The 72,089-nt window shown below is 39.7% G+C and overlaps 1 protein-coding gene and 2 long non-coding RNA genes across 3 annotated transcripts; 1 reads left to right on the top strand and 2 right to left on the bottom strand.

Annotated features, from left to right (window-relative positions):
- Positions 1-1,257: 1,257 nt before the first annotated feature.
- MED30 (mediator complex subunit 30) lies at positions 1,258-17,557 on the bottom strand. The gene is made up of 5 exons (XM_068182526.1): positions 17,449-17,557; positions 16,883-17,088; positions 15,889-16,047; positions 12,680-12,790; positions 1,258-1,686 (listed from the first exon to the last, which is right to left on the bottom strand). The coding sequence occupies exons 2-5, from the start codon at positions 17,054-17,056 to the stop codon at positions 1,591-1,593; spliced, it is 540 nt and encodes a 179-aa protein (XP_068038627.1). The 5' UTR covers positions 17,057-17,088; positions 17,449-17,557; the 3' UTR covers positions 1,258-1,590.
- LOC137469615 (uncharacterized) lies at positions 2,940-7,506 on the top strand. Its single transcript, XR_010996616.1, has 2 exons — positions 2,940-5,941; positions 6,401-7,506. It is a non-coding gene; the product is annotated as an uncharacterized lncRNA (long non-coding RNA).
- Positions 17,558-39,069: 21,512 nt separating the features above from the next.
- LOC137475650 (uncharacterized) lies at positions 39,070-40,965 on the bottom strand. Its single transcript, XR_011000016.1, has 2 exons — positions 40,442-40,965; positions 39,070-39,442 (listed from the first exon to the last, which is right to left on the bottom strand). It is a non-coding gene; the product is annotated as an uncharacterized lncRNA (long non-coding RNA).
- Positions 40,966-72,089: the final 31,124 nt, after the last annotated feature.

Genomic DNA, 72,089 nt, shown 5'->3' on the forward strand with positions numbered 1-72,089 from the left:
AAAGTGATATACAAGAAGCAAATACTGAGAATGGCTAGTTTTCAACCTGACAAATACTAAGAGTAAAGTGCCCTATGGATTTATACTGAAACTGTTGTTCTATGTATCTTTTCATCTGGAGAAAGAGAAAAACAGTACACTGGCAGCATCTGTGGATAACGAAAATTTTCAAGATTATTTTCCGAGCAAACAAAAATTGTGAGGAGTAACAAAGTTAGAACAAAGAAAGATGAAGGTTTATGATTAGCTCAAAATAATGAACTGCTCATATACTCCAAAGTTTACTATGACTGATAGTCATAGGGAAAAGATTAATGAGGTCTTTATTCAGTGCATTCTGGTAAACAAAACCAAAGTATTCCAACCATACATAAATACAGAAATACACCACCAGTCACAGTTGTTCAGAGCCAGCTTCATGAGGGGCAAGACCTGCTTGATGAACCTGACTTCCTTCTACAACAGGGTAACCCACCTAGGTGATCTAGGAAAGCCAGCAGATGTGATAATTTCGGACTTCAGCAAAGCTTTAGGATACTGTCTCTCACAGAAGCCTTCGTGACAAAATGTCCAGCACAGAGCTGGATAACTGAGTTATATGACAGGTAAGCAACTGGCTGATGGGTTGGGCACAAAGCCTTACAGTGAATGGGGCACATCAGGCTGGTGACTGTCACTAGTGGGGTTCTGCAGGGCTCCATCCTTGGTCCTGTGCTCTTCAATGCAGGACTGGAAGGAATACTACGTAAATTTGTGGATGACACTGAATTGGGTGGAGCTTTCTGACCTTGGGGTCAGAAAGGCACTGCAGAGAGATCTCCACAAATTAAAGGGTTGGGCAATCTCCAGCTGTGTGAAGTTTAACAAGGGCAAGTGCCAGATTGTGCACCTGGGATGAGGCAGCCCCAGCTGTGTGTATTGACTGGGGAATGAGAGGCTGGAGAGCAGCACTGAGGAAAAAGACCTGGGGGTCCTGGTCAATTGCAAGTTGAACATGAGCCATCAGTGCCCTGGCAGCCAGGAGGGCCAACCCTGTCCTGGGGGGCATCAGGCACAGCATCACCAGCCAGGCAAGGCAGGGGATTGTCCTGCTCTGCTCTGCACTGCAGATAATATTAAAAAATACTGCAGACTGAATGGCAGTATCTGATTGCTGATTTCAGCCCTCTAGTTTTCTGGAGTAACTTTCCTGTCTTGCAAGTTTTCCTCTCTGTAGAGGCATTTGCACTGCAGAAAAAAAAAAACTGCATATAAACATATGTTTTTATAATTTTTAATTGTATTACAAAGAAAATCCAGAAACACTTAATTTATAAAACCCCCTATCTGCACAGCAATCCAAACTACTACTGTAAATTACTGAGGCTGTACAGCAGAATCGCACAGGTAAAACTTATACAATGAATCTTCTATAAAAAAAAACCAAACACCATTTACATTACTAGCAAATGACCCAACATTTTAATCTTTGAGACTTTTCAAACTTTACTGCAATACAATTATGGAAAAACATGTTACTTCTTAGAAGGATGTTAAGTATATCCAAACAGATTTGTATCTTCTTCAGTTACAAAGATTGATTTTCCTTGTTCAGTTCCTCATTGCCAACATGGCATTTATGTCCCAAATAAGATTTCGTAACTGATCCATGATCTGCTTCAGCTGCTGATTCTTCTGTTTCAGTTTCTGTGGGAAGAGTTTATTAGAAGTTTTTTTTGTGATCCGTTCAAATAGTGCACTCAAAAATACAACAAAAATTACAGCGCTATGAAATGCTATATAAATCTTTTTCTCAGTTGTCAGTGAGCACTATTAGTGGGAGAATACATCCCCTTTAAAGTACATTATAAAAATACAAGAAAGCCTCAAAAGTTAAGGACCATTGCAAGAGGGGGAATGCTGTTTCATTTCACTGCAGCCTTTTATCAAAACACCTGACACCTTCAAAAGCTGGAGGCTTGTGGGCATCAGTCCTCACTTTGAAAAGTCTAAAAGAGTGCATCCTAAGCTGGAAGAAAAAGTTTGGGGAGCAGGTAAATTTATGTGAATATGTGTTTTATAAATTTTGTTTAGAGAAAAATGAGACATTAACAGTACAAGTTTGAACAATGCACAGGGTATAGGTGAAACAAATCAAACTTTTGCAGCCCTTCTGCTGTGTAGGTCAACTGTGATGCTTTAAGAGTCCTGTCTTGAAAAAGGTTTTCCCAAGCATGCTGAATTCTTTAAAATTATATATTTGTTTTTGCAAACTGCAAAAGCATTTGGAGGAACAGCAGAACAGCAAGCTAGCGTTTATTTGGTTGCATAGACAAAACTTAGAAATTATGTCTCTACAGAAGAAAGATCAGGGCATCAAGACATGACACAATTTCCCTAACCTTTCATGTTTCACAATAACACCCCTATTTATTGTTTCATTTATTCATTTTCCTGCTCAAATCAAAGCTGTTGAGAACTAAGTTAGGTTGTTGTTAACAGTACACAGTTTGTCCTTTATTTCATTCTGATTTGATAAGATGTCAGCCTTCCAACATTAGAGATCAAACTATTCATTAGGGAAGTCTGGAGTTCCAAGTAAAGTAAAAGCACAGGAAAGACTTGCTGCCATCAAAACAGAACAAAATGTTTCAGGTTTGATGTAACTTTGTTATTTGCACTACACAAAAGGCAATACATTGAAAGTGTGACTCAAATCAGTAATACAACTGAAGTTACTGGAACAGAGAGAAAATGAAGCAATATCCTAAAAATTAGTCTCCCGAATTTTGATGCAGTCAACACAGTAATATTTTTAAATTGCCAGCTGGTCAGCTGGGAAAGAAGTCCACAGAAAAAAAAAGAAGCCTATTCACTTGAGATCTGTAAAAACAGACTGCAGTAGTATGGTAATTAGGTTAGATTACATGGGAACATAGTAAGGGAAATACTCCTAAATACAGATTTGCTGGACAATTCATGTGCACTAACATGGAATTCCTAACCAAGCATTTGACAGGCTAAAAAGTGTTTTAAAGGTAAATATGTGCATTTATCTAATGCTTTCTTTCTTTTCCATTTGCTGATCCAAGGCTTCACAACATACAGAAGAGATTCAGCTCCTAACTAAAGACAAGAGAGAAAGCTGAGAAGCATGTAGTTACCACAGCATTGAAATGACAGAATTGGAAGGGTCCTCCTACCAAAGGTCATAAATGCAAGATCCTGATGCTTGAGAAAGCACAAGAGGGTTGAGATAAATGAGCATGTTCATACCTGTGGCATTTTAAAACATAACTCTGTTTGCCATCCTCAACATCCAATCCTGGAGAAATCAGTGACCGTTACATCAAAACTACTAGTTTAATGCAAGCTGTAGCTCCTTCATACAGAGGCCATGCCATTTCAAGGTATTTCAAAACCTTCATCAATGGAAATGAAGGCTGAACAGTTGATGATGGTAATTAAAGTCACAGACAGAAATAAGAACCATTGACCACTGAGAAATAGACTGTTTTCTCTCTCCATCCATGTCTAATTGTACTGTTAAGTACTGTTACTCACATGAACTTTGTGTAAGTTATGCCCAAAAGACTCATCCTGTAATACTGTTTTCCTTTCTTGGGAAAGTATTATGACACTGTAAATTGTTTGATCTTTATTTGATGCTGCTAGACAGGGGAACATTGAGACTGAATTTCAACTGTTTTCAAAGCATCTGTGAGGACAAGAAGTATAAATTTGTTTATTTATCTGAAGATAATTTTAGATCCTCATCTTTACTGAAGAGCTAATTTCTTTTCTGGAGCCAGAAAAAACATCTAAGATGAAGCACCATCCCTGAGTTGCTAGGCTGTTAAAAGAATAAAGAGAGGAGAAAAAAATCTACTTCAGAGAGCACAGTCTCCTAATTGAAATGCATACAGTGATCTTTGTTACTGATCTTTGACAGGCAGTGGTCCACACCACGAAGTACTACATAATTAATATGTTCTGCACCACTGGAAGTGCTGGCCTCTGCTTAAGACTTTGCTGAGCCATTAAGAACATCTCAACTCAAGCCTAACCTTGAAAAGATAGGTGAAATGGCCTTCTTGGGAAATGGGCAAAATTTTTAAGCAGCTTTTGCAGCAGTGACAAATTTTCATTTGAACAGATTGCTTGCAAGTTGTCTCCCACTCTTTCCTCCTTCTGTTGAAATGACTTAGTTGAACTCTAGACTGCTTCTCAGGATTAACAGTTGTATGAAACAAGAAAAAGTACTTCATCCTACATACATGCTACAGCTTCTGACTTTATCTGTTTTTAGATAGCACAGGGAAAATCTATGAGGCAGTTTATAATGAGCTTAAAGAGACCTAAATTCAAGTTAATCTGTCAGGCCTGTTTCTGTTAGTTCCTCTTTGTCAGAAAAGTGATCTGACTGAAAACCTAGCCTAGGGGGTCTTCTTTGGTGATACTAATTTTCAAAGGGGCCCATTTTGACTGATCTTGCAAGTATTATGGCCATTGTGATGGGGCTGGCAAGGACTGCACCTTCCAGTAACCAATGAGACTTTAGCTGGCTTAGGTCAGGTAGGTCATTTATGAAAACATTTACTGTAGCACAAAACCCACATAAATGAAACAAAGTGGGAGAACCATAACATACATCCAGAAAACAGCTGTCTTTCAAGGAAGAAAAGCTGCTATAAAGAACCTGCCATGTTTCATACAGATTTGGATTCAGAAGGACACAGAAATTGCAACTTTGATTGAAATTATTTTTTTACCAGAAGTCATTTTTGCTTCACTTGCATTTCATTAGAAATCAGCGCTGTCTAGACCAATTCACAACTTATGACCAGCGATGTATCAGAACCTTCCTTTGCACAGTATTCTTGTCTCTCTCCTTATTTTAAGCTCATGTATCCTTCAAATTTTAAAACTAAAACATCACTGTGAGTCATTATGCTGAATTCAACCCATTTGTTAGAAATCCCTTATTCAGGCAAAGAAAATAATGTAAACACTGTGGAAGAGTAAGATCATATTCCAAGTGGTGCTTCTAAAAACATCAACAGTACTTGTCTAAGTTGTACAGGCTCTTCTTCTGCTTAAGGAAAAAAACAAGCAAAGATCTGTTTCCATCTTGAAAATCTTATACTGAAGACCATTTTCCTGAGTGCTGTGCCAGCTATGGTTTTTACCTGCTCTATTCAAGATCTACAACAGTGCAGGCCAGAAGGACATCTCAATGTCTCACTGTAACATTAAATATTAATAACCACAGTACCTTTACTTGCATAAATCTTAGCAAAATTTTAAAAAATTACATTTACTTTGTTGATTAAGATTCTACTACAGAGAACTTGGATCACATTCTTTCTCAGGAGTATAGAATCATGGAACAGTTTGGGTTGGAAAGGACCTTTAAAGATCATCTAGTCCAACTCTGCAATAAGCAGGGACATCTCCAACTAAATCAGGTTGCTCAGAGCCCAGTCCAACCTGACTGTGAATGTTCCCAGGGATGGGACATCCACCACCTCTCAGGACAAGTGCTTTATCACCCTCAGCCTAAAAAATGTCTCCCTTATATTTAATGAAAATTGTCCTTCTTTTAGTTTAAAGCCATTATCCCTTGTCCTATCACACCAGGCCATGCTAAAAAGTTTGCTCCCATCTTTCTTATAAGCCCCCTTTAGGTACTGAAAGGCTTCTCTAAGATCTCCCTGGTGTCTTCTCTCCTTCAGACTGAACAGCCTCAACTCTCCACCTTTCCTCATAGAAGAAGTGTTCCATCCCTCTGATAATTTTTGTAGCTCTTCTCTGAGCCCACTCCAACAGGGCCATGTCTTTCCTGTGCCGAGGAGCCCAGAGCTGGACACCATACTCATGTTACTCCTTTTGACCACTCAACTGCTGTAGGAAGTGATTCTTGAAAGCCTTATGAAGGTGACAGTGACCTCCATGTTTCCAGGTAGCTAAGCCCAAGAAATTCTTACAGAAACACAATGTTTGTAATAGGAATGTGACATTTATACTGTTCTTTTTTTTAATGAATCCTTCATAATGAAATCTCTCACGTATGAAGGTGGAAAAATCTGCTTCTTTCCTTTGGTAGTTAAGAGACTATCACAATGTTATATGCATATAGCATATATTATATAATACATAGCTGGAAAAAATGTGATGGAAAAAGTGCCCTCAACACTTTGCTCGAACTCTCTTAAAGCTGCCAAGTAGTGTCTTAACTTATGGCTGCTCAACTGATACCAAGGCTCATTTTCCATCATAATAAATGCATATATCAATCTACTTATAGTGTTTTTTCCAAAGGGATAAAAAAATATTCATCACTAATACAGTAACTGCTGTGCAATTAAACATTAACACACTCACTGTCCAGTATCTACAGCTTTTCCTGATGTCATCACAGGCATAACTGTTCTACACTTAGCAGAAATAAGAGACTGAGTTTTCTGCCTTGCACCTCACCTGACAGCTGAAAGGAAAACTGCTCCTTCTGCATGTGTAACCATGTGTTCCTGAAACAAACAGAAACATCACTGACAGCCTGTGCTTTGCTGCAAGCTCAATACTTCTCACCTATTGACCCAGACAGGATTGTATTTATCCACTGATCTGCTGTTCTGAGAGGAATAAGCACCTTCATTCAAATAGATGGATGTTTGCTTCATACCAATTATTTATCGTTTGACAATGAGGTCTGAGGTCTTATTTACCGAGTACCATCTAAACTCTGTAGCTTGTAATGGAATTATTCATTCCCCAAGGTGCTTCTCTACCACACTTCTCAGTGTTACATCCCCATTCTTTATATGAAAATCCTACAGATCCATGATCCTCAGTTACAGATGGCAAACTCAGTCACATGAACACTACAGATAAGACTCCAGTACTGCCAACTTTGTCCAAAGATATTTAAGATTCATATTCATCTCTAAACTTTGTATTTTAACAGCTTCCCACATATTCAAAGCTACCATGAGCCATAAGGGGAAGAATCAACAATTACCACAGATAATTTGTGGCAGAGAAAAAAAAAATTACCTTCCAAGAGCTGTCTTAGTTAATTACTCACTACACACAATAAATCCTTCCTTCTCATTCCCAAATTACCTGCTTACTCAACAGTCTAATGCCAGTTATGCAATACATAAACCAGGATTTTTATCATCTTATTTACTACCATACTGATTCAATCTACATAGTGCCTAGTCTGCCACAAAAGTAGAGAAGCCCAAAGAACTCTTCCAGTATAGAAAGTGGGAAGGAGGGAAGAGGAACGAAATGTGATAATGCAATAGAGGTTGTATAATATACATCTATATGAGAACAAAAGGGGACAATTGGGATTTTACAAGCAGCTTTATGCTCACCTTTTCCTGTTTTCAACTTTGTAAGCGTGATATGGTTTTGATATGGATGCAATGTGAAAAATTTTGTGTGCAACATTTTATGCAAAACTGAAAAGGAAATAATTCATTATCTGGAATAAAAATACATCTGAATGCTGAGAAAGTTGGTTTATAACAAGACCACCTTACTTCATTTTCTACTGGAGAGGCAGGATATGCTCCTGATGACAAAGGAAACATTTCAACTCATTTGCAAGAAAGACAAGGAGGGGGATCCAGAAAACTACAGGCTACTCAGCCTAACTCTTGACTCCAGAAAGACTGTGCAGCAAATCTGTCAGAAAGTCCTATCCAGACACATAATGATAAGGTGACTGGGAACAGTCATACTGGATTTCCTACAGATGCCTTGTGCCTGACCAACATGACAGCCTTCTATCGAGAAATGACTGGCTGTGTGGCAAGGGGAGAGCAGGAGATTTTCTCCACTTTCATAAAGAAAAATCATTCATTAGTCAGGCTTTTGACACAGCCTGTCATTGCCTTTGAGCAAATTGGAGAGATGTGGTTTGGATAGGTAAATTACTGGGTTGATGGAAAACTGGCTGGACTATGGGATTCTAAATGCTGGGAACATCAGCATTAAGATCAAGTGCTAGCTGGTCACTCTTCAAGTTTCTCAGGTTTGATACTAAGGTGAATATTCTTAATATCCTCATTAATGACTAATCCACACTTAATGACCTAATCACCATATCAGAGCTATCAAACTGGTGGACAATGCCAAACTGGGGAAAGTGAAAAATATACTCAGTGGTAGGATATCAGATTAAGAGTGACCTCAACAGGTGGGAAAGGCAGGCCAACACCTATCTCAGGAACTTCAATTAAAGCAACATCCTACATCTGCACACAGTATAAACTCATACAACAGCACAGGCATATGGCTGACTGAATAGAAATGAAATTTGCAGAAAAGGATCTGAGGTCCTTTTAGATACTCTCTAACAAGTTTAACATGAGTCGTCAGCAGATATTTTTTGCAACAAGGAAGACAAACTGCACTCTGCCCTATATTAGCTGGAGTGTACCTATCAGGTCAGGTGAGTACGTCTCATACTCTATTTGCTCTGGAGAATGACTGTCCAATTTGGGGATCAGTACAAGGCTCTATCATACTGGATAATGCCTAGTGGAGGGCCACCACAATAATTAAAGCTGTGTTTGTTCAATCTCAAGCAGAGAAGACCAGAGGACATGATCACAGTGCTGTCTTCAGCCACTTAGTGAAGCTCAGAAAAGACAAAACTGGACTCTTCTTGAGTATACACAGCAAAAGGATGAGGGGCAGTGAATATACAAATTATGACAAAGAAAATTCCAATGTAAAATTAGGAAAAATTTCACAGTAAAAGTCAACCATTAAGAAGGGCCCAGAAAAGACAGAATTTCAATCCTTATAGGTATTTGAAATGCTGGAGCATGGACATGAGTTGAAGCACCTGGATCTAACTTTGCTGATTGACCCTGTCTTGGGCTGGGGGCTGAACCAGATAATCTCCAGACCTCCTACTAAGCCTAAATTCCTCTGATCCTACCATTGCAGAGAGTCAGTTTGGGTACTCAAAAAATCATGGAATTGTCTCCAGTGCAGATTAATCTGCCCAGAAGGTGTCTGAGTAAAGAATTCTTCCCCTCTTGCCAAAGCGTTCCTTTGTGCACACACATATTTTGGGCAAAAAAGGACTCTACACATATAAAACCAATTAAAATACATGTGAATAGAGTGAAAGGTAGTTTAAAAGGAACTTAGGTTTTCTGCATAGTCCTAAACAGCATCAGCTGCAAGGCACAGTGTTTGTGCTATCAAAAAAAGCCCAGAGCTAAACTTGTTACTTAAGCTTAACTTAAAAGTCTGTCATGTAGATTGCCTTTTTCTCTCTTAGCAAGATCAGTGTTAAACACTTAACAAACACTAGTTAAGAATATAAAATAAGATTGTTTTCTAAAGGGCTACCTGGAATGCCCAAATGCTATTTTGCTTTGTTTTCACCCAAATGTACTTACACTACTGATTATGTGATGGTTTTCCTAAGTGCTTCATTGACACCAGACCTACAGCATGAATGAAACCTAAGCTGTACTTGCTCCATTTCTAAAAGTGAGCAGTAAAGAAAACCATTGATAGGGCAGCAAAAGAGATTAAATCATTCTCAATTTTTGATTTGGTATTTCTCTTTCAAGTCCTGCCAAATGTACTGCAAAACCACAGACTGAAGGTGAGCCTATCTTGAAAATAATAGTGATGATTCTATACTTAAAAGAAAAAAAAACTTAATAGACAGAACATTGAACACTTGAAAAACATGAACAGAAGAGAGGAAATCTTGGTAACATCTTCCACTTGCTGCAAATAGATTAATTTCAATGAAAACTGGATCAAGACATGTACTAAAAGACCTATTCAAGTGCTAAACTGATTCTGGAACAGTAATCTATTCCAAAAAATTCAACCACCTCAACAATTTACAAGCCCAGAAAGCATATACAGATAAAAAAGAATAAGCTACATTTTTGGGAACTGCAGGAGAGAATTGTTTAAGAGAAGAGATAGAGGTAGCCAATGCTCAAGAAATGGTTTGTTTTGTAATAATGGCAGAAGCTTCTTATTGTGGGCAAAACTCCCTTGTGCTATGAAGCTTAATAGGTTTTATTTAAACCTACAGTTGCTAATTATTACTGAATTGCTAAGACAGAAATCCGTTGCCTTGTAAACTAATCTATATTTTAAATTAACAGACAAGTACTTACATAGCCAAGGTCAGCACATTAATCTTTCTCGCCTAAAAGGTAGTTCTAATACAGCAGAATAATTATGTAAGACCAAAAGGTGTCACAGCAAACCAACACAAAAAGCTCCTGCAGATTTTAGGAACTCTGTTGCATCAACAGGTTCTCCTGCCCCCTGAATGAGACGGTGAGCATAGGAAGTACCTGATGCTCCCCTCTCCCTCCTGAGGATGCTCCCTTCCCAGACACCTGCAGTAGTAAAGGAAAGCTGCTATTTTTCAAGTCAGTGGTTCATGGAATGAGGACATTTTGATGTGAGAATATATGATCCACAAAGTTTATAAGAGCTACTGCTAGTTTTGCCAGTGCTCCACACAGTGGGGCAGTTGACATACATCCAGAGCCACTAAAGATATCAGACTGGCTGGGATATCATGGCAAGAAGGGCAAAATTAAGAGATCCATGGCAGGTGTAAGAACCAATTCAAATATCACAGTAGTGTCAAAGTCTTGGGTTATTGCAACAGTGATTTTTTAGTACCAATAGCATGTGAGACTGAAAAAAATAATGCCTATCACAGCAAAAAGGATTAGGTGAGAACAGGACAAGGAGCTGAAGGAAGAAAAGATTTGGTCAAGAATATAAAAAGCTTCTTTAACTACCATGTTGGTTTCCCTGTCACACTATTTTTGTCAACAATATGTATTACTGAAATTTTCCTAAAATTAATTCATCAAATTGAGTTGGATGTGGACATTACACACTAGAGAGGACTGAAGAGCTGTCAGGTGTGCCAGCTAAGAACCAGAGCAAGCCCTCCTTGAACCCAGCAGCCACTGTTAGAAATTAGACCAATTATCTGATTCTAGTGCTTTTTCTTTGCAAAAAAAGAATTTATATATTTCTAGTCATAAAAGCATTACCTAGTCTGTAATGTATTAAAATTTGAACTTTGAAAATGGTAGTAAATGTGCTTATACAACTGGAGGGAGACAAAGAAAAAATCAGTGAACTTTCAAAAAACAAGAAGCTTAACTTTCTTGTGCTGCAGTTACTAAGTATTTGTCCATAAGAATACTAGAGAAAGTTCAACTATCTTGTGAAGATTTACTGTGGAAAATCTGGAAATTAGGTCTAGGCATTTAAGTATAAATACAGGATTTCACCCTATATTTACGTGAAAATTTCAATGCATTCTTAATTACCAGTTTGCTACCAATGGTCCTGTAACACCATCAACCTTTTTAAAGTTCAGAACTCTTCATAAAAATGTATGAAATTATTTTCACAAGATCACACCAAGGAGGTTTAAAACCACATTAGCATACAAGTACAACAACAAGGGCAAAACCATGTCACAGAACTATTAAAACCACAGCAAATATGGACAGTTAAGCTTATTAATACCTAAAGATTGCAAATAAATGTGCATTAATTCACAGTACAACATTACATATAATATAATATATTCAACCCTGCTACATCAGCAGTGAAGAGAAAGATTACAACAGGAGAGCTGACAACTGCATTTCTCTAAATTCACATAGTCCTCATTTCCTACTGTACAATACACATGCACTTTTCTAAATAAATTGATTATGAAAAATTAAATACATGTATGATTGGGGAAGACAAAATAAAACATTGGAAATATTTTAAAAGCCAAAAATCCATCAAATATTCATCCCATAAATAAACATTTTATCTACTTATTTCTTTTGTTCAGTTATTTTTGTAGATTATAACTCCTTTTTACTGAGCATTTGCAGATATTACAGCCATAGAAATATTTATTTAATCTATATTTGTATTTTACAGATTGAAGAAACAATGCTCAAAATTGTGGTCTGGTAAAACTATGCATTTTTAATCTCTGTATTACATTAGCTTTTAGTACAGCATAATTTTTTTTAGATTTGAATCCCTCTTCAGTAATTGTACCCATTGCACAATGCCACTCAAACAGAAAATTTAACATTTTAACTCATTTAACATTTATAATTCATAGTACATTTTTTCTGAATGTGCCAAGATTCAATAAATGTTCCTCTTTACAAAAGGAACAGTCTTCCTCAAACTGTCAAAATCCAGAAGGTAGACCCGAAAATTCTTTACCAATTCACATAATTGTAATAATATTTACACATCTGGTGTTCACATCAATTATTTTACACCTAAGATAAGTTTTGAAGATAAATTACTTCAATGGGCACCTTAATTCAGTTTGTACTGTCAATATCTAGTGGATTACACATAAACATATCACACTGTATTCATAAGAATATATGTCTGTTTTAAAAGAGACACAAGTTAGGATTGTTAGGAAACCCAATTGTTAGGAAACTCTACTGTCAGAGGTACAGCTAAAACCTAGTTGTTTAACTAAAAGGTCAATACTGAAATATTTATTAAAAAAAGTATTTATCTCCAGTTTTGATGGCAGTCATCACACATTCCGTATTTAGTACAGCAATCTAGTAATTTAGGCTTTGTAACGTGAAAATGACATTTCTCAGTTTATGCAAATTAATTTCAACTTTGTTACCTTATTTACTTCCATGATTTCCCTTCTCTCTTCACTAGCAAAACGAAGCTGATTTGCAGCACCACGATCATCATGTTTGGAGCCATCTTCTTCAACATATGGAATAAGCTGCTGTGAAGACAAGAAACATCAGCTTTAGGAAAAAAAAAAAAAAAAGAAAAAAGAAAAAAAGGGAAAAAAAGAAAAAGAAAAAAAAAAGAAAAAATCAAATCCAGGATATACATATGGTACTACCATTTTCTCCACAGGCTCTAACTGCCCAAGAGAAAGCAGAGACAAGCCTGCTTGCCACCTCAAACCTAAAGGCCTAGCAATGACCTCAGTTGCTTCTCCAGGAAAACAATGTGTTTCAAAAAGACACAATCTCACACATTACCAAGCCTAGACCAAATAAATTTTGTAGCTGCAGGAAGAAGCCAGTCTTTCCATTTTAAGATGTTTGTCATAGATAATCCTTGTAGTTTCAAATTCTACAGACTGGGATTTTAACATTTATTATTCCACACAAAGAAATAAAACCACAAACATAAAGTTAACATTATGATAAGTCATTTTAGTGATATACTGAACATAAATATGACTGACTTTACGTAGCTACTTGGCTAATACTCTAGTTATGTCTTGCTATTCTAATGAGCCTCTGTTTGGCTACTCTTAAGACCAAGCCCAAAGTTACCTAAAATTAGTTTTTCTGTAAGTATTTCTCACCATGCTCTCCTCAGACACACAGAATTATAGTTTGGTTTAGGCTGGAGAAGACCATAGTGCACTGTCTTTTCTGTAAGCTTTGACAAAGCCAAAATTCCTTTATTCAGAATTTCTAAATAAATACTACTATATGTTTCCTAAAAAATAAATCAAAAAGAAACATACTTGATACAAAACAAATACTTGCTTCTGTATCAGAACACTCCCAAGCTACTAATAATTTCTTAAAAATAATACATCCACCAAGTCCATAGTCCAACATTGATTTTTCTGTCCTGAACTATGCAAAATTATATCCGTGTTCACAAACACACTACAGACAAATGGAAGACTAATACTAATAAAAGTGAGCAAGAAGGCATTAGTTTAAAAGCCTGGGAGCAAGTTGCTCATCAAGTCCATATTAACTTCTTACTTAGGTTGGGGTGCAATATTACAAAGTGTTCAGGGCCTCCAGCACTCTGAAGGAAAACTTATTTTGATTTAACACACTAAAAATGTAATTTCCTTCTATACAAAAATTTTTGCAGCCATTCTTATAAAGCTTAGCAAAATGGACAAAAGCTACCACACTAAACTCTGCCGTGAAAAAGTAGCAAATGATGACTACTTACTACATTTGCAAACCATAAAGAAGATGTAGTAAGGCTGTTATTTGCTCTTGGAAAAAAACTCTCTCTGATTGAAAAATAAAGAAGCACTCAAAGTAGAACATTTATTTAAAACTTCCTTATCTTTCAGAAAAGGCAATAGATAAAAAAAACAAACAAACAAAAAAAACCTACCAAGAAAAGCTGAACTATACCTAATACGCAAAAAAAAAGAAGAAAATTTGATCTTTGTAGGCAGATCTCCTTCACAATTATCTCATGCCTTGCTATGTTGGTTAACAGAAAGCTAATAATACATATTACAGATTAAAAAAATTATGAAAATATTTATATCAATAAAAATGGAATAAGCAATACTAGTAGGTATGGACTTCTCTTGACTGTACAAAAATAAAAAAGTTTTGTTGCTATTCTGTAAAGACATAGTTAGAATATCGGCCACTAAATAATACAATTGAGACTATTACTGAACTACTGGAAGAAGAATTTAAGAAAACTGATCCAAGAGGAATGGTGTGCCACTATCATTCACTCTAACCAATAAAAACATGAGGAGGCAGGCATCTACTAAGTTCAGAGAAGAAAAGACTATGAAGATTAAAAAAAAAATACCCCAACTATCAATAAAAAATTCTGCTGTGACTAAGTTATCAGTGAAAGCTTGCATTAAAAAAGCCTGAAGTGACTACTTATTTTCTCTATGGAGATTCTTTTCCATCCTGATAATGGGAAAAAAATGTGAAAAGTTAAAGGAAAAAACCAACCAAACACCACACCATTCCACTTTTATGGGAAAATAAGACAGACACACGAAAAGCTTTTAAAGAGGACACAAGTATTTGGTTATTGCACACAAGTTCAACACACTGTGAAAACAGGTTTTATTTTCTTAAATGAGAAAATTAACTTATTCCCCTGCTTGCTGTCAGGTTTCCAGATACAATTTTATGAAACCCTTGTCAAAAGTCAGCAACAATTAACTGAAACAGTAGTCTAGAACAGACTGTACAGAATGGACTTCTTCATTTCTTTACTCCTGTTCAGTTAAGAGACTCACACTTCAAATATAATGCCTGTATGATTAAAATTCAATGGACAATCAAAAGTCCATTAATAAAGTTGCCTCAGAATCCAGAGGTCAGTAATTAAAGAATGTCAAAGTTCTGGTTAATATAGAGCAGGAACAACTCAAATTGTAACAAAACTCAGGGTTTACAAGTATTACTAGAAATTAGAAACAACTTATACAGAAGATGACATTTAAGATTTTATGAATAACAACAGTAATATTAAGAAAAACTTTGGCCTCCCTGGAAGTTTTATGTTGTATTTTTTCTATCACCACTGCACATTTAGGTTTGGTTCATACTGGCCAGCAGGTTAGGAATAGATGAGTGAGGGAACTATGGAGGCACAGACTATTGGCCAGAGAAAGTAAATAATACTTATTACTCAGGAGCCAGGTTGACAGGTGAAAGCTTGAAGCAGGCTTTTCCCCACTTTTTTCCACTTCTTGTAAAAAATTTGCCCTGATCTTTCTTTTACTAGAGGAAACAAATTGGTGAAGGTACCAAGGAGCCAGAGGAAAAAGGTTAAAATTTTAAATTAAGCGTACTTTCACAGAATCACAGAATCAATTAGGCTGGAAAAGACCTCTAAGACCAAGTCCAACTTATGATAGAACACTGTGTCAACTAGACACTAAATTTCACAATCTTTCAACAAACTCTAATTAATAAACAGTCCATTAGCAGTCCATTAACAGTCCACTGAATAATTCCAGTATCATTAAAACTTGTTATGAGTCTCCTGCAACTGAGGAAGATGAATGATCTGCTATCCAGAGTGGTTATTCTGATTTACAATTTATACATAAATAAAGATACTTACTTCTATGGGAACAGGATCAAGGCCAGCACAGTTTTCATTACATTTGTCATAGACTAATCTCAGTTTTCTGAAGAGTATTGATAGCTGACGGAGATGTTCCTGCAGCTTTGCCAGTCTGTCTTGATATGTTGCAGTATGGTAAGTAACACCATTTGGTAACTTAGAGAACCAAAACATGAAAAATATTAAAAGTTTCTGTCACATGAAATAAAGAAAGATATCAGACAGGTTTCTGTGTATTTTAAAATAAGACAATCACACTTTTCTTACAGTAATCACTGAAATGTTTATTTTCTTTACTAGCAAAATTACATATTCTATGTGCTCAATTACTGCTGTCAAACACCCTTGTGTATTCTACACATTGGTCATCATCAATCCCTCTGACTTTTCAATGAGTGTCTTCACAATGCCTAAATATGACACTGTTGTGACTGGGGTTGAGATTTTGTGTCTCAACCACAGGCCACTCAATTCAGTGACACAAGAGTCATGAAAATACAGAAGGACTGAGAATGATTATTTATCTTGTACTCTCCACAGAGAAAACACAACAGAAGCTTGTATGTTTTCTCAGTAAGTAGACACAAATAAGGATTATGCTGTTCTTCCTAACAAAAAAAAAAGTTTTAGGTTGAAAATATTACAGAAAATATCAAAGAAAATTCCTCTAAATTTACTCCCCATATGTTAATGTAAATAGAGAAACATAACTAACATATGAACAGACTTCACTGTACATAAAAGAAACCACAATTACTAAGCGTATTGAGAGTTTTTTTATTGGGAGGGCAATGACAATTCAGCATTTCTGAATTTCACTTAATGTAAGCAAATATATTAAGAGTAGTACTCACTTCTTCAACCAATCCTCCTTTTCAGAGCAGTTTGATCGAGTTTTCTGAACATCCCAAGGCGTCTCCTGAGTCTATATATACTGGCAGTCGGTGATAAGAACATGGCAAGTTGAGTGTATAAAATAGTTACTTCTCACCTGCATGTTCCTCAGTAGCTGGAAGATTTCCATGGTTCGAAAGACAATGTCCTGCACGGTCTCCTGGCCGATGCGGCAGAGGGAAGCCGTGTTCACCTCCCTGGCAGCCTGAGCCTGGGTCCCGGAGAAAGCGCCCGGCGGCATCCCTGCCCCGGCCAGAGGGGGGGTCGACATCTCCCGGCCTTGACCGGTCACACTACGGCAAGCTGCACAAAGACGTGATGATGGCACCGTCAAATACTTGTTTGACTCTATCCTAGCAAACTTCTGCAGGGTGGCTATCCCACTCCTTTTCCCCGTACGCGGCTCTGTCCAACAGATGAGGCCGGCTCAGGGCAGCACCCCTCGGATACCGCTCCCTGACCCCCCGAAGCTTTGCCGGGCGGTGGAACTGGCGATGCCCCTCACGCACCTCCTCCGGTCACAGCGGTCACTGGGCTCGCCCCTGCCCCGATCCGTCCCAAGCGGAACACGATGGAGGTTTTGCCCAGCTCCAGCAGGCAGAACCGCAGCCCTGGGCTCCGGAACCTGTACCTGCCCGACCACTCCTCCCTCCGCTGACCCACCTGCTCCCGGGGCGAAGCGGTGCCCCGGCACGCAGCGTTCCCCGCCCCGCGCTCCTGCCCGGGCCCGGGCCCGGCCCCGCCGCACTCACGCCGTGCCCCGGATCTGCAGGCGGAAGCGCTTCCCGGCGCCCGGCGCCGTCACAGCCGGCGGGCGGCGGCGGCAGGCGGGGCCGGGGCTCTGCCGCGCCGGTTTGGGGCCGCCCCTGTACCGCTGCTCTCCGTCGAATATCTGGCTCGGGAGCTGGGGCGTTTTCCTGGCTTGCTGAACCCAGTGCGGGTTTGCGGGCAGGTCAGCCAGCATGCGGGCTCTTGAGTTTGAAAAGTTTGGTCAGAATCCCCAGGCATATTCACGCATTCCCACCACCCCTCTGATTCATAGAATCATTGAACAGTTTGGGTTGGAAGTGACCTTAAAGACCATTTAATTCCATTTAATCTTGTGCCGCCTTCCACTAGACCGGGTTGCTCAGAGCTCCATCCATCCTGGCCTTGAACACTGGCAGGAACGGGGCAGCCCCAACTTCTCCGGGCAGCCTGTCCCGTGAACCACCACCCTCACAGTTAAAGATTTCTTCCTAACACCTAAACCTACTGTTTTCCCATCTCAATCCATTCACCCTTATCACTAAAGTTCAGGATGAAGAGTCCCTCTCCACCTTCCTTTAGGCCCCTTCACATACTGGAAGGCTGCATGAGGTCTCCAGGCTGAGCAGCCCCTACCCTCTCAGCCTGTCTTTGTAGGAGAGATGCTCTAGTCCCAGTCACACTGATAAATGGCTGAATATCTGTTTTGAGGGATAAGTATGTATTGTCAGTATACACTTTAAAACCTGTGCTAATTTTTTGGCTTTATGGGTGTGCTGCTATTCCTTCCTGCATAGATATATTACTGCTAATACAGAAAAGCCTTAACGTTTGGCCTTCCTGTGTCACAGTATTTGCATGGATATAAAGCAGCCCCGAGTGCTTGTACCACACTAGTACAATTGAGGCATTTTTGAAGCACAGACAAGGCCTCCTCCGTGAGGGAGAGGGAACATCCTCAAAAAGAAGACAGGCAGGTTCTGTGAGGCCTGACAGAAACAAGCTGTTTCTAGAATAGCTAATGCTGTTTGCCTAACAAAAAAAAAATGTTCTTATGCAAAAATCAGTAAGTACCAAAGTTTCTCTATCTTTTCCAATTGACATCATATCTAGGACTCTGTATTTGAGTGATTGTGGCAGTATCTAAATATGCAGAAGAGAACATTTATATACCTGCAACTTCTAATGAATTCTTAGTAAAGATAGTTGTGCTATATTAAAACTCATCTTACAAATTATCTTTTGTATGAAATGTGTTGCATTTGTAATGCTGTAAAAATAAATCAGAAGTTTGATGTGTGCTATACGGCCTTTGTTAAAGAAAGAAGAAAGCAGTCAATGAACATTCAGGAACAGAACCATATAAACTTGCTGTCAGAGGCATTTTGCTTCATAAAACATTTTTTACCTCAGAAACAGACTACTGAGGGGAAAGAGCACCCCCTTTCCTAAACTGGAGATTTTTGCTGCCTGGCTAAGTTCTCCCTAGCACTCTGCCCACTCTGCACTCTCAAGGTGCAATATAATAGCTATATTTTAGCAAAGATCTTAGCATAAAGGATACAAAAGTGGTTTCTTAAGCAGAGAGGAAAAATGGTTTATAGAAATAAGAGGAGGATATTTTCAGAAAGCAAAAGAACATCCCATGGTGTCTAGCTAGACAGTGCTTGGGAAGAGCAGCCTCTGGAGAACTTCAAAGGGCTTGTTTGAAGGTTTGCTTCTCATTTCACTGTACACTAAGAAAATGATACAAGAACTGTTCAAGTGTTGAGCACAAAGGATATTGTTTTCATCTTCTGATTGCATGCCCAAGAGCTCTGTTCACAGTGCTTAACTTGCTGCCTCAAATCCAATGGCATAAGAGTAATGATGGATTCAGACCACCTACTGCTCAGGGCTGCCAGACAGACTCCATATAGAGTCGTATCCTGCAGTATAGGGCTGCCATGTACAGTAGGCAGTTGAAATACAGAGCCAAGTCTGCATGTGGAGAGTGCTGGAGAATGTTGCTGGGAGGCCTAATATTCTTCATTACTACTCTCTGGAACCGTCTGAGTCTGGGATTTTGTTCCCAGACAAAGGAATCTTCTTTTAGATAAGAATGCTTTTCTGGTCGAAAGAGATAAAGATGAATTTGCTTTTAAAAGCAATCTATTAAGTAACCACTCTCTGTGCTCATTTTGGGCCAAGTGCTTTCATCTGGAAGGTGTCCAAATCAGAGATCATCTTTTATATCCATTTCAGTTTCTGTGGCATCAGTTCAAACCAGTATCTTAGGATTCTGCTGCCTTTGTTGTTGGGTTGTTGAGAAGCTACCAAAAACCAAACAAAGAACCTATGTCTGCATGTAATACTCTAGTCCAAACAACTTTAACCCAAGTTTGAAATTAGGTCTCTGTAAAGAGACCTAACTTCAGTGATTATATTTTTCACCATAATAATGGCTTTTGAATTTTTTTTGTATTTTACAATATACCCTAAGCAACTCCAAAGATGGTTTTGCTGTGCTCTATAAAGAGAGTAAAAATCCTCAGAAGTGAGGGAAGAGGGTAATTGTTGCTTTTGTTCAAGTAATTTTCTCTAAATCTGTTGCTACTCCTGCAAGGCTATGTGAATCATTCTGTTTAAAAATAAACAGAACTGGTGAAGTTCCTGGATTATCATCTGTTTTCCTCTAAGAAAGAAGAGTTTACTCCCTCACAAGTCTTCTCACACTATTCCTTAGGCAGTAGTGCTTTGTTACTGCTCTGAGGGTGACAGATGGACATAGGGGAAATGTGTTAACCATGGAAGGACTTTCATTCTCCACCCTGTCCCATTCAGTGTTTATGTGCTCATTCAAGGAGAAATAATGGGACTTTGTGGAACCTTTGCCAACAGTAAACAGACATGGCACAGTTTTACTGTTACCAAGCTGTGGTAGATAACAGTGTGGCACATAACTTTTTTAGGATGTGGCCAACAATTAAGGTAGGTGGAGTTTAATTCAGCAGAGATTATATTTATAGACTAGAGGAAACAGTTAATGGCTGTGAGTAGGTGTAGAGGACTGGGTGCTTGAGGAGTTTTTTTGCATGAAAGGGAGCTTTTTACAGTTGTGTTTTCTGCATCCAGGCAGGTATTCTCACGAACTATGAGAGCATCCATTTAGAGGGAAGCAGGGCCATCTGTGGTAGTGCTATATAAAATGGCATAAATTAGACAGGATCAGAGCCCAAAACATCAGAGCAGAGAGTGATACTCCATGCCTTTGCTCAGTAGGAGGTGAACATAGCTGTTTCCTGGACCAAGGGGAAGCTGGAGTTGAGCAATGAAGACCTCTCTGCCTTTACAAGTTTCTCGTGCACAGCCCTTTGGTGCTGTAGGTGATAGAATGACAGCAAGGAGAGCAAGATGGAAGGGCTCAGCCTCGCTGCTTGTCTCTTGCTTCTGTCATCTGTGTATCCATAAGCAAACGTGTCCATACGTTGTATGGGTTAATGGCACAGTCTGCTGGGGCACAAAGAAGCAGGGTCATGCTGCCTGGGTTTCATACAGGTAGTAACCAACTTGAGTGGTTTGCCACAGCCCAACCTCTGAATGTTCACAGAGTGGTCAGAAAAAAAAGACCAATTTCAAAATGGCTTTATGTGGTGGGGTGGCTGCCAGATGCCCAGCACACCACTCCATCATCACACTCCCTCACTCTCCCCCTCTCCCTCCTCAGTAGTACAGGGGGAGAAAATAGGATGAAAACATCATGGGTTGAGATCTGCATGTGGAAGCACAGTCCTCTCACAGACTGATCCAAATGGCACTGCAACAGCTTAGACACTGTCGGGACTCGCATTGACTCCATAAGCCAGGGTCAGTGTGTGGGTTACTATAATTACTATATGGGTTTACTATTTCCCATAGGATAAAAACAAGCATTAACAGAATATGGGGAAGTCAGGTGTAGTGTGATAATCCAGCCTACATGTAGGCTGTTTAAAATGTGATGTGGCTTTTGGTTCTCACTATGCAGTGGGTCCTACACACCATTTCTTGATCTTGACAGGCATGTTCTATCATCAGTTCTCTACTTCTCTGAAGTTTCCTTCTTGACATCCAGCTCAGGAATGTTGCCCTTGGCCTATTTCATATTCCTTTAAATACCAAAGAACTAGTTTTGTAGTCAGTTGTTTCTTCCCCATGTTTTATGTGACGGGCTGTTATGCCCAGCTGGTACTCTCCCTGTAACTTTGACAGAAGAAAAAGGAGTAGCAGGACTTATTCCAGGGTATCACAATGCAGAAAGACCATCCTGATAATTTTTCTGCTTTTGCAGTTGTTCATTTGCTTGTCTCCAAAGAGCTCTCTGGAAGTCTTAGCATAATCTTGACATTGTGACTTCAGACCCAAACCCAGAAGCAGATGTATCATGTCTCCTTTGGTCTCTCACTACCCAGCACCTCTCCTGCAGCCTTCAATTGTATTGGTACTCCAAATGCTGACACTGAAAATTATTTAAACAGAACAATATCAAGTTTCTCTTCTTGCCCCAAAGTAGCTGTGGGAAACCTGTGTCTTCTTCTACTGGGCTTTCAGACATTTCCCCCAGTCCTATTTTTCCTGAGCAAATGGTCCCATATGGGACTAGCTGTTTGGAAGAAGAGGCATTCCAAATCAAAGTTTATATAAACTCTATGTCTTCATCAGCTAAATGTGCAGTTGTGATGCCTGTGGATAAATTTTTAGCATGCTTGTTTGATGACTTCTCTTGGGGCTTGCAGAAAAATGGCTTGGAAATGGAACATTGCAAAGAAGTGGATGTTGGCAAAAGAAAGCATTACAATGAGATGTAAAATATGTGCACTGTAATTTATACAGGCAACTAGCTTCTGGAAAACTTGACCTCTGGCCAGTGGAGGACAGAAACATATCCAAAGAGACCACTGAAGCAGTGACTGGTACCCAGTGGGATAGAGATGGAGGGAGTAATTATATTTTCACAGCTGTTACAGCAGTGCTGGAAGTATGTTGGTGACAAATGACTTTGTGGTGGACTTCACAGTAGTTAATACAGGAGAAAAGCTAGTCTGCCCTGTGGTTTTAAAGCTTATGTGCTATTAGCATAATAATCAGGAGTGCAAAGGTGGTTTGTCCCTTCAGGGGTCATTGCCAGTATGCAGTTTCCCATTGTTGCTCCACAGTTGGAGGCATAGTTCTCATTAAGGTGTTGACAGATGATATTCCTGTGACTCACTGCATAGTAGGATAGACAGAGAGGTCCTGTGCTTTTTTCCTTCCTAAAATATGTCCTAGTATGTGACGGCACCCTTGCTGTGCTCTGTGGTATATGGCTTGTTGTCTTAGACCCTGAAAGGTGCAGCAGCCCAAGGTTTCTCTCTTCATCTGCCTTATTGATGTTTTATTTCTCTCTCTGACTGTAAACCCCTAGCAGTAGGTGAAAACTTCCTCTGTGACTTTACAGAAATAAACCCTCCTCACCATTTGGGGGAGCACTGAGCACCCATCAATAGATTTCAAAGAACATTTGTATTCTTGAAGTATATTAAGGCTCATTTTTGTTTCTTGTATCTGTGGCACAAGATGTTTTCTTTTACCTTAACTTCCTTCTTATGAGCAAAATTGTGATTTATTCAGTGTCAATTAAGCTAGATTCTTTAGCCTCATTTCTTATTCACAGGTTCCACAACCCTTTGTGCATTTGAATCAGATATTGCATGTAAACATGAATGGCATGTAAAATAGGTATTAACAAGATCAGCCATTCAAGTGCTACAAATCTGGTCCTAGGAATTTTTGCACTCTGGTCAGTAGCTCCCCTATGTGTGTGACCATTCACAGACTCGTTCTGTGTCCTTCACTACCTCATTGGACATTCATGCGTAGATTCTATTCATCCCAAGATACATTTTGCTCTTCTTCTTTTGTTCTTAGTAGATTTGGAATTATTTGAACAAACACAGACATACATTATGTGATCGTGTCAGATGCATTATGGTAGCAGCAGAAGACTTTAGATAAGAATAAAACCTCATTCTGCTGTGTGAGTACAGAAGAAAACAGTCCTTGTCCTTGATGGTTTATGATTCAGAGATTACATATTTCACAGCAAAGAAGTAGATAGATTAAAAAGGCACCTAATAGTTCCTGGGTAAGGAGGTTGGAGTGTCCTAATTTACCATGAAAGTCATCAACAGTATTGATGGCAATGCAGAAAAAATTACAAGGGCATGAAAGATGTATAGTTAGGTCGTGTCCACAAAAGCCATCATCACTTGATGCAAGTCAAATGCCACTTGTGTCTTCCCAGTGATATAAGACTATGTGAAATAGGGAACGGAATAATAGATAGGAAAAAAGCATAGCTGGAGGCAGATGTTTGAACACAAATCATTCTTCTAGGCTGATGCATTATTGCAGGGTTCTTGGATTGACTCACTGACATTATTTATGCAAAACTCCTGGCCACATTCCCTCTGTGCAATATTACAAGCAATATATTACAGAATGGAGGTTGTCCTCTATTTCCCCAGAGTTTTCCATCCTGTTCCTATATAACCTTCCAGATGTATATCACAATTACTAGAAGCAGTATATTGCTCATTATAACCTGAATCTATATACAACATCTGAACATTTTTACTGACCACATTCCCATCTAGTGCAGGCTTGGATGATGGCAAAACTCATCATCTTGCTGGATCTGTACTAATTGCACATTAGCTTTTAGAAGTTTTTTTCTTAAACATCGTGTATCCTAATTTTATTACGGCATGTTGGAAAGTCTTTTGTAGCTTCTAGGATATGGTATGTTGTGAAACAGGTGTTCAATAGACTCTGTATGGCTGCAACTGCACTAATAAATTAAATCCTCATCAGGCTTTTCTCTGGATGCAAGGCCAGCTGACGTTGAATAATCTATATGAATAATATTTGACTCCATTAAACTTTGGAAAAGTGTAGCAACATGCACACTGCCTATTGGAAAGGATTGCTGTCTTCTGGTACCTCCTAGATGGTTGGTGACAAGAGTGCTACTGACCAGGGTAGTCTAGTTTTCTTTTTGCAATGCAGTCTTTCCAGTGTGTACACCATAACAAATGCATTCTTTAATTTGCTTTTAAGACCAGTAACTCTGAAATGCAAAATGAGATGGAGGAAAAGCAAACTACTAAAGAAAAAACTTCACAATCTTGTAATCCGTGCCATTTTAAGAGGATAATGGAATTTGGTGAACTTGTTTGTTTTTTTAATTGGTACAGGGGCTTTTTAAAACATGAAATGTGACATGAGCAAGTGCTTTCTCCATGAACTGTGTGAAGTGAGTGAGAAGTCTGATGTTATTTCAATTTCACAGGTTTCTCTGTATCTGGAACAAGGCTTTTCCTGGAATGAAAATGATAATTAGTGATCTGAGATCTAAGTGTGTTCTGAGGTTACAACTCAAAAAGGCTTATTAGCAGAGTGAACATACTGTCAGATGCCATGTGACAGCATGAGGGTCTCCAAACATGGAAATGCTTGGAGAATTTGGAGCATTCCTGCTTTGGATGGCTTACTTACAGTCATCTGTAAGTAGAGACTTGGCCATAGCTAGTAGGAATGCTTTTACTGAAAATAATGTTAACAAGAGGAAGAAAGGCGTGTCAGCCCCACAGAGCTCACATACAGAGCCCCGCGGCTGTGTCAGGCTGTTACAGATGAGAAGTACAGTGATGTTACTTGAAAGGAGCTGCCACAGACTTGGGGATGATGGTGCTTTGACGGGCACAGCAGAGGAGCTGCCTCAAACCTAAGAAAACTCTCATGGCTGCATCTGTCTTTGCAGATATGTGGAAAGCAAGAGTGCAGGCAGACAAACTGTAAGGGTAGAGAGGCAGAGTAAATTAAAATTAAATGGGTACTGTAATAAAGGATTCTGAGAAAATCCAACTGTTTTAAACCAATGCAATGACTTGTCAAAGAAAATGAGAAACAGAAAAGCACAACTCCCTTCTTATGTAAAGCTTTACTACTGAATCCTTCAAATGGATCTTCAGCTCCTCTGCAGAATTCCCTGAAATCTTGCTGCATTAGCAGGTGGCATGACATGGTTTTTATTTGCACTGGCAGTGCTGACAAATCACCTTGGCTTCATCACTGTATACCGTGGCTGTTGCAGCAGGGTGCTACCCTCCTGTGCCTCCTCCATCAAACTGAAAACAACCATTATGGGGCTCTTCAGCTGCAGTTACCTGCTTCCTGTAATATGGAAGGTTTGATCTGGATTTTAAAAGACCACATTGAAAAAAAAACATTAAAACAATTATAAAGGCCCTAAATGTAGGCCTTAATAAAACAAACTATGCCAAAAGTCAGTGAAAATGTTTTCACCAGGTATTTTCACCAGGTATTTTAGAGAGAACTGCACACGTGATAATAGAAACAGAATTTGTTAAAAAGCCATATTTTCCTCAATCCCATATCTTTCCACCTGATCCCCAGTTACTCCAGTAAAATGGTTAAAATTATTTTTAATAATTTTCAATTTTTTTTTTTAACTTCTGGAATGTGCAAGAGGGAGGTTTCTTTTTGAAAGTGCTTATCTTTTAATATATAATATGAGGAGTAGCTACAGATGTTTTCATTTAACTGAATAGAAGCTTTTAATTAAATGAACATTTTTGATGGAAAATTTCTGCGCAACACTATCTGAATGACATATCACATAGCTCTGTGATAATAATTAGAGAAAAACCTAAAGTGAAACAGACCAGAAAGTAGTAACCTGAAAAGCAGAACATGACTAATTAGTTTGATTGTTCCAGCAAAGAAACCACAACAAAGCAAGATAACCAAACCCCCCAAGCTTACTATTTATTGTTCAACTAAAAATCTGAAATTTCTTCAGTTTTAATGCTATATTGCATTAAAAGAAGAATATTGCAGCTTTGGAGGTAAAAAATGGGACTTCTAAATAAGGTTATTTTAACCAATACTAGTTGTTTAGAAGATGACCTTTTAGAAAGTACTAGCAAATATCATCCAAGTGTTATCAACAGAAGGACTCAGTATGCTCTCTTGGTGTGAGGCTGGCAACAATAATAACAATCCATGCATCACTTTAAAAGAGAAAATATGAAAGTAATGTTATTGTAGACTTTTTAGATTTCTTTTCTTGTTTGTAATTTCTAGAGGTATTATCCTTATCTCTCATTGTTTGAGCTGAGGATCTTCAGACCCAAATGTCTTTATTTTTCATGTACAGGTGCCAAATTACTGTATCGAAAGAAGGGTTATATAATGCAGAAAGGAATATATTTTTTAATTCAGAAAAATCTCAAATCCTTTTTGCAACCCTTAGAGAATGAAAGTCTGGGCCCAGAAAGAATGCTTACAGATAAAATCTGTGACCTGTTGCTACTTCTACAGCTGAGATTAAGGAATTTTTAGTTTTATGTAGAAAGAATGTAATTTACCAGCATATGTTCCACACACTATAGGACAGTCCTTCCCTTGGACCTGTAAATATATATATTTTAAATATTTTTTTTCTTCTGTCAGCCTGTGCACATCTTCCCACTGAAGATGCAACACTGCCATCCTTTCTTCTTAATCTTAATATTTAATGATAAAAATGTATTTAGGGATGCTGCTTCCATTAGTACCAGAAGTGACAGAGCAAACATAGATATTGAGGATGTGGGAAGAGGTCCTTCAGCAGCTGATATCTGCTGAGTAATAGCTGCAGGCATGAGAATTAAAACCTTATACTCAAGCATGAAAAGAAGAAAAGGTCAGTTCAGTGTTTCATCATTTGTCATTTGAGTCAAACTAGTTTTTCAAATCCATATCCTCTGATAGCATGAAATGTGAAGTTTTCTAGGTGACTTATCTTTTGTCTGTATGGCACTATATGACAACAGTGGCAGCATCCAGTGATTCATGTCTTCAGGGAAGTGGGTAACAGGAGGGAAAAAATGAATATTGGGTTGATGGCAATTGTCATGGTTCCACTGACGTCAAAGAGACAGCTATCAAGTGGCAGGAGTTGAGAAAAATTTACATGAGTTGAGCATCTGTGCCATCCTGTATTTTATTAACTGGCAATCCTGACTGAAAACTAATGAGGGAGAAACTTAAAAAGATTTGATTCGCACAGACTCAAAATGTGAACTGCAGAATTTAAGCCTAAGTGTGGAAGGTTTTGGAATATGGGATTGATGAACTTGGTCCAGTTCCAGTAAATGCTGGGCCATTTCTAAGAGGCATATCTTTGCTGGGATAATTATTTGAATCCCAGACTGTAGCACATTCTTCCTATATTATCCAGCTAACACAAAGTTAGTGGGAGAATAATTATTTACAGGACACCTAGCCACTGGTGGGAACTTAATAAAGAATGGCAGAGAAAAGTCTTTCTCTGATTTTACATTCTTTCAATTTTAAAATACTTTTGTTTACGGTTAAAATTGTTCAGAATTAATTAGCCTTATCGTTCAGCCTTCCGTGACCAATAGAGTTTAAAAGTTGTAATATTTCAGCTAAATTAATTAACACCAACCCCAGTAATACATTTCAGATGTTAATCACATCAAATCCTCAGGCTAAATGGGAAAAAAAAGACATTAGGGACAGAACTGCCACTACTGAAGTAAAGGAGGAGACTGCATTAAATCACTAATGGCCTAAACATCAGGTCTGAAATAACAGCACTTCTCAGACTTGTAATCCCACAGGGACCAACAATCCTTCATCTTTATAGAATAAATATAAAAGCAGTTAGTAGTTTGCTATGCCTCAAGCTTTAGCCTTAGAATTTAAATATCAAGAAGTTTTATTTCATATGAACAGATCTTATGAGAAGAGCATGTTTTAGTTCATACAATTTGCCATTATTTTCACCATTTTTTAAATCTGCATATCCCTAACTCTGGACTTTTCAATGTTGCAGTAAATTTACAACAGGAAGAACATGGGAGCTCTAAGCGCAAAGCAGGAATCCAGACTAAGGGCAGTGCTGGCAGCTATTGTACTGAAACCACTGAAATAATGCTGCATACAATGAGAAAATTAATGTGTTAAACCAGTTTAAAGAACATAGTTGATAATTTTTCACCATATATTTATGAAACTGTTTGTATTGACTAATAGATAGATGATGCTGTTGCATCACTCCAGCTGCGCATCTGCAGTGGTTTTTTTGTTTTCTGAGGGAACACCAGGCTTGGTTTCTCTCAACATTCTAATGTTTTTGCAGTCCCTTAATACGGATGGAAGTGGTAGAAACATATATGCAGTCCCCAAAACTGCAATATTGCATTTGAATCTCCCACTTGGCCCTTTCCCCATTGTTAGGGCCATATTAAGGTCAGCAGAAACCAGTGACAGTCTTACTATTGCATGTGGTCTGACAGAACAGAGACAGGTTCTTTCTGGGATGCCTTTAGCAGATGTGTCTCCTGACCTCAGCTTCCTGTCATGTCCAACAGGGGCAGTTATTAGTGTCTCTTGTCTTCTCTTTGTTTGTGCCCAGTCTCTCTATGTAATCTACTTAAAAATGTTCAGTGACCATTTCCATGCTAATGTTTCATGAGTCTACCTTTAAGGAAACCCCCATCTCAGCTGGTTTTGTTGGCTCTGATCCAGGCAAGTGCTTAAGTATGTACTTAGCTTAGGGTTTATTGGCATTACAAACTCAGACTAATATCACACTTTGGAGAGCTGTAAAAATAATAACTGGATTTATTATTGAAATTGCTATACAAGGCTGATACAAAATTTTGATTAGTATTGAGCTACTAAATAAGGTATGTTATAAAGTTGTTCAGGACAGAAGTGGTTTCTGAAAAAACTGAAGAAACAGACAACATAAACAAATTTAAAATAAGTTATTTGTATTTGAATGCCATATTTTAATATTATTACAATACAAAATTCTACATTTAGGAGATTATGTTTATAAAAGCATATGAACCATATAAGCTAATATTTAATATTCTTGTATAGCATGTTAAATGTGTATATGTGTGTATCTATATCTGTATGTAACTGTATCCATATAAAATGTATACATCTGCCCACTTACTTCTGTGTTGTAAACCATTGTATTAAAAATGCAGATGAAATACATAATGCTTTCTGACACCCCATGTATTTCAATTGCTTGACTGAAATTCTGAGAATTGTCCATCTGTCTTCAGACTAGGTGGATGATAGAAGCTCTTGTCTTGTCTGGCAGTTTTTTATTAAATGTCAGAAGGATAATTGGTCTGTAGGAATTGTGCTGCTTCTGGTAAGGCCTGTGCCATGATGTGTATACCATGAGAAGATGCCAGTGCATACTGGTTGTGTTCATTACGGGGAGAACACTTTCAGAATGAATTTAAATATTCCTTAGCTGAAGGAGAAAGGAAGAGTAGAAAATAGCTTCAGATGAAATGTTCCTTAGGCACAGACAGAATCCTTATTTGACCATATAAGGCTAGACCTAAATTTGAGTACAACCTTCATATGAGCCAGGAACAGATTGTCTTCCTGGCAAAAACTGAGTGCATTGCTTCAGCAGCCTCTCCTTATTATGTTGTTCCTGATGCCATAAACTTTGTTACAGTGATAATTGCTTTTTTCTGGATTCCTGAATCTTCTCAACACTGGACCAAGAGTGGAGATCAGCTCAGGCCAAACTGCCCGTTAACAGGTCACAACATCTGAACTAGACTACCCTACCTTCTTACCCTCTGATTAAAAGGGTGAATCAGGAGCTAGTGGGAAAGTCTAAGCTATGGTGGATAAATCCAAAGCATTTTGGATCTATTCTTAGGAACTAACTCTTGAATAAATCAATAATGTGTTAGTTGGGCATTTCTGAATTTTGGATATTTACAATCAGATACCTGGTGTGGATATGAATTTAATTTTTAACCTCAATTTTCATAATCATTGCAATTAAAAAGCTCAATTACACGTGTCTCTGAACACTCAGAGCTTTGTGGATTTCTTCTGCTCAAGATCTTTATATCAAGATGAAGAAATATAAAGTTAGAAGGTGAAAGTGGTGAGAGTGACATCTGAGCATAGCAGGCCAAACAATTCCGTATTTAGAATGCTGAATCTATGCTGTGATACTAACAAATTTAGCAAATATGAAAGATTTGCAGAATAGAAGCTGAAAGGACATTGACAATCATTCTCAAAGAACCTTCCTACTGGCTGACAGAAGAAAGCTGGATGGATGTGGCCAACTACTGGCAGAGCTCTCCACCTGCCCTTGGAGGGTGGATGTGTCCTCCTCTGCTTGGCCTGATGTCTAACAGCACCTAGAGTGGTGCTGCAAACTTTCCTTCAGTGGAAGCATGCATAGTCCCTCTTTTATCTAACTGGGCACTCTTTGAACACAGAATGTGAGCGTTACATTATATAGAATCCCGAAGAGGGAAGGCTGGTAACAGGTGGAAGAAGGTCATGGTTTTTATTACCATAGTAGAGATCTGGGGACAAGAGCAGGTAAGGATAGCATTTCTTTGTAAATATTGGCCATCTGAAAGCTGTGGTGTGGAGGCTGACCCTATTGTCCAGACTGTCCCACTTTTCAAAGGAGAGTGAAAGGTACCTTACAGCAAATGAAGTCCCTAGGACTGCTGGTCATGCATCTGTCTTGACTGTAGAGAGCTTAGACTGAACAGCTGAGTCAGGGAAGACAAGCTCCATTCCCAGTGCCAGAGGCAAATCTCCTGGAGACGGCTCTGTCATAGTTAAAAATTGGAAGCAGGTATCCAGAATCCTGTGTCTTGTGAGCAGCGCTGTTCTTTATGTTTAAAAATGAATGTTTGATGACAAAGAAGGATCAAAGTGGAAGATTTCTGCTAAGGAAAAACTGGGGTCATCAGTTAGGTCTGGAGCTTAATCTTGAGAAATCATATCCATTTCAGAGTTTGAAATTAATATGAAGGCTGTATGGAAAGTGAAGAAGTGAAAATGTGGCTGTGAGGCAGAGAAAGTGTGATTAGTTAGCAGACAAGCAGGTTTTAATTTCAGTAGAGCTGAATATGACAAAACAGACAGTCCACCTCATGTTCCAAAGATGTCCTACTGTGCCATATGACAATGACAGATAAGGGGAGCGTCATTTGGAAAAATATAAATTGAGAAGTGGTTGCTTTGTGGGTCTGACTGATGAAGCCACCCAGAAGCTGAGACTTCATCCAAAGAGGATTAGTAATTTAAACATAGGACTTGGTGTCCTTCAAAGGATTGCAAAGGTGAAAGGCTGTCATACCAGAGGAAAAATGGCACTTTGCTATTAGTCTCTGTTCTCAGAATGAACTGTAGGCAGGGCAAAGGAGATTGAAGATGTCAAAAAATAAAAATGGCAATGAAAGAGTAACAAAAGGAAAAGAATTGTAAAAGCATTTTAATTTCATCTGTGATGAAATAGAACCTATTTACAGAAATGTCTACAGCAGCCTTCTTTCATCTGAAAAACCATAAAATCCTGCACAAACTGAGGTTAATGGGATTTATAGCAGAGTAAGATTTGATTTTTATACAGGAGCAGTTTCTTTGATATAATTGTATTTGTTTTCTGGTACTGTCTGCCTTGCTATGTCCTTACATTCAATTTTGTTTTCTGTGGAACCATTTTTTGCCCTTGAGGATTTCCTTTGTATCAGTGTCATCATCAGTACCTGGTCCAGTCTTTGTTTCACTTCCCCTGTCTTGTATCATAAAATGCTTTGTCTTAAGAATGTCTTAAGGGGCCTAAGGGTATGATTTGATTCACTGATGATACACCCAGCCTCAAATCTCTTTCAGGAGGTGCCAAATGCTCCCCTCTATATGTACTAACTTTTTGTATACCAGTGGTTGGAAGTCTTCAAATCCAGTAATTCTAAAAGCCAGCTCTGAGAGTCTGATTAGTTTTGAAATTTGAAACAAGATCCCTAAGTGTAGTTTATATGGTGCTAAACAAAGGACACAGTTTGTGTTTTTTAACATGTTTGCATTATTTAACTGATACATCTGGCCAAAGCCTGCACACCCCTTGCATGTTCTGCCCTTTCCCTCTTCTGGCAATGCACTTTCAATCCTATTCGTGTCAGGGATTCAGTTTCCATTCCCATGCTCCTTGTATTGACAGATCATTTCAGATGAAAGAGACAAAGCAAAGGCAACAGGAATTCAGACAAGCAACTTGGAACAGCAGGAGATACATGTTGCCAAATGCCCCATCTATCACTATCAGCATCACTGAACCCAACATCTTTCTGCACTTTTGAATCATCATGGACTTTAAAAACCACCCCTTCCCAGTTTCTAAATGTCTTTGTTGTTCTGTATAATTTTTCTTTATAGTGGATATTATTTCCTTGGGTTTTTCATTGCTTCCACACATATTTTTATGCAAGTCAGAAAAGATGTTTTGTCACCTGCAGCTAAGCTGACGACTGAAACTGGTTGGCATATGCACATTAGGCCAGGAATCTGCAAGCTTCACTGGCTGCTAATAAAGTGTCAGATTGATGTTAATGTTAAGAGTGTCTGACTTTTAAGTACCTATATTTAGGGTCAGCCTTGTAAGCCTTATTATTTATATAGTACTAAAGGTATACATAGCACTTAACTAACAAATTAGCAAATTAGAGCCCTCCATTGAACATTTATGGTGGCTAGTTTGGTTTGCTATGATGTATAAAAAATTAGTGGACACATGCAGGTGTAGGGGCAAATAACACTGAAGGGGAACTGAATCACTCAAGGTTTCATGGCAGCAGCAAAGATACAATGCTGTTGGCTTTAAGGATGTTCTTTATGGTGACTGGGGGTACTCTTTGGACTGCGGCCCAGGGACCTGGATTTAATAGTTGAGTCCTCAACAGATCTTCTACTCAAGCCTTAGCAGTGCATAGTGTGTATTGCTGTTGTGCTGCAAAACAGGGTCTTAACTATGTGCTTTACTTTAACTTTTGGCATCTTGACTTCAATAGACCTGAGGCAGCTTATATCAGCTGAGGATCTGTGCCAAAAATTAGAAACCCACAAACTACCTACCTTAGCTGAGTTCTGAAGAGACATCTGCAAATATTTGTGCTGTTTTATCTGATGTCACTAGGGCTTATTTGTAGCTTATCTGGCAGAAGAAGGTGAAATATGCCTTGCATACCATTTCCTGGGCAGGTACATCAGAGACCAAATCACTGTTAACATACTTTGTTTTTTTCAGTCTTAATGTGCATTTTCTGCTGCTAGCGTACAAGACATATAAACTATTTCAATCTTTACTTTTCTCTTTACTTGTTGACAAAGCAATGAGCCAGTTCTAATGCTGATCTCTAAGGTATGCAGACATTCTTTTCAGCAGGCAAAGGATTTGTTTATGACAACTTGCTGTTCTTATCTCATTGTTCCACTTTCTGCCTTATCTGTTGATGCTTCTTTCTTCACATTAGACATTTGTTGCTGGTGGGCTGTGTTATCAAGTGCACTAGGACATCTTAGCTAAGGGCTGCATCTCTCATGAGCAGCATGTCAGAGGGATCTTCAAAGAAGTCTTAACAAAGGATGCATTTGAAGCAAGAGAAGTCTGGCTATTTTAGCTATTCTTCCTTTTGATCTCCAAAAGTAGATTGTGAATATGACTGCTCTATATTTTCCTGTTGGGTCCCTTGACTCTTTTTCTAAAAGGTTATGTTAGTTACTTTCTACTCCAAAGGGACTCTTTCCTGTACTAAATGCATTTCTGAAAATGTCAGCCAAAACTCCTCCACCTTCTATTCTTGTTTGTTTTTAATATGCTCAGTTTCCTATAGCCTGAATCTCAGAGCACCATAAATTTTCAAATCTTTCAAACTTTTCAGAGAAGTTTGGTGCTACTTAATGTCTTATTTGTCCTTACCACTTTACTGACTGACAACAAAAGTGATTCACCTTTTGCATCTTAGAATGTGGCTTATCACTTTATTATTACTATTACTCTTCCTCCTCCTCCTCTGTAGCTTTTCCTGCCCTTGTGCAACAAACAGGTTTGAAAATCTGTTTGTCAGGCCTTAGTTTTCTTACTGATTATTTTCTTAAATTTTCATGCTTTCATTTAAAAGCAGTAACAACCTATCACTCTGTTTCAAGATGAACTGAAATATAACTTATTGTTTAAGATTAAAAAGCAAAATAATTTTCATTTTGGTTTTAGTGGGTTTTATACATAAATCTCCTGATGTTGTTGAATTAGGATAGGAAGAGCTGTACAGGAATTGATTTACCAGGTATTTTATTTTTTCATTCAGAATCAGAATAAAAATGGTAAATTAAAAAAGCTTCCATTAATAAACATATTTTATTCTGATCCATTAACACATTTTTTTCCAGTGAAATCAGAAATTTATTGTCAGTTTTGACAATCTTAATTTTCCAGAATTTGTTTAAGGGTCAATGTAATTCAAAAAGTAAAACTAATGTATTTATTGCCCCGAATGAGAAATGTTCAATTTTTACACTGTACCCAGGCTTCTTTTTTCTTAATTGCACCATCTGCTCTAATAAAGTTTGTTACATCTCCTTGCAAACTGATTCTGTGATGGATATGGGTAACTTATTTAAAAATCTTCACTGGTGTGCTGTTGTCGTGGTTTAAGCCCAGATGGAAATTAAACACACGCAGGCGCCTGTTCAACTCCCTCCCCTCTCCTCCCCCACCATGGTGCAATGGAGAGAAGAATCAAAATAAAACTCGTATGTTAAGAGCAGTTTAATAATTTATAATTAAGTAAAATTCAATAGTAATGTTAAATAATGATAAAAAATAATAAAGTGAAGCACAATGGAATTGCTCACCACCAGCTGACCAATGCCTGACCCCCTTTCCCCAGCCCAGATCAGCCACACTTCTGGGTAAGTCCCCCCAGTTTATATCCCAGGCATGATGTTCTGTGGTGTGGAATATCCCTTCGGTCAGTTTGGATCACCTGTCCTGCCTGTGCTCCCTCCCAGTTTCTCTTGCGTACCTCCTCACTGGCAGAGCAAGAGACAAAGAGAAAAAGGAGTCCTTGACTTAGGATAAAGATGATGTAGGAAAACCCAAATCATCAGTGTGTTATCAACAGCTTTCTCATTCCAAAATCAAAACACAGCCCTGTAACAGCTACTGGGAAGACATTAACACTACCCTCGCTGAAACCAGGACAATATCCACCCTTTACTCCATACCATTTATGTCATGCCGTTTCACATTCCTCAATATCCCATCACCTTTCCTATTTATCTGTTTTGTTAGATATACAAACACCATTCTCTTGTCTATGGAAGGCGTCTGTCAAATGTTCATAAAATGTTCACACACACACACACACACACACACAAAAAGTTTGTTAAATTAATTTAGTCCATGACTTTTGTCCTTTATCCTTGGTAACTCTTTCAAGCAGGAAAGATGATATAAGGTGTTGGATTGTGGCATGTTGCACATTTTACTCAGTTGTGATTTCAGTGCAGTTGTGCTTGTTCAGTTTTATCAAAGTTCATTCTTCATTGGTGTGGGTGCAAAGGTCAGAGGAAAGTCAGGCTAGGATCCCCAGAACGTTTGTGGTTAAGATCGATGCTGTGAGCTGCTCAGTGAGGTGATGCACATGTAGCCACCACTGAAATGGTAATACACAGTGTTGGATAATTATTAACATAATGCAATTTGATTAATTTCTGATTTTAATCCAAAATCAAATTCCCTTTAGGCACACACCAGATTTCCCAATCCTCCTGTATTACCCACCAAGTGCACCCAATTTTGTGAGCAAAAGCAATCCCATGGATAATTTTGCCTTTGCCTGAGCTGGGAATAATCCAGACTGTTTTTCCCAGTATGTCTTTAATGTACACCAAGGAAATTTATCTTCTTGTACAGCACATAAAAATTTAGAAACTTGTTACAGTTTTATCTGTGTGATCACTGGAATGACTAGTGTTAAGAAAGGTGAGGAAGTGGGATAGTTTTCTTAAAAGATACAAGAATGTTAGTGAAGGAGGGTATACCAAAATGTGGGGACTTTGGAATTAAGACTAAAATGGCTGTAGGCATACTGGCAAATGTGCTTGCTTCTGTGAAATCTAAGTACTAATGTGGATTTCTTGTCAAGTTGTTTTATTAACTATTTTCAAGGTGGCTGGTTACTATATCTGATGAGAAAATCTCTTGATGGCTGTAATCTGCCACTTGACTGTAGTCAAGTGCTTCCCTGGGACTGCTTGATTCCATTTCTTCCTGCTTCAGACATCAGAGACAACATATCAGCAAACTGCATGGGTGACATGGTTAATCCATCCAGAAGGGAACTCAGAGAGGAATTTTAATGAAATATTTCTTGTTCATAATACAAGTAAATGCTTTTCATTGTTTTTATTGCAGCTTTCCAGTCCACCTGGAGCTGATTCCTAGCCTAGTAAGGCATAGTAGTGATCAGTTTATTCAGGTGAAATTGGAAGGACACACAAGAAAACCAATGAGTAGAACTGAAACATAGTATGAGGCTTAGAATCTTTAATAGGAGGAAGTTTTACTTTGTGTTTCTTTGCATGCATATGCTTGTAGGGAAAGAAATCATAAAGAGGAACAGTGATATTTCCACTTTGTCATGGGGAGTTTGACATATACCCAAAATGACAGCAGAAATGAAAGGTGGCATGATCCAGGCATGATTTCTAGTACTCACTGTAGCTCCAAATAGTGTAAGCAGAGCACACAGAGCCTGCAGTGATTATTTTACTCCAGGTAGCCTAGGGCTTACAGCTTATAAATCAGAGTCTCTACCTGTGTCATATACTTTGCTGTGGATTAGCTAATATCTTGAATTCATTTGGAAGTACCAGAATTCACAATGCCTTAAACTAGACACCATTTTGCTATTTGCAGCTTCATATTATATAATTTTGTCTCACTCCTATTCTGTCATTTTTAAGAAGACAGACAGAAATACTCAAAATGAGGTTCATTCCTGGGGCAACATGGAGCAGCTCTCATGGAAAAAGGGGAATCACAGGGCTGGGAGTTTCTCCATGAGGAAAGACACTCCTGCTGGAAAGTCGCTGTGCTAAAAGAGAAGACTCTTCACTAAAAGCAAATTCAGACTCTCGTTTAATAAAAGTCATTAACAATGTGAAAAAGTCATTAACAATCCTAGGAAGGATCTCAATTTGGAAGGCTCTACCAAGTTTTAAGAAGATGTGCACCTCCTCCCACCCTTTTAAATAATGCCTGAATCTATTGGTTGATCTTGAATTTCTATCCAATCCAGAAACATCACATTCATGTAGTAAAATGAAGACACTTTTACCTCCTTAATCTCAGAAAATTATCTTACTATTTCCAATTTTGTCAATATATGAAAAATGTCCCCCTGTATTGTCCCCCAAAATATATATTGACATATATTTTGTCAATATATGAAAAATGTGTGGTATAGGAATGTTAGAATATGTTGTTCATGAAATAAGATTATTTTTATTTAAAGCAAAGTCTTTTTCCACGCTCGAAAGGCTTGAAGAAACAAGCAGGCAAGCATTTGTTTTCAAAGATGATCTTAAAAAGAAACAACTCCAAAGGGAAAGGCAGAAACTCTTTACAAGAGGAAGGAGATGCTTCTTTACCCTGATCTCCATTTTGAATGTCAAATCTAAGGGTGAGAATGGGATGCAATCAAATGGGGTGATTGCCATTAGCATTGATATACCAGAGTTTGCTTTTACATCAGTGCCTTTGGATCTGACGAGAATTTGTGAAAATTTTATCAGACTTTATGCAACCTATACCATTGGGCAAGATGCTGTTTGAGTACCTGATCTCTCTCACCTAATTAAAGAAAACAGTTCTAGAAGGGACCCTGACAAGTCCTTCAGTCCTTCCTTCACTGCTCTTCATCCTAAACTAGTCTCACTTGTTCCTGAAAATCAGTGTCATGAGGTCTCCAGAGTCACCTTGTGCAATAATTTCCAGTGCCTTAATCTCTTTCTTACAGTATTTTCTTTATTGTCTAACCTAAATATCCCTTTATGTTACTTTTTGTCCACAGTGAATGCAAAGGGCCGTGTATCCCTGCAGTGCCTTGTAAGAATTTCTCATGCGCATGAAAACTGTTAGTGTGTCTATTTTCTCTCTTTAGGGATGAACCTCTAACAGTAGCACAAAGAGAAATAATGACAGCAAAAATAACCATGAGGTCCAATTTGCTGATACGTCCTTGCAAGTTATCTACATTGTGTATTTTGTGCTCTCACCCTGAGACAAACATAGAACAGTAATGTGAATTCGAGAGGCTTCCGAGTGATGCCCCTGGCAGAACGCAAGCGCGCTCCCGGGCCGGGGGCGGGCGTGCGGCGGCAGAACCGCGGGCCGGGGGCGCCACCTGGTGCCAGCCCGGCCGTCACCGGGCCGGCCGTGGGTGCCTCGGAGACCGAGGGGACTGGGAGCAGCCTAATGAAAATATATTCACTAAAACAGCAGGTAGGAAAAATCCCATTGCTGCCCAGAAGTCCAAGCCCTCCGTGTTTATTTTTATTTTTTTTTTTTTTTCGGTAGCAGCAGCGGCTTCTTCCAGACCAGAGCTGTGAAAAGCTTTTAAGAGTTAAACATTTTCCTAACTAATTTGAAGTCAGTATGAGACACGGGCATACAAGCCTCAAAACACAGAAAATCTCCAGGTATAATCTCTGCTTCCCACTGTCCAATGTCAAGATCTTATCTTAAACAAAGTTGACTTAACACCAATTAGCAAGCAAACAGCTGAGGAAAATAAGAATAGTTCTGAACTTTGTGATCTTCCTCAAGTACAGCACAAAACTTCTGAGAGGTTTGATTTGGCCTGGAGAATTACTGAACAGCTGTATTTTCCAGCTTGCACTGGTTGGGTCATGGTGTTAACCAGGCTTAACACCTGGTATTCAGGTTCTGGTGCAGTCTCTAAAAGAGAATAAATTACTGTTGCTATTGACGACACTCCAACAGGGTAATATTAAACATAACTGGACGTGGCAAATAATTTCTATTCGAAAGTGCTAATTTTAGGAAATAAAAACGTTAATTAGATGTATAGGTTGCTAGATTTTTTAAATTAAAATTTTTGAAACATCATGTTCTGGCAGAGCAAGAATATTTTACATTAAGCTCACCAAAATGTGTATTTTCTATATGGCTACATATTAGAAAAGGTTAAGAAAAAGCAGCGAAAAGTTAAAAAATACTGAATGATGTGACTGAAAAGTCTTCTAGTAATTTTCTTTCTACATTTCTAAAACTTGCATGGCACAGTGAAGTCAATAAATGTACTCCAAATTTTTTAACATCTTTATCTATGGAAAATCCATATTCTTCGTGGCAGAAAACTTGGGAAGTGTGAATGGGAGTTGTTGCAATTACATGGAGAACTGGAAGCTGAATGGCATAAAGCAGTAAGACAGAAGGGGAGATCACAAGAAATTAAAAGATGGGTCAGAGAGATACAAAAATAGAACTAGCAAAGGAGTGAAGAACGAACAAGATCATCTCCAAAAGTCCATGTAAATTACTGTTGTACAATGTAGTAACTCAAATATGTTCCTGCATTACAATATATGAATTTTACATTAAATTTACCCAAGTACTGATTTTTTTTTATTATTATTATTTAACAGACTCATCCTGCACAGCAGCAATCAATTGCCTTTCTGCTATGTACCTGCATTTTTGCTAGGTGCATCGAGCAGCAGCCTGGGAGTGGAGGTAGGCCTTAAAGGTTCCATATCCAGCTATTCCTGTATGTGCACATATGCCATAGAAACTGCACAGTGCCCCTTGTCTTGGTCACTCTCTGACTGTCTAGAACATCCCTGACACAGTGAAGTCATCATACAAAAGTCTAGGGAACAACAGACTTTAGTCACAAGCAAGAAAATACCAAATTAGCTACAACAGAAGAATTACCTGGAACATCAGCTTAAACTTGATGTACCAAATCATTGTTGCTGCTGTGCTTGCCATTTACTTTAGCAGCTGTGAAGAATGAGCAACATGAGCTGGATTTGGCTTCATAGAAGAAACTGATGTTGTGCATTCTGCTGTCAGCAATTAAAGAAGATTCATTAGTAGATGCTGAGATGGAAAGTGATTTTTGTTATGAAGCGTGCAGAGATGCAGCTGTATGAAGGGGGTTTCATAAAGATAAATTGAAGTAGTGGATGTTGGATGGTCTTTGGGTAAAATAGATTTTTGTCATTTATTGAAATAACTTGCGACTTTTTATAAGTATCAGAAGGTAAATTGTCTGGAGCTAAAGTTATGAAGTAACCCATGCATTTGAGACATGACATATTTGACAACTGATGATCCATTGCTGTCATCTGGAACAGTACCCATTATGCACAGTCTGACTCAAGGCAGGTGCCATAGGTAGCAAGTTGGTCTCTCTATGTCTTCCACCCATGATTCTTCCAGAATCATAGAATATCTCAAATTGAAAGGGCCCTATAAGTATCAAATCCAACACCCTGTTCCTCACAGTACTTCCTAAAACGGAGCCATACGACTGAAAGCATTGTCCAGACATCCCCTGAACTCTGACAGTCCTAATGCAGCAACCATTTTCCTGAGGAGTCTATTCCAGTGACTGACCAGCCTCCCAGTGAACTTTCTCCTAATGCCCAGTCTTGACTTTGCCTGATCAACTTCATTCCATTTCCTTGGGTCCTTTGAATGGTCACCAGAAAGAGGAGATCAGTGCCTGCCCCTCTGCCTCCTTTTCCAAAGTTGTATATTTTGATTAAATCACCCCTCATCCTTCTTTTTCTGAGCTAAATAGAACAAGTGCCCCCTCAGCCCCTCTTCATAAGTGTTCCTCCTCATAAGTGCTCCCCTAAAATCTTTATAGACTTCTTTTATTGTAGTGCCCAAAACTGTACAGAGCACTTGAGGTGAGGCCACACCAGCGCAGAGCAGAGTGGACAATCGCCTCCTTTGACCAGCTGGCCATGAAGTACTTGATGCACCTCAGGATACTCTTGGCCCTTTTGGCTGCAAGGGCATACTGTTAATTCATATTCAACTTGCCATGGACTGAAACTCCCAGGTTTCTCATTCTCCAATTTCTCTGTAGGTATAGGGTTACTCCATCTCAGGTGGAGAATCTGGCAGTTGCTCTTGTGAAATTTCACATGACTGGTGATTTCCCAGCTCTCTAGTTCTCTGCAGGAACTCTCTCCCCTTCAGGGAATCCACAGCTCCTCCTACTTTAGCACTGTCAACAAATCTAATTATGCACGTGAGATTCCTCTGTCCAGATCGTTTATAAAAACATTATAGAAAGAACAAGACCTAAAGAGAACTGGCCTTGAAATGGAGTCCTGTAGAACCCCACTGGTGACTGGCTGCTATCATGATATAACCCCATGTACTATAATCCTTCGAGCCTGACCCATCACGCAACTGATCACCAGCTTATGATGGACTTGTCTATCTGTGTGATGGCCAGTTTATCCAGAAGAATGCTGTGAAGACACAGTACCAAAAATTGTGCTAACATCAAAAACATCACATTTACTGGTTTCTCTTGGTCAACAAGGAAGGTGACCTTGTCATAAAAGAAAATTAGGTTTGTCAAACAGGACTTTCCCCTCCTGATCCTGGCTGTTTGCTCCCTTGCTGGCTGTGACCACTGACTCCATTTTCTCTCAAGTGATTTTCAGTACCTCCCAGAATAATCTCCATAATTATACCAGGCACTGGAGCAAGACTGGCAAGCCTGTAGTTTCCAGGGTCTTCCTTCTTACTTGTCTTAAAAATTGGGACATTTTCCAGCTTTCAGTTAACTGAGGCATCTACAGGCTTCCAGGCCAGTTGAAAAATAATGAAGACAGATCCCATGATGACAGTAGGCAGCTTTGTCTGTGCCCTTGCTTGAATCCCATTGAGCCCCCTATGGACATCCAGATAAAGCAGCAAGTTTTGGACAAGGTAAGAGTCAGCTGAGTGTCTGATCTCCCCAGTTATGGTCTTCCAACACTGGGCTCTGAGGATCCCAGAGTCCAACATCAATGTTGAAGACAAGACACATAGAAGGCATTAATACCACATGGTAAGTTCGAACACTCGAGTTACTTCCTGAAGTCTGCTTTGTCTTATCTACATTAGCTATGTAAAAGATAGGTACCTACTCTATGCTATTTATCCAGCTTCTCTCTGTAGTGAAAGAGGCACTTGAAGAGAGAAATCAGATTTTCTGTGGTGGGCTTTTGCTGGATCCCTTGGGCGAAGCCCATCTCCATTAGCTACATGACAGCACTGAAAACTAGTCCTCCAGTTGCCATTGGCACCTACTGTTGTAGATGTCGGTGAACCCAATGGGAAGAATGATGATGTCTGACTTATTTCAGAAGGTTGAATGATTTTTTTATTATAATTATGCTATGATACATTAATATACTATATAAAAGAGGATACTAAAAACTACATGCTACTCTCTCTAACTCTCTTAACTCACTCCCAACTCGTGACCCTGTTCTCCAGAGTCCAGACACAGGTGGATCCGATTGGCCATCAGGCCCAAACAATCCACTGTGATCCAACCAGGCATTCGCTCTAGGTAAACAATTCTCCAAACACATTCCACAAGAGAAAAACAAGGAGCAGAAATAGAAATTGTTTTCTCTTTCACTTCTCTCTGTGCACCTTTATAAAAATCCTGAGAGAGAGAGAAATGTGCTTGCCACAACCTACAGTTGGACAGTGAGAACTCTCTTGTACTTTATGACATTATTTTGATTAAAAAAACATTAGAAAACAAATTATAAGTTTTATATGCAAATTGCTGGGCCATCTCAAATAGGAACTCCTATAGATATCCAACTCAGCTGCCCTTCAAATGATTACTCCTTCAGACTCTGTCCCAACAATCACCCTGGGTGAACTTCTTATCTCTAGAAATTCCCTGTCACTATTGATGCTGTCTCAGATATGCTCCTTTCTCCAGCCTCAAAGACTTTCAGCTTCCCCAGGTTAGCCTTCTTCTAAAGTGCCAAGCCTATAGTGTACCTCCAGATTTCATCCCTCCTTTCCATTGAAAACCCTATTATAGCCGCTTATCCTTATCCTTTAGAGATAACTTTTAGTTATCTCTAGAAGTGTTTTCTTTGGTATTTCGTTAGCAAAGTCTTGTCGTGTGCAAGCTGCCTTACCCAATGACCGTAGTACAAAGGACACTACCTGCTTAGTTGCTGACTGACTTCTCATCTCCACTAGCCTCTAATCTCTGCTTCTCCATCAAAATGCCTGTGGCAAAACCAGAGATGGGATGAAAAAAAGAAAGGTCTCATCACATGATAGAAGCTGTTTTCAGTTAAACTCTTCCTTACACACCATCACTCCAAGTGCACCCATTCCTACCCAAGGGGATGAAGCACTTTTAGCCCTGTGTGTTGGCCTTCCTCATTTCTTACTGCACTGGGCCATCGCTGGGAATGTTGCTAGCTGTTCCAGTTAGGAAGATGAATATTAAAGTGCTTTACTCATGTGAGTGATTGCAGCAAGCAGGTTTCTTTTGCTTCCTCCTTCTCTTGCCTTCTTCTTGCCCTAGGTATCCCATTCTGTATCTGGCTTTGTGCCATTAGCAGCTGGCACCCCTTGACACCAGTAGCTGAGGCGGTGAAACCTGCAGGACTGGAATGAAAATGTGCTTTTAATTGGTCCCTGAAGCAGTGTGCAGGAGTCCAGAATAGGGTATTCCAATGATCTCACAGCTTAAATATTTGATGCCCAGGGAAGATTTTGGAGGTTGACTTGGTTTTGTTTGTTTTAAATTATAAGTAGTCAAGTCTCCAAAGTGAAGTTTGGCTCCGAGGGGTGACTCTGAGCTGTTGTTCCATATGCCACATTTTTGTATCTCTTGGGTTTCCTTATTGAGTTTTCACCTGCTTAGACATGTTTTTTCACCTTCAGTGTTACATTTCAAATTGGAATATTTGAAATCTGTGTCCTTTCTTCTTCCCCAGCAACAAAGTTTATGGAATTCAGTAATTTATAACTTGGTTTCTGTTCATTGGACATGCAAGTAGGGAGCAGATTCATCACAGCTAGCTTTGTTCCATAGTGAAGGGTTAATAGTGGCTGTCAGCTGGAAAATATTTTCCTTTCTTAGATATGCCCTTAAGTACACACCAGGGCTGATTTCTGAGCAAATGTGCTTGCCCAGGTTTTTAATTCTGTGCCTAATTTTTATGGGTCTTTTTTTCTTGCACTCCTGGTTTTACTATATTACCTTTGAAAGTGTTTTTCCTGATGTGAGAAGGGTTAGCATGTGGATTTCTAATGACCTTAATTTTAAAGAAAAGATACCACTGAGTCTGTGACATAAAGATGTCAGATAGGTGTTATATCTAGTCATAATAAGTAACTTTTTATGGTCTGCATCATTCAACAAGAACAGAAAATTACTTGCCGCTTGGTAATTAAACAAAATACATGCATAAGCAACCAGTCTTTAAAAAGCCCTGACAGATCCCATGTGAGTTCAAAACTTAAAAAAGAAAAAAATATGATTGTGATAAATAATAGACAATGCACTCATAATTAAGAGTGAGAGTAAGTAGTTCTGGAAACATTTAAGATTAAATAATATATTTTCTGAAATGACAGATTATATTTACCCCACACACATAATATTTTGTGTTGTTTAAAACAAGTTATTATTTTAAAGAGGGGAAAAAACTATTCAATATTTTTCAATTTTATCTTTCCTCTTTTCCACATGCCTTTCTGCTGTCTTGGAGCCTCTGATATCACAGTTTGCAGAATGCTGTGAAGATTAACACAAAAGAGTAACAAAATTGTACTAACAACAATCTAAGGACTTGGTGTCCCTGAAATATTAGTAATGAATTAAAAATTGTCATAATAAAAGAAAAATATTTTTGAAATCTGAAAATTCTTTACATTATTTTTTATGAAATCAAAATTTTCATTTAATATTTAAAGAGATAGGAATAAATTTGAGTCCTAAATTCCTTTTAGCCCATTTGATTCTGAAACTGGAATGCAAATTTAAATATTCTTGCTACTAAATAAATAATCATATCTTATAATAATTTTTATTGCAATTTATAATTCAATTTTAATTTACTTTATATTTTCATGCAAATTTTGTCTCAAATAAAATACATTATAGAAAATAGATATTTATTAAATGCAAGTAGAGTTCTATGTGACACTGTATTACATGTAAAACTATATCAAAATCTATGAATTTTATTGCAGGTATATATGTATATGTCTTTTTCATTTTTACAGCAATCTTCCTGAGCAAACAAACAAACAGAATATTTCAGCAGCGATGCAGACAGGCCCCTTGAAAGTCCCTTGAATGCAAATGGAGCCCTGTGGTGGAGCTGAGCCTTCACTGGGTAAAGCTTCACCTCACCTTCCCCTCTAGCTCTGTTTACAGATGCAGCACTGTGAGTTGGGGCATCCCAAAGACTCCAGCTTCTATGGCAATGGATTTGAGGCAGGCTGTTGCTCTGGGATTGTGATTTCCCATGTTGGACTCAGGAGAGCAATCCTGGGACGCCAGTGTGGGCAGCACAGTGTGGAAGTTACCCCAGTGGCCTCCCCCGAGGCAATGCACGGGGCTGCAGATCTGTCCTCTCTCCCCAGAGACTACCCCAGAGTCACAGGGGTCCCATGACCTTCAAAGTCTTGCTGTGGGTATTTGACATGGCAGCCGAAGGCTGTATGTCCACGCACAACCAATTGATGTGCCATTTACCAAAGGCTCTGGGCTCCTTGTCCACCACCCCCCTGAAGGGTTAATCTCCCCAACAGAGTATAGAAAGAGTAATTCCAATTAAGGTAATCGCCAGGGAGCAATTGAAGGAGAAATAAAAATGTGGTGTTCTCATTTCCATAAGCAAATGAAAACAATTTAGATGACTTTTATCTAGATGAAGGAAAACGCCTATGTAAAAACTAATTACCCTCCGTGCTAATTATGACAAGGAGGATAAAGGACAAACCTTTTGAAAAATCTCCAAGGATATTAAATGGGTTTTTATTAATAGATGAAGTAAGCTGAAAATGAGAGTTGTGATATATTGTGTTTGGGCCTAGATTCAATAAAAACTCTCTCTGGCTTCCACTTCACAGCAGCCCCATAAAATCAATTTATTATATGAAGCCAGATGGGTCTTTTATTGAACCTGGACCTTATTCATTAAATAAAAGTAATTATCATCAGAGTTAAAAGAAACAATACCTACTGCTTCATGAATCAGTTACTATCCCATACATTTAAGTGACAATAAGAAAGAAAAATATATTTTTAAATCAATAGACATACAGTTCATCAAGTGTAAGAGCAAGACCCATAATATATTTTCTGGTGTAATTTGTTCCTCATCACAAGTTTCATTTAAATCATAATATCTGCTTTGGCTGTTGAATTTGGATCAACCAATGGCACCAGCCACATGGAGAGTGATGCTCTTGGCCTTTTCCCTGGACTTCCAATTTCAGACATGGGGCTAAGAGCTGGATGTGAGATGAGGAATGTGAAAAATCAGCAGTGGTACTGAACAAAACTCACCATTCTTTGCACCATTCCACTTGATATGAACTTTGTCCTGCCTCCTCTGCTGGCAGTGCTTTACCCCAGAGACCAACCACCCCTCAATGTTCAAGTCCTCTCTACAGCTCCAACATTGTTCTGGGGACGAGCTGGCATGAAACACAAAGAAACTGTAATGGGCTTGTGAGACAAAATTTTGGTAGAAGGTGAGTACTACTGGGATGACTTCTGTGAGGAGCTGCTGGAAGCTTTCCCCACTTCCAACAGAGCCAATGCCAGCTGGCTCTGAGGCAGACCTGCCTCTAGCCAAGGCTGAGCCATCAGTGACAGCAATAGTGCCTCTGGGATAATGTATTCAGGAAAGGGAAAAAACACCAGTAGAGAGAGGAGTGAGAATATGTGAGAACAACCCTGCAGATACTAGTGTCAGTGAGGAAGGAAGGGCAGGAGGTGTTCCAGGTGCTGGAAAGGGATTCCCAGGCAGCCCATGTAAAGACCATGTGTGGGCAGCTGTGCCCCTGAGCCCATGGAGGTCCAGAGTGGAACAGAGATCCACCTGCAGCCCCTGCAGGACCCCACACTGGGGCAGAGGGATACTGAAAGGAGGCCTAGAGTCCATGGGAAGTCCATGCTGGAGCAGGTTCCTGGTGGCTTGTGACCCTTTGGAGAACTCTGTCCTTATCTGGACCCAAAAGCCTTTAGTTATGCTGTTTCTCCCCTGCCCAGCTGAGGAGGCTGAGTGATAAGAGTGGCTCTGGTGTGTGCCTGGCATCTACTTTACCTTAGATGAGACCTCAGATGGGACATCAGTAGATGCCAAGACTTAATGTCAGAAAGGTTGTAGGATGTAGGTATAGACATCTCACACTGCCTTGCTTAAACTACCATCATGATAGTGAATGAGAAATGGCTCCACATGGCAGAATTTTTGCTTCACACAACTACAAATAGTTCAATATGAAGGAAACCAGAGGAAGACAACACAAAGGGCAAGCCATTCTAAGGGGCTGACTAGAAACATGGTGTTTCAAGAGGACTGAAATTCACAAGGTGGTGCTGTTTAACCCCAGCCAGTAGCCAAGCTCCAGGCAGCCATTCACTCACTCCCTCACCAGTAGGATCGGAGAGAGAATCAGAAGGGTAAAAGCCAGAAAATTCATGAGTTGAGATAAAAGCAGTTTAATAGGGAAAGCAAAAGAAGGAGTTAATTCACTGCTTCCCGGGGACAGGCAGGTATTCAGCCATATCCAAGAGAGCAGGGCCCCATTACACATGATGGTGACTGGGGAAGACAAGCACCATCACTCCAAATGTCCCCTTCTTCCTCATTCTTCCCCCCACTTTATAATCTGAGCATGATGTCATATGATCTGGAATTCTCTCTGGTCACTTTGGGTCACCTGTCCACAAATCCAAAACATAGCTCCATACTAGTCAATGTTAAGAAAATTAACTCTACTGCACCTGAAGCCAGCACACAGGGAAAGCAATTAAAACTTGACTGAACTCATACAAGAAGGGACCTTCCAGCAGGGTTTTCTGAGTGCTGTTTGCACAGATGACAGGCACAAAGTTTTTATATATAACTAAAAAGAGTCCACAGACTTAGATTTCACTATTTTTAAATAGATAATATTTTTAATATTGTCATTTTGAATTATTTCATTGTCACCAATCACTTTCAGGAAATTAGTAGTTTCAAATCAATACCGGTGATAATAGTGTAATTCCATGAATCAATGCTTAAAACCCCAGAATACAGGTCTCAAAATTTAATGCATTGTCTTCAGCTGCTGTTTCTAGCACAGTGCCTTTCTCCTGCTTCCCTGGAGGAATTTGTATTTGAGTTATATCAATTTAGTCACATCTTGCTCTGTATTTTATAACACACAGAGGATAAAAACTTCCCACAGTTAAATCACAACTCACTTGAGCACAGCCTCTAGTTTAAAAGCTGACCTGGAAAGCATGCTTCTCCTTTCAATTTTGTTCCTTTAGGTATTTTCCCCTCCATCTTTCAGGATGATAATAATGATGATTTGTGTTGCTGCTATCCCACTGCGTTAGCCGGTCTGTGAGCACTGAACAAAAAGGTTACTCTGCAGGATGTTTCTACTGCTTGTTTACGGCCTTTATTCCCGGGACACCAGTAGTGGGATTCCTGCTTGGCAGAACTGAAGTGCTTAACTGGTTGAGATGCAAGTCAATTTTTCCTAAAACTTTAAAGCACCCGGTGGGGTCACATCTGATCACTGGGAGGCAGCCCCATGCCACAGCAAATCCTTTAAAAGCTGATGAAGTAGATGAGCTTAACCACTCACTGGAGTAGTCCCTGCTGCCTTCAAAAGAGACAAATCTGAGGGACTCCGTTCCTTGTGCCTGCTGGAGCAGATGCACTTTGTGCTGGTAAGCCTTTCCTGGCCTCCACTATCACACGAAAACCAGTGAGGCCTTCCTCAGGCACTTGTGCTTCTTCACGCATGTGAGCTGGCGTGGGACTGGCATACGATGAAAACAGAGGCATAAGAGCATCCCAGTAATTCAGATTCTGACAGCCTTGTGATCCTTTTCTTTCTCTCATGTTTTCTTTTGAGTTCTTTCCAGCATTAGGGCACTGCTTATGCCTGATGACTGTATCTGGTTTCTTGGGCAGCAGAAATAGGCAAAAGGCTCAGAGTACTCCTTCTGGTCATCAAAGACTTCATTTAGATCAACGTGTCCTGAATAGTATGTGATTATCTGGGACATATGTAACTTTCAGAGTTGAAGCCAATATTCAGTTTAAGGTGTATAAATCCTGTACAGTTATTGAAAATGTATTGAAAAATGTGTCTGCAGAGAAGGGAGGAAACCAGAACAAACCAACAGGAATCTGTAACACAGGGATGTCACTGAAATCTGCCCTCTCAGATCCATGTAAGGAGGCACACTGGTGTCCAGGATGTAGAACTTGCTCCTGAGAGCAAACATGGGTTTTTCTTCTTTTAAAAGCAGAACAGAGATGACGTTCAAAGTGCAGGTGCTGAGACACTTTGTTCTTCAGCACACAGAGTATGCTCCCAGGAAGGTGTGCAAGGGGTTGACACTGTCCCAGGCCTTCACCTTGCACCATGCATTTTACATTAAACTAACACTATATTGAAAGCTCAAACAATCTTCTCCACCTCTTTTATTAAAAAAAAAAAAAAAAATTCTGCAGCCACATGTTGTTTGCAGACTGATCCTGTTGTTGTGTGTTAGATACTTCCAAACGTGGCTATGGGCTGTGGCTGCCGAGGGCACTGGCACCCTGCTCCACAGCAGCTTTGATGTTCAAGCAGGGCTTCAGGAGAAGCACGAGGTTTACAGACACTGCAGGCAGATCCATATCTTTCTGGTGAACTTTCAGGCAGCTCTTGAACATTAATTTTGAGATTTCATTTTAGGCTGAGACCACTGACATTTGAGTGAGTATACTACATTGCAGTTGATGGGAAGATGGATTCAAGAGCAATTAGGATCATTCTGGCTCGTGGTCCACTTGCCTTCAGACTACCTCATGCATAGCCTGAACACAAGCTCTCTGTGCACCTGACAACATGCTGCCTGATGTACTTGGCTCCAAGTAGAAGCCCTGTCCAGGAGAGCCCTCAGCTGCCCCTGGAGCTCAGCTTTCCCATTTGCCATTAAAACAGTGCCGAGTGGTGGCAAAGGCAGCCTTGAGGCAGCGTCTCTCATTGCAGCACAAACATGGATCCTAAATCCGGATTTGCACCCTGCCTTGGGGCTTTCACCCTGCCACAGTTGCTTCTCCCATTCTATTTTCTCTTGTGTACTCTCTCTCCTAATGGAGCAATGGGTAGTTCCTTAACGAGAGAGGAAGAAAAGACTCTGGCTTTTAAATAGGAGAGCTGTGCATAACAGGTGCTCAAAGCTTACAGGATAGTAGGTAGCTGAGCTAGTGGGACTGTCTTCCTGCTTGCATCAATAGCTGGGGATTTAAAAGATGTTCTGAGTATGCCTTAGGGGTCTGATTTAACCATGTGGGGTGGGTTGTTGTGTGATGGGGTGAGTGGAGGGATTCATTATGTAAATCCCCTTACTTTTGTGTGCTTAGGGATGTTTAACTGCAGTATCTCAGCATTGCAGTTTGTAAAAGATTTGTATTAATCATGGATCAACCTTCATTATAAATTGAATTATTTTGTGGGTGATAAACATGAAGCTTTTTCAGACTCAGACACTGTAAAAAATATCGGTGTCTTGCACTGAAGTATTTGGAATGGTTTATCTTAGATTTTAATTTAGGTCTTCTGTATTATCCCTTCTGCTTCAAAATGGTTTATTTCAGAGGGATTATTATTAAATGTAACTATGTGATAAAATCTGCAGTCCACCAAAGCTGTGATTCAAAATAAACCTCTTTCATATTTCCAACCTATGCTTAATTCTATTTTAGTCATACATGATATTAGTCTTAGCCTTGCCATCCTTTAATCAGAGATTTGATACCCGATTAGAAATGTTTGGGATACAGAAGGGAAAAAAAATCCCTCCTGGAAGAGATTTCCTGCAGGGTAGGAAAGCCTCTAGATGGCAGAAGTGCACTGCAGAAAACTCCAAATCTTAATTAAGCAACAAGCTGCAGAGGGTTGTGTGCCAGCTGTGGGGAGAAGGTGCTCTGATTATTGACTGGTCCACTGACCTCTTCGTCCTCCTTCAATTTTAATTGCTGCTCCAGATGATCTGTGCTTTACAGCCACACAGACATGATGGCAAACTGTGTCTGAACAAGTTTCCTCATGGATGTAGGTTTTCTCTTTCAGCGAAATGACACTGAGGCTATGTTTTTAAAGGTGAAGTGAAAGGCTCTGGCAGCTGACAATATATGGAGTTTGGGATGACTTCTGTTAGCAGTTAATGCCACCCCTGAAACTTCACAAGGAGCTGCATCCTTTATGAGCTGTGTGACTATCCCTTGGGAGGTGATTGTCAGTCTGCAGTCCTTTAAAAAATAAAATCTCACCTTCTGTGTAGGTGGGCAGTACATATCTTAAGGTATTTTTGACTTAGAAATAATGCAGAAAAGTTTCAAGTGTCTTTATCTGTCTGATAGAACTGTCAGCAACTCCTATTGTAATCAGTTACACAAGAGTCCAGTAAATTCTGAAGCACATGGAAGAAAATCATTCTGTAAATCTGAGGTTTAAGCAGTATTAATGCCTGACACATAGCTAACTTCTGTGCCAGTGAATACTGTTACAGCTTCATCAGGATCTCTCTGCACAGTCACCTTGAGAGAAAACCCAACTGCTTAGGCTTGCATGGTGCCAGATAAGTAAATTTAGATAAAAGTCCAATTTCTAGCTCTGCAGCCTGTACCTCAGTCTGGGTAGAAATTTATTTAAGATTTCAGAGTATTCAGTTTCAAAGGAAGGCATTTTGATGTTGGCTCTTGGTTGCTGATTAAAAGCAATTAAATGGCATTCAAAAGACTTGGATCGGTCTTCAGTCCACCATATGGCAGGCGTGTGCTAACCTTGAGGCAGCTGCAGGGATAAAACACAATCTTTCATGAGATTTTGCTTAGTATTAGGTACATAAACCGAGGACTTGAACCTTGAAATAAGTCCCCAAGTCTGCAGGAGCCCCACAGCATTGACATGTGCCTCCAGACATTTGTGATGGCCATGAGTCATCTGGGCTTAGGGTATCTGCAATGGGGTGGCAAGAAAACAAGTATAGGAAAATCTTTGCTTCCTCCACATCAATTGCTTTTGGCAATGATTACAAAGGATAGGCTTTTTATTATAGTGTTTTCCCACCAGGTCTTTCTTCCTTCCATGGACCATAGGCATGTGTCAGAAACCAGGCAACAGTCAATAATATTGATTGTAGATGACAGCCTTGGTGGTGTCTCAGTGGAAATCCTGTAGTGAGCTACCTAGAGCTGTTTAGCTGTGTAAAAAGCAGCATAAGTTGTCCCAGGAACTTCCAGAGTTTCCTTTTCTTTTGTAGCAAAACCAAGTGGGTAATTTCAAAGAGGCCTTCCAGCTCTGGCACAGGTGGCTCTTGGTCACGCTCGTGCAGTCAGCAGGACTGAAGCCACTGGGGCCTCCTCTGCAGCACTGTCATAGCCATGCTGGTAACCTGTTAGGGATTTGTCTCTACTTTTTACAGGAATGCTGACTGATTGCTTGCTTGGCCTTCTCTTTCTAATCTCTTTCTAATCCTCTAAATTTCTCATTTGTACTTCAAGCAGCAGATTTCACATTTTAAGAAAAAGACCTCAATACGTGACTTGGAGACTCCCAAAAGTATTGTAGTAAGATGTGTGACTACAGTAGAGACAGATATACCAATATAGCTGGCTAGGCAGCAGTGAAGATGTGGCAGCACAATTTTCAAGGCAGCCTAGCAACTCAAGTAGCTGTTGTTAGCATTACTGTCTAGATAGACGCTTCTGTCACTATTTCTGCCGGCTTCTGCAGCTTTTATAGCACTTGTCCTTGTTCTCAGCATACCAATGCTAATGACAGGGGACGGAATTGTTTATCTACTGCATCTCACATTTTTTCAACCACACTAAGCACTAAATCAATGCATCATCACAAGGTTTGAGGGCTGCTAGCCAATTCTTCAAGTAAGAAATAGAACCAATAACTTTGCCATATTTTATCAAAACCAAAGATCCTTGCATATTTTTTAACTGATCCAGACTTTAGACCCAATTAGACTAGAAATTGGGTAATCACAAGGTATCAGTTTCAGACAGACTTGTCTTCATGGTTGTTTATCCATGATATTTTCTCCAGCCTTGTATTTTAGGAATGACTGCATTTCAGGGAAAAGTGAGTGGGGTTTTTTTTGTGGTTTTTTTTTTTTTTTTTTTTTTTTTTGGGTAGTTTGTGTGGTGCACAAATATTTTAGTTTATTCAGTAGATTCTCCATGTTTTATTCAGATCCTCATAAAGCTACAGGTAGACCAAGGAGTTTGTACTCTGTGTTGTATTTCTGCTGGGGAAAGTTTTGCATTGCAGACAGCTTGGCCAATGTTTAATAAAATGCCTAGTGCTCTGTAGTGATAAAAGTAAAATTCTCAATCCCATTCACATTTGAAGGGCACTTGAATAGCTGTTACTTGAGGCATGAATTAGCCTGAGTGTTGGTGAAAAGAAACACATACTGTATTTTTTGGAAGCATTTGATAGTTTTAGAATACTCTTCCCTCTGAGAAACTGTCAAAGCACATAACATCCTGAGTGAGCAAACCCCTTGCAGGGCTGGAGGTCATGTTACGTATCAGCAATGGCGGTGGAAGGGAGCCCTGGTGCTCACAGTGAGAGCCAGGCTGGCAAACAGACGGGATGGCCCCTTTGATCTGCTGCTCTGCTTGTGGGCACCCTGCAGCTGCTGCCTTGCAGAAGGTTGTTAGGGCCTGTGGGTTCTGGTTGGGTGTTTAGCTTCTGTGACTCCTCAAGCTTAGTCCTGTTCAGATTACAGATTTCTAATTTCACACTTAAATACGTTCATTGCCTTGTTCTTGCACTTTGTTTGCTAACTTAAGCAACTCTTTCCTGGCTGAGCCTCCCAGGATTTCATTTTCTGGTTTGAACAAACATCTATTATGGTAATTTCCACAGAACAAACCTTCCTTCTGCATCAGCTCATTGCAGCATGTTAGGGATTGGAGGGAGGGAGTCTGGGGCTGGAGACAGCCACAAAAGTCTTTGGAAGCTGCACTCAGGTTCTGCCTTTTCTGTTTGGTGTCCTGGGGCTTGAGTGCAGCCACTCAGAATGGTGGGTTTGCTGGTTTGATGCCCTCTACAGAAACCTGTCCCCAGGAAAAAAAAGTCAGCCTGAATAAAGCTTTCAGAATTTCTTTTCACAGCCCAGAGACCAGTTTGAGTCTTCTATTTTCTCACTGACATCCTGCTGAGGAATTAGCTCTGGGTATTGACAGGCTGTTTCTGAGAACACGACCCACAGAGCTGATGTTGGCTGTAGCAGCAGCAGGACAAGAGCTTTCCTGGAGTGAGAGCAGGGCTGTCATGCTGAGCCCTAAAGTATATGAACATGCAGAGTTAGAGGCATCTCCTCAGCTCCCAGAAATCCAGCCCCACAAATGGGCACATAAATTAAGCAATTTATTTACATATGGGTAGATAAATATTTTCTACTGTCTTATATTTAAACCCTTTATTAATTCACAGGTAACCAAACCTCAGGAGCAATGTCAGCAACAAACATGTCATTATTCTCCATGCCAACATGAGAGGCAGCACAATGTTCTTTCTTCATGGTGTGCAACAGCATGGTGTTCTGAGTAGAGCTATTCACTTGCCAACAACTCTGATGCAGAGAGCCTTTTGGCATTTTAAATTCATTTCTGGTCTACACTGAATTGGGAACTTTGAATTTTATGGCAAAATTGGAGCAATAAAAACACTTATTGGCCAGACCACAAGCTTGATATGTTGGAGACTCTGGGTACATCCACATTAATGTTTCAATTTTGGTCAGATATAAATTGAAATGGCACCTTATCATCCTCATTGAATGAATTTGTTTTGGGTGAAACTTAGCTAAAGGATGTGCTTTGGAAGACACTTGGTGCTTTCCAACCTGCTGATAGACATTCAGCCAGCAAACCAGACTGGCATTAACCCTGGAAAAACCTTTAATTTGGGCCTTGATCCCTCAGTTCTAGCTGTTCTCTACAGATTCAGCCTGTGCCAGTGTCAGCAGAGCCTCAGCTGAGTGGCTCTGCCCAGCCTCCTGCTTCAAAGCAAAGCTTCTCATGTGTGTATGATTGCCCTGAGCCTGGCAGAGTGGGGCCTTGACCCTCCTGCTGCTGTGCTTGTGCCTTTACCTACAGGTTCTATCTCAAAATAAAGACTATTAAAGCCACCTATGCATTATTTTGACTTGGGTAAAGTGTCATCATTTGCTCTGATCAGAGCTATGGCTGATTTCAGCTGACACAGCAAGTACACAGATCAGTACCCCAGTGCTGCAAGGTAACCCAGCCAGAAGATGAAGAATAGACCATTACTGGCTCTGAAATGTCTGGTCTGGGCAGTTTTTGCTTAGTGGTCAGCTGGAGAACTGTGGTTGTGCCACCTGCTCATCTGATTTCTGAGGATGACAGTGCTGGAACTCTAAGTCCAACCCCTTGTGTTCAGTGCACCTCATTTGCAGATGTTGGGAGGTATTGGCATGACAAATAACAGTTTCTACCACTGCACAACTTCAATCCATGGCCAGAATACATCTAGCTTGTATACTCAGTGTCTGAGTTCAGCAGTCTGTGTCCTTAGGTTGAAGACTGACTGCATCCAAGCCTTCTTGGCAATTATATTAAAAAAATTAAGCAACCTCCTTCCTGACCATGTGAAAATTATAACTTCTCAAAGTCTTATCTTCCTTTTTGAGCAAATATTTCCTAAGACAGGAAAAAGCACTGAAAAGCCTGAATTACTATCTCCAGTCAATTCTCTCCCTCTCCTTATTTTTCCATCATCCTCCCTCTAGGTATGACTGTCCAGAGAACATTCAAAGAGAAAGTTAACAAATTTTTATTTTTGATTATGCACAAAAGACTATGTCTTTCTTCCACTCAGTGTTCAAAAGCATTGTCACTGGTTCAGCTCATATTTACAGTGTTACAAACTGAGGTGTGCTTAAAAATAATGACAATTGAACAATTTTATAAGAGTCTTCCTGGAAAAATAAATATCAGCCTTTGGAAAACTGGGGAGAATATTGGGACATAGCATTATTTTCCCATATATTCAGGAATGTGTATTTTAGGGAGCTGATCTAACTGGTGCATTGGGCAGGTCCACAGTTGGTGGAAAGCTGTGGGCTCTTACAGGAGACGAAGGTGCTCTTTGGAGCAGATGTGGACTGAGAATCTCCAAGTTAAGCTCTGGAGGGTTTTTAAAATTTCGCATGCTCCTCTTTTTTTAAGGAACTCAGTTGATGCACCTAAATTAGGAGTTACCTTGGGCCTTTTCTTACACTCAGAAGAGAGGAGGCACTTGCTCTCAGTGGAAAGAAGTTGTCCAGGGGATTCAGGCAAACTGTGCATTTTATCCCTTGTAGAACAAAGTGTTGAAAATTACCTGGATGGTTTTATATTGTTGGCTTCAGTCCTGCTAAGCAAATTCTCACAGTAAGTTTTGTAATATGCTAGGACAGTGGTACATTGAAAAAGTGTTTTTAAGTAAAGTTTCACTTCTATGATTTTTTTTCATCCTATCAGCTATAATAGAAATAAGCAGAGGAATTAAAGCACACTTGTGCATCAATCTTTATGGTGGAACATGGGGAAAATCCTATTTAAAGGGCACTTTTACTTAAAATCACATCATAGCCTTTAATAGACTGAATGTCTGGTACAACTTGTGAAACCCAGGAGCAGTAAATCACAAGGACTGACTGATATTCATCCAAGGATTTGAAAACAAACAAAGCATTAAAGAGGAGCAACATTGACAAGGATATATTATAGCCTTTACAGCAAGGGAGCCTAAAAACTTAAAACCCATTAGCATGATGCTTATCTTCAAAATGAGACTCTGGGCATCTGAGGCTTTACGGATCAGTAAACTTTATTATGATAGCAGGGAACCCGATTGAGGGTTCAATTAGGGGTAGAAGCGCACAATGCTTGGATAAGTATAGCTCCTCAGGATCAAAGCAGCACTGCTTCTCTAAGGAAAAAATGTGCTTCTCTACCTTGTTTGAGCTCTTTTCAGTGTTAATGCAGGGGACCTGCTGGAAACAGCATACTTGGATTTTCAAAAGACTTTTTGATAAGAGCCCTCATAAGGGACTATTAAAGTATAATTGGGCACCATCAGGTAATGCACATTAGTAAAAATAGGCTAAGCTTCTGATATGCTGATGGACCCAGAATTTTCAAGGTCTTTCTGAGGAGAGAGACATAAAAGTTGTCATGCAGAACTCTGAGCAGAGGTGCACAGCAATAGCTGAAAGATAAAGAAAGGGATGGAGTTGTGATAAGGAAAACTATACAAGGATGGGCTTCACTTGAAAAACTGACACTGAATTCAGATGGGCCAAACTGCTCCATGCCCTCTTTCCTAGAACAAATAAATGTGAGCCAAGTCATAAAAAAAATGGTTTTCCCTACTGCCAGCTTCTTGAGGATGTCAATTTATGGATCAAAAGGTGGATATGCATGGGAAAAATGGGATGAACAACCAGGGAGCAGCTTCTGGGCTTGCTCCTAGCAGGGATGCTGGCCGTACCAAATTTAGAGCAGCTCCAAGCAGAATTATACCTCAGCAAATTGTAATTAGTGATAGGCAATATAATTCCTAGGAGTCTGTAGGCAGAAATGCTTCAAGATGGACTTGCTGAGTAGGTCAGAGTAGTTTTTGGCATATTTGTAACTCATGGTGATCAATTCTGTCTTTTCAGGAGTATTATATTTTGTGCAGCTTGAGCACATCACTGTGTTTTTTAACATGGCTTTTATTTATTGTGAATTGACCAAAATAGAAAATCATGATAGGAATATATTGTTTATGCATGACATTATTAAGTAATTCTGTAGAGGTCTGATGTAATAAGCAGGAAATCCATGTGGGGAGGTTGGGAAAATTCACATTAATTCAATGTCTTATTAATTTTCATTATTTTAAATAATAGCAACCCCAAATATCTTTGTTTCTTAATCAGTGTAACCCCAACAGATCTTTAAATGTTTTATAAAGGAAGAAGAGCTCATTGTCCTGTCTTACTGGTGGGAAAACAGAGGCACAAAGTAGCAATTCCTACAACTAGAAATTAGGCCTTGGTGTTTTGGATCCCAGGGCTGAGAGCTACCTGATAAGCTATAGCTCAGAGACACTTTTCCCCTAAAACGTCTGTGGATGCAAGATATACTGTTAATAGAGTTCTTAGAAAGATGTGTTAATTTGGATTTATTAATGTTATATTTTTCCTAGCTTAATGCTGAGTTTTATACTCAGGCAAAAATCCCAGCATCAGTGGGAATGAAATGCAATTTACTGGTAATGATTTCTGGACAGGATCTCTGTTTAGTGCACTGCAAAGTCAAGTATTGGTGTTTGTCAGAAAACAGTGTTTCTGTATTATAAGAAATCTTGTTTTTTGAAAGGCTGCATTTGAAAAGAAACATAAAATTCCCAAGATTTCTATGAAAGGTGTCTTCCCAGACCTTGTAGGTCTATGTCTAGTGAAGGTGGTGTTCTCCTTGAATTTGGCAGACAATAACTCTAATGAAAATGTCAAGATTGTTAGTTTTATTGAGGATACTCATACCAGTGATGCTGCAGCTTCTAAGATACCTAACTTGAGGATGGACCAGTAGAAATTAATTTGCTGAAAGTCTGTAAAACCAGAAATGTTTCAATTAATCCTTCCTACTCTGTAAATATGCATCTTATGAAAATCTGCATTGTTACAAAATTTGTGTTAATCTTTAAATATTTTAGTATCCCTTATAGAGCCAGGTGCCTAAAGAGGTTATGGTAAGAGACTTTGTTCAGGATGAAAAACCTTTCATGTCTGTGCTTATGGTAAAATTTCTTTAATAATATAGTGGCTTTTTCTGTAAGTTGGCTGAACTATAATAAATTAAGCATGGTTCTATTGCACAGTAGAAATGTGATAGATTGAAAAAACATTTTTCTCCTCTGCATTAGCCAAAATTCAGCCCATATTTATATATGTGCCTGAGCATAACTCAGGATGCTATAAAGACTCAAGATATCAATTAGAAGTGGGATAAAGATCTTATGGTGCTGCTTCTAAAGGTTATGCAGGAAAAGATTGCCCTGAAAACTAATTAGGGTGACTGTGATAGTCAAATATATGAATGTAACTTAAAATTCTTTATATGTTTTTCATGACAAAAATGGGAAAGAAAAGGTCTGTAACTGGCATAATCTGTAAGTTTTACACAACTTTAGTTCCCTATTCTCTCCTGGTGGTTGACGACAACAATAAATTTTTCATTGTTATAGGATGGGATGGTCTCCCAACCTAGTACTTCTTATTCTGCCTGATAACTCTCTCTCGTGTGTCAAAATTCATTATTACCTACCCTGGGCAGCAATCTGTGATTCGTGTATTCTTAGGCAGGCTACTGTATCCTCAGAGTCATTTGCATGTCTCTGAATTTCAGAGGTTCTTCACCTAGGGATGCTGCAGGCAGTCATACACAGCATGCAAACAGCCTCCTAAAAAACAAACTAGTACTTAGAGTGCCACATAAGCAGAATTTATTAAAAGAAAATAGTTTTTAAACTAGAAAACTTTTACAGTTTCCACTGTGCTTGCAACCCTACAGTACCCTGAGGTGAGTCATAAATAAAAGCCATGAATTAGAGGTCCTTTTCTAATATGCTGCTTAAGTGTGCTATTCTGTTTTCCTGGGCTCTGACCAGTCTGGAATGCTCAGCAGGAGAGTAAGCTGGTGTAGCAGCACTCTCAACAGCTCTGAGATGTTCGGAAAGAGACAGTTTTCCTCAAGACAGCTGAGACTGGATGGCAACTCTGGAGATCATCTAGCCCAATTGCCCTGCTCAAAGCAGGGCCAGCTACAATGGGTTTCTCAGGGTCATGTCCAGTTAAGTCTCCAATGATGGAGACTCCCCAGCCTTCTGGGCCACTTGCTCTAGTGCTCAGTCATTCTCACAGTAGAATATTTTTCCTTACTTGTAAATGGAATTTTCTGTATTTCAGTTTTTTGCCCTTTGCCTCTTTTTCTCTCACTAAGCACCACCAAGATTAAGTTGACTTTGTCTCCTTTACTCCCCCATCAGATCAGGTATTTGGGTAAGACTTCTCCTGTGAGCATTCTCTTCTCCAGGCTGAACAGTTCTGCCTCTCAGTCTCACATCACGTGGCAGATGCCCCACTCTCCCTTGATGATCATCGTGGGCCTGTGTGGCACTCAATTCAGTTTGTCACGTCTCTTTCACACTGGGGAGTCCAGTGAGGGACAGAGCATGCAGAGGTTTCTCACCACTGCTGAGACAGAGAGATTACCTCCCCTGAGTGGCTCCCAATGCTCTGTCAGCCCATTTCTTCAGTCTGTTTGGGTCTGAATGTCATGGTGCTCAAAACAGAAGCTTCCAGCCTTGGTCATTGTGAGAGTCTCTGTTTCCCAACCAGACAAGCTCAGACTGTCCCTGTGTCTCCTTCAGTACAGCGGAATGTTCAGGCTTTTGTACCTGCAAAGTCTTGGAGAAGATCTGGACAACTTCTTTCTATCATCTCTGCCACTCCACAGTCTGCAGATCTGCTTCCACAGCTCTTGTCTTGGTGAGAAGAAAGGCTCTCCACCAGCACACAACTCCTGCAGGCAATGAGCCCACCTTCCATCCAGCCCTAGTGAGGGTCCCCAGGCACCCCTGCAGGGCTGTGTCTTCCAAGGAGAGCTTCATCTGTGTCAAGACCCTACTCAGGTGCTCTGGCAGCTGCTGGGACCATCCCTTGTGAGGCACCACCACCACCACTCAGCCCATGTAGGCTGCCCTCAGCAGAGCTCCTGGCTCCATTCTGCAAAAACTGCTGCCTCTGATCACAGCACTTTGTTAGGTAGCTCCACATGCCTTTCCTTTGCGCAGCATCCCAAACTTCCCTCTGTTCTACCAGTGCTCTGCAGCCCTATCACAAACACCTCAGAGGGCTAATGAGCTCTTTTAATAACTGATTGCTGAACAGCCCCACATTTAAAGTAGTGAATGATTCTGCAGCACCCCACTGGGACTGCAGGAAAGGATTAATCCAGACAAATTACAGACTCATCTGCCCAATTTGGGGCTGTAAAATAAGGAATATGTTTTTCAGAAAGAAAAAAAGGAAACCACAATAATAGAGCAAAATGTGTTAGGAGAGAACATCTGTTCATTCTAATTTCAAGTGGACTAACAAAGGCAAAAGAAAACTTCTGCCTTTATCAGACAGAATTTGGAGACTTTGTTAAACATGAACAAAGGAAAATGATGCAAACCAAAGTAGCACATTCTATTACCTATTAATACAGGTCCTAGTTCCTAGAGTCTTAAAAATCTTGAAAAACTGACATGGGTGTCAAATAAGTTTTGAATTAGAGTTGAAATACTCATGGGAAGCAGAATAAGTGACACCTGATTCCAACATGGAATCAGAACAGCAATGACAGAGAAGGGAAAACATGTTGTTTATGTGATACACAAAACTGACAGTCATACTCAACCAAAGCTCTTGTGACAATTTTTAGACATTCCCTGTATTAATATTTGGTTATGGCATTCAGTTTTGAACTATATTCTAGGATAACGAACCCCCACCTGTGGAAATAGACACAAGGGAGTGAAATATGGGAGACAATTTAGAGAGAAAGTAGGAAACACGGATTGCTTAAAAACCTAAGAAATTTAGGGGCGACAGTTTGAGCAAAACTCTTCATGCTGCAAATTCATTTAGCTTTTAGAGCTAAAACTAAACCTGATTGAAGCACTGGGGCATCATTGTTTTCTTCTCATTTTACCTGCTCTCTGCTCTCAGCGGAGGTTAGTTTTAAATGGCCTTGTCAAAACCTAATTGCAGTTTTGTAATGGCTAATTCCCAGGCTATTTAGGCACTGAAGAATCAATTCTGAGACATGTCTAAGAGGGGTTTGTTAAAGGATGGAGAATGCTGCTGAGATCAATCAGCATCCTAGTTTTTAAATCACACAGGAAATTCAGGTTAAAATTTCTGTTCTGGTTGATTGATCCCATGTCTCAGAGAAATGCCCTCACTAACAACCTTTATTCTTGCAAATGTGCGAATCTGTAAATTAATTAAATGTTCACTGGGTGAGAAAGAAGATTCATGTTGAAACTCTGGCTCCCATTAATCTGTGGTGTGGGCACTGGAATAAGGACTTCTACCCTCATCTTCTACATCTCAAATGAGGGCTCCAGCCACAGGCAGTTCCAGATGGGACACACATAACTTTTTGCTGGTCATTTCAGGCACTCCTATCCCATACACATAGTGACAGGATCATGTCTAGTTGGGAGAAAACTCCTAGTTTGATAATCTGGTTTGAAGGTCAATGCCCTGAAGGAATATCTGGTGTGTGATTTTCCACATCCCCAAAAGTCTCTCCAGCCTGGTGCAGATGTGGACACAGCAGGTACACATTGGTGGCCAGAAAAGAGGGGACCTGTGGGGATCCAGGACATGAGAACTAAAATCAAATCCTTTGCACTAGAATCAAATTGCCTTGACTGACAGCATGAAGAAGAGGCTGTGAGTGCTCCTGCAACTGAGCCAATTCCTTTTGCATCTTGCATTAACCTCACAAAATTTCATTTATTTTACATGCTTTAAAAATCAATGAGCTGCTTGCTTTGGGAGCAAGGAAAGAAAGGCTCAAGCTGAGTCATGTTTAAGTTTGGCTATTTAAAGGTCATGCTATTTGTTAGTGTGTGTAATTATTGGATGTAGAGCAGGGAAATGGAAAGTAGTACAAAATTGAATTCAAGATACCTGATGACTGACCTGGTGAAATTGATGACTCTGATTTCCTTCAGTCAGAGTGCCTATGTTAATTCTGGGTTTTAAAGTGATGGGGAATGCTTTGCACATGCAAGAGTGGGGCTAGAGAATGGAATTTCTTTGCTAGATTATCCTGAATTAGCCGAGTCACAAGATGCTTCAGGACTGGTTAACATTTAGTCTGTACTGAACAGACTTTTTAGGAGGACAGGAAAAGAAAATTGAAGCAGGGAGAAGTCAAGTAATTTACTTATTTAAATTATTTATTTAGTATTTTAAGATAACCCTCATAATACTAGCCTTAGGAAAAATTTCTTTACCAAAAGTGCAGTCAAACACTTCAGCCTTCCTTTCCTAAAGAGGTGGTTGATGACCCAAAGCTGTCAATACTTAAGAGACATTTGGCCATGGCCCTTAATAACAGGCTTTAACTTGGTGAGCCTTGAATTGGTCAGGCAGTTTACTAGAGAGTCCTTCTAGGTTCTTTTTGATTGAAATATTCTGTCTTATTGTATTCTAAAGTATTGGCATGTTTTTCACTGCATGGACAATGTTTTTCTGTTTACAAACATGCTGAGTACAACTGCAGATTCCTGCTGTAGGTCAGGTGTATGCTGAGGTGGCTCAATGAGGGAAGAGGTCTTCAACCTTTGTTTCAAAGTCACCCAGCAAAAATACTGCCCTTAAATTCAGTGACAACTGGAGCAGGGCCTGTCTAGAGCTAATCAAGTGTTGCTAGTCTATCACTTATTTGTATTTTTTTATGCAGTTGAAATGCTTTATTGTAATATGAGAAATAGGGAATATTTTTACTTGAAATAATCTCTTTTCTTTTTAGGAACAGTTCCATTAATTTTCCTTGATTTCCCCTTTTGAAATACAGAGGAATGAAGTCACAAGTGGATTTCCATCTGTCCATCACTTGGCAGATAGTATAAGACAAATAACTGCATTATACAAAATAACTTAGTGAGACATGTCTGCAAGGAATGGATATCCACCAATACCATTTTCACTTACTGCTGTTCAATCTTTCTTTTTTTTATTTGTAAGGAGAAGAAAACTCACTTGTAAATGCATACATTAAAGCAAAGTAGTAAAATTTCATCAGGCTTGCACTGCAGAGTTTCAGGTCAAAAGAATTCAACTATGCCATGTAAATCAACACATAAGGAAACCCAAGTCTCACCAGAGTGTGGTTAGATTAGTCCCAACTCCACCCCCAAAGAGATGCTCTTTAATCTCTTGTCAAAAATAATTATGCCTTTAAATATAACTGTAGACATTCTCATTAGCAATATAAATTTATCTCTAATTCAGTGTTCTTCTGGTAGATAGAAGAGAAAAAGAGAGAAATTAAATCACAAAGCCCAGTTTTTAATAATTTTTACCAGTTTCTGCCAAGGGTGGTTTCAAAGTATGGTAGCATGTTCTGGAGGTCTTTCTGGCTCTGCCTGGATAATTTCTAAGATAGTTCTTGACATAAATTGGGCTGTACAGCATAGAGAGCTTTGAAGGGTGGGGAAGAAAGAATGAATATTTCTCAATCACTTTAATGTTTTAAAGTAAATTTGGGAGTGACAAAAATGTATCAGCAGTGTCTTAACAGAAAATTGTCTCATGTTTTCATGCTTTCCCTCAAGAGCAATTAGCACTGCATGGAAGCCTGGTTGAATGGTTTCCATTTTAAGACTCTGACTGGCTCACTCGTTTATGCATAGACAATATTCCTTTACCTCTAGAAAAGGTAACAGGACCAAAAATCATGGGACTTGAATATAGTTGCAGGAATCCTATTTGGTCAAGAATTAGCTAACCAATGCATGCTTGTTTATGAAATAAAATAAGTAAGAAGCCACAATACCATAATGTATGTGATTTTCGTATCATTAGTTTATGGACAGAAAATAAATTGGTGAATTCTAATTTGAAGGAAGTATCACATAGAAAACTATAAAGCTAGTAAACACTTTTCTTATTCCCCTCCTCAAGGGGGAAAATCCCACAACCCATAGTTTTGTTTAACACTGTTTGCACACTTGTGCTCCAGCCAAGTGGGGTGCTCAGTTGTGCTGGGGGAATAGCTGGTTTATACCAACTGCCTGGAGCTCTGTGAGTGCTGCTCCTTGCATTATGTGCTTCACGTCATCTCTCACATGTTAAAAGTTCTGTTATTTTTACATCAGCATTTTGTTAAATCTGTGTTCATATTCTCAATATGCAGTACACTGCAGGCACACCTTTACACCTTACCATGTCTCTCTGAGAATAAAAGCAATGTACAGAGTATTCCTTCAGCCACATCAGAGTCACTGAATCACAAAATGGGCAGGGATGAAAGGGACCACAGTGGGTCATCAGGTTCAACCGCCCTGCTCAAGCAGGATCATCCTTGGGCACATTGCATAGGATTGTGTCCAGACAGTTCTTGAATATTTCTACCTTCTTCATGCCCTCTATTCAAATACTTATATACATTGATGAGGTCCCCTCTCAGTTTCCTCTTTTAGAGGATGAACAGGCTCAAGTCTCTCAACCTGTCCTTATGAGCGGGATGCTAATATTTCTGGGGGAGGAGTGATAAATATACTTTCTGTCATCATATGGATGTTGAAAGACATTCTTTAACTTGTAGTTTTTCCCAGAACAAGCCAGCAACTGAATGTTAAGCTTTTTCCCTATGTCCCTAACATCTAGTAATGTGCTGGTTGTTACTATAGGTTATAGGTTGTTACTAGGTTGTTTATTGCCTAGTAATCAGCTGTTTGACACCAGTAGCAGTGCTTGTGAAAAGCAGATTTGTTAGTCTTTGTCAAATGATTGTGTAAACTGCTTATTGAAGTGAATTGTTTTCAAGCTGTGAAATCAGCTATTTTTGGTCTGGCTGTGTGACAGCATGTAGCATTGCTCTGGACATTTTTGATTACTTTCAGAATGGTGTATTCAGGAAGTTTGCAAATGAAGCTACCTATGCTGTAAGTGATGAGAATGCAGCGGCTGAAGATAATTTTATCCTATTTATTATTTGATACACTTAATTTTTTGTCATATTTCCAGAAATTAATATGAGAGGTTATTTGGATAAACTAAGTATTTAAAAAACTTTAAATCATGAAGCTGTTTTTCTTCTTTGTAGAAGTGTTTTCTCCAAAGGTTACTGAAAAACATGCAATTTTCTCTACATCTGTGTTATAAATACTGATTTTTCCCCTCCAGTCTAAAACCCAGTCTCCAATCTTAAAACTAAATTGAGCTTTTGCTCAGATTTGTAATATCATCCATAACCCCCATCCAGCCAATTTGGTTTCTCAATATGGCACCAGACTGTGCATGTTAATGTGGTCACAGTTTCTGTGACTATGAGATTCCAGCCTGACCTTCAGAAATTAAGGGCAAGTTTCATAAACTGACAATTAAAAAAAACACTTTAGCTTGGAACTTTCATAATCTTCAGGGCAGCATAAACCCAGGAGGACACAGTGGTGTAAATCTGCAGTCATATAGACTATCTCTAATCAGTAAACAGTCCAGTTTGATAGTGGTATATTAAGAAAAATGCTGTTCCACTATAGGAATAGTTAAATGCCAGAGCAGCCTCACATGCTGGAAGAATTGTGAAATCCCATTTACTGGATCTTTTAAAGCAGCTAAAACAAATATCTTTCAGGCATGTCTGTCTCAGAGCGAGAAGAGAGACAAAATGATCCCCTCAAGGCCTGTCTCAGCCCTGTGTATCTAGAATTCCAAAATGGGCAGTTATTAATTAAAAAAAGGAAGTTTATTTATAATGTAAGTCTGTTATTTCCATACAGCAGTGACAGTGACAAGTTCTCGAGGTCAGCTGTACCAGTGAGAGGTTTATAATGATGCATGCCTGTAGAGCTGACACCCTGCTGAAACACGTGTGTACAATAATTACTGTAGCAACAGACGAGTGTTCTCTCCAGCCTGCTCATGCAGCTCCAATTTACAATCAGTTGAATTGTCTTAGTGATAGACATTTTGAATTCACTTGCAGTTTTAATATTATTTGCCAAATACAACAGTTGCAGTTCAATGTTCTTCTGACTATGACAAAGAAAAGACTGATGAGGGGATTTTCAGTAAGTATTTAATGCAATTTAGCCTCTGGCACTTTATGGATAGAAAAGCTTTAATGGGAAACCTGTATTGCTTTTTTTTATATGTTGTGCCTTCCTGATACATATTTCAGAGCTTTGTGAAGTAACTCTGGCAAGTTATTTAGTTTTCAAAGTGACCACAGCACAACTCTGCTATCTTATTTCTACAGTTGTGCAAGTGGATTTTTATGCTGGCAATTATTGTTATTTGAATTCTTTGTAAGATCTACAGTGTTTATTCCAGGGAATGACAAGATTTTGGGCTAGGAACTTCTTTGGGCTTCTGTATTACTGAGAATAAGAGTCACTTGTTCTGAGTTCTTACACCCTCATATTTTAAACCATGGGGAACTATGAATTAATGAAGCTAGTGCAGTCAAGTAATGAATTCTGGAATAGCTGTGTGTATCTGTGATCGATATAGTACTTTTTATATGGCCGTATCCAATCACCTGGAAGTAACCTGATGTTTTTCTCTTTGTTTCAGTAGTCTCCAAGATTTCCTGATTTTTAGTCTCTTGGCAAGCCACCAGAGAAGTTCAACTTCCTGAAATAAGCTTCTCGGTCTTAACGTGGACGTCTTAGCTCCCAGCTATCAGGGGGTCCTTATCTACTTCTTGGTTCAACCAAATGCTGCTCTTCTGTGTTTAGCAGTCATGTCAGAGAAGTCACTACCAGCATATATGCCATGCAACATAAGAAGAATTTTCAGCCTTTTTTAGCAATGTGTGAGCAGCCTCTGCAAAAGATTATGGACCTCAAATCTCTAAAGAAGCTCTTTGTAGCCTATATTTGAAGCACGTATGTAAAGTGTGGATGCTTTCCACAAACCATCCAGGTGGACAAAGCAGGATCTGTATTTGGGTGTTTCATGTGAACTGTGGAAAGCTTTTTGCTTTCCATAACTAGAGGGAACACATTGGGCCTAATTTGGGCTGAGAACTACACAGTGAATGTCCTTCTGAGGGCCAGATTCAACTTCCATGTGCCATGAGACACTGAGATTTGTTTGCCACGAGTAGGGCTAAAGGGGCCTGGCTGGCTCCACGGCTGGTGGGTGAAGTAATGCAAAGTTAATGCTCAGCCAAGGCACTTAGAAAATTTCTTTATGTTTTATTATACTTCTTTTTATAGCACCTTCTATTCACATTCCTCTGCACAAAACTGACCCTAGGGATTAATCTTGTGCCACTGAAATTAATAACAGGATTTTAGTCAACTTCAGCAAATATCATGACCAATGTTTATTCAAGTTTATGGCAGGTTGAATATCCATCCTGCTCAAATAGATAATGTATCATTGCCATCCAATTTCATACACCAGTTGCAGGGACTCTTCCCTTACTCTCCGAATTGTTCCCCTTATCTCTGTTTTCTTGCCACTGTTGTGCTCCCTTTCCAGAACACCACTCCCAGCACAGTAGCAGTGTCTTTGGCAATGCTAATCCCATCCCTGCCATCCAGTAAAGGAGCATTGTAACTTTAAATCACAGAGTTCAGTGAGTGTCTGCTCAGGTTTTGTGTATAGTTTATCCAGTGTTCTTCTTTACCATAATGACTCACCTTCATGTCAATCCAATGCATTTAAAATCTGCCTCCAGCTAATGGGTTCATGGTGCCAGGTCATTTTCTGACCTCAGAAAGTCCTGATACTTCATTTTCTAAGGGGAAAGCCTGTGTCATCTAACAGAATTATCAAGTCAGCCTCTTAAAATGCATTTTTCAGTCTCTTCTGGTTCCCTCCTAGCCCCCATCCCTCTAGTTGTTTTTTTTTTCACCACATAACATGTGGAGAATGGTCTTGCTGAATCCTTGTTCTCAAACAATTACTTGGATATCTGTTAACTAATAAATTCTACAGCCATAATAAGAAAATGAAATTATCTGTGATCTGTAAAATTATCTTCTCTGACCTGTGGTTGTATTGTGTTTGGTTATCCCTATGTTTAGTCCTATGTTTAATGAATGGTTTGTTCCTGCACCTTCTCCTTACCGCTATGGTTTCACCCATGTCAATCCTCCCTGAGCCTGTCCCCTGACTCAGCATAACTGCTGAGTCATTCCTATATCCCCTCCCTGGTGCCTTGTCCATCACTCATCCCATCCCAACAGTCTGGAAGCTTCCATCAAGGGCATTGAGTGATTGGGTGAGGACCAGGGGTCCCTCCCCTGACCTTCCCTGATATGCTGTCATCCCTGCCCCTCACACTGAGAGCCACACCCAGGTGTATCCCATTGCTTGTTGAGCTTTCCCCTCCCCTTTCCGCTCCCCCGTTTATAAACTGTTGCCGAGGCCTTCTCGGGGTTCTTGCTGGTTGGTATTCCTGGGAGTAGTTGGGCTTGTGAGAGCTCCCAATAAACTTCTGGACCTTTACCCCCAACAAGAGTGGGCCTCTTTCTTCAGTGGAAAGCCATCCATCGCTCCTCCAGAGGCACTCCTGGAAAACCCAAGGGATCCCAAGTGAGTGCCCTCTGCTGTTGTCGTGCCCCTCTAGCCGGGTCACTCGGGTGGACTCTGAGTGGGTGTGACAGCATTATATGAATTTGCTAAAAATAGAAAGGATTTATTGGAAAAGTTCATTGCAGATTGCAGTCTACATCTTTCAACCTGAATTTATTGAAGTCATTTAGTCAATACTGACCCTTTTCTTACTAGAATTTGTGAGAATCACAGTTTGCATTGCTTGGCCAGGGCAGTCCTGAGAATCAACTACCCTCTTCCAGCACCAGGCACTGAGGGCAGGTCCAGGCACGATGCTTGGGGCATCTTATGCAATAACATGTATCCTAGAAGCCACTCATCCCAGAACTTGATTTTCCATCTTGAAGTTCATGCTATAGTGCCACAGGGGAATAACCTCACCTTTAAGAGCCTTGAAGGAGAAGGAATGGACAGCCCAGAACCGGAACTTATACTTTATTCCTGTCAAGAACCTAAATGTGTTGATGTGTCAGGTGAATCACACCAGTCATGGGCAAGCAACAGACCCCGTAGTCTGTCCCCAAGGAACAGCACTTGCATGACTATGAAGTACCCAAAATCCTGGAGAAACAGGACTGTATTTTTTGGAGAGGGTGAGGAAGAGTATGTACAGTTGGGCACTGGAGGGGTGGGCACTGGTTCAGACAGCTGGGGTTTGCTTGCTTCCATATGTTCGGCTTTGCAATATTTCAGGAAGTTTCAGGGGATATTATCATCAGAATAACTGTACCTGAGGCTGTACAGAAACTCCTGATAGAGGAGCTCTCTCATGCAGGCATCTGGATAAAACAATGCCAGACATCTCATGAGGATACCTGCACTGTAAGGCTGTGCTTCCGCAGCATGTCCTTTTTGGGAAAAGGTCCCTGTGCAGGGAGGCCAGGATGGGAAGGCAGGCTGGCTCTGGGGGTTCAGCAGAGGGGAAGGCAGCACAAAGAGGGTGGCAAGAGCAGCCCCAAGCAGACAATGAGCTGGCTCAGGAGTCAGGAAGCTCCATGGGGCTCCTGGCTGTTTTCCCTTTAGCCTGGCACTGTAGCATGTGGGAATGAAAGGTCAAGTTGTTGGCAGCAACATAGATGGAAAGCCTGAGAAATCACTGATGTTGGGCTCTGAAAGGAAAATGTTTTCTCTCCCACTAACGACAGATCATGTTTGAAATATGTGTATTCATAAATTTGAGTGCTTTGTGCTATATGGTGACAAAAATGCCATGTAATATCTACTCCACCTGGCTCCTGCTCTCTGGTGGCAAAGGACCTTGGTTAGAATTTTGGGCAGAGGGGAGGTCTGGTTTTGGAGGTGGGCAGTAAAAATTGCCTGTCAGTGGAGGCAAGCTGGTGTAGTACCTGCCATCTGGGAGGAGAGAGGGAGGGCTGCCTGTGTGCTGATGCAGCCAGGCTGGTATGAGAGATGACAGGGCAGCCTGCATGGACGGTGTGGCTTTACAGAGAACATCCACACACAGTTGTCAGGGTGTGATGTGATACTGTGTACATGCAGGTAATTTGATCTTGCAGATACAGCTGCAGAGCAGCCTGGATGCAGTATGAGACAAAGAGTCCAGGGATTGAGACCATGCTCCTTGCTGAAGTATTCGAGCCATGTGCAGCCCGTGGCAGCCATGATTACCAAAATGTGGGAGCAAAGGGGAGATCCCTGGAGAGAAGATGGCTGTGAGCCCATGAGAGGAAAGTGCTGGCACAAAAGCAGCCTACTTCTGTGTCTGGTCCTAATGTTGCCAGCAGGATTTACTAGCTTGGGCACAGTGCCACAGTAATGCTGCTTTTGGACCCAAGCTAGGTTATATCTGGCCATTTCAGAGTGTTAGCAGAGGGAGTATGGTTCAGTTTGCTCCTTCCTGCATAGACATGTCCTAAGGGGGTTGGAATAGCGTCACTCTTCTTGGTG

The sequence above is a fragment of the Anomalospiza imberbis genome, chromosome 1 (genome assembly GCF_031753505.1).
Source record: "Anomalospiza imberbis isolate Cuckoo-Finch-1a 21T00152 chromosome 1, ASM3175350v1, whole genome shotgun sequence".
Classification (NCBI taxonomy): Eukaryota; Metazoa; Chordata; class Aves; order Passeriformes; family Viduidae; genus Anomalospiza; species Anomalospiza imberbis.

What these genes read in the sequence shown, in the direction of transcription:
- MED30 (XM_068182526.1), bottom strand. Translation starts at nt 17,056, where the DNA reads ATGTCGACCCCCCCTCTGGCCGGGGCAGGGATGCCGCCGGGCGCTTTC. An exon ending in TTGATCCTGTTCCCATAGAA is followed by an intron (nt 12,791 to 15,888) that starts GTAAGTATCTTT and finishes TTGTCTTCACAG; the next exon opens with CAGCTTATTCCATATGTTGA. An exon ending in AAATCATGGAAGTAAATAAG is followed by an intron (nt 1,687 to 12,679) that starts GTAACAAAGTTG and finishes CTCTTCCCACAG; the next exon opens with AAACTGAAACAGAAGAATCA.